This window comes from Scardinius erythrophthalmus (assembly GCF_964197995.2).
Source record: "Scardinius erythrophthalmus genome assembly, chromosome: 15".
NCBI classification, from domain to species: Eukaryota; Metazoa; Chordata; class Actinopteri; order Cypriniformes; family Leuciscidae; genus Scardinius; species Scardinius erythrophthalmus.
Window position 1 is genome coordinate 35933886 of NC_138235.1, and position 60948 is coordinate 35994833.

Here is a 60948-nt window from a genome sequence, read left to right on the forward strand (position 1 = left end):
ATTCCCTTTAAGAGCAGGCGCGCTTGTTCTAAAGCGGGTTCCTCTTATAATGGCGGATTTGCCAGGCACGCGCCAGGAGCGGTTCACAGCCGAGGAGAGCAACGCTCTCGTCAGGGACGTTGGGGATGGAGAAACCCACCCAAATTAACTTCGGTTAAAAAGGCGTATGATAATTTGGGTAAATGTGTAAGCTAGATGTATGCTTTTATAATAAATTGTCTATCTATCAATCTATCTATTGTAATAATGTATGATTTGCAAAAATGAAAACTGCTGCTTCTGTGTAGATGAGAGAATCAAAGTGTATGCGCGTTGTGCACACGCTACATTGATTATGGCCAAGCATGCACCCTTAAAATAGCATATGAATAACATGCGCAACGCGCCACTGACTTTAAACTATTTTTTCCTGGTTAGTGGCGCAATTGTTTTCTAAACCTGCAAAATAGCATGAAGGAACGTTTGCGCTGGAACACACCTCCTTTTTTGCGCTGAACCGCCCCGGGAGCGCAAGTTCATTCCCTAGTTTAGCGAAGTGCTTCTGTGGAGGGAAAAGCGTGCTTTGCGCGGGTGCAAAATAGGAATGATACATGCGTCGGTGTACAAAGTCAATTGCGCTGGGTGCAAGATAGGGCCCTCACACTCAGCAGAGTGTTCCTGCGGTCTCATATAACATTCACATTCCTCAGCATGTCACACACACGTTGCGCAATGGCATTTCATGCATCCACACACCCACACACACTCCATTCAGTCTAAATCAACCGAACTCATGTTTTCAATTTGAAAAGTCCCTTTTTTATAAGAAAGGATGGTTTCATGCATTCACATGACACACAAGTTGAGGTGTGTTTCACACAGCAAAAATGCTGCTTCTTAAAGGGACATTTTAAATACTAACATTGATACTAAATTACTTTATGCTGAGTGATTTATTTAATACTTTAATAATTTAATACTACATTTAGGAAAAGTTTTCATTTGGTAAACCACAATCATGATTACTGTATTACTTAGACTCCCTAGTGTTTTGAAGTTAATCGTGCTAATGAATAAGCATCATGACACAATTACCATGTATATTAATGTGATAATTGTTGTTTACAGCAGTAATGAGACCATTAAAGATATGATTCCAGTGATTGGCAGATGATTAGATGCTTTGACCTCATAAGAGCATCCAGAGACCAAAACATCAACAGTCTGAGATCAAACTCAGACTTCACACACATGTGGTTGGGAACGTTATTTTCTATGTATCATGTACACTAAAACATATATTTTTTTAAGTAAAGATTGGACTGAACAAAAATACTTTTTGTTCAGTAACTCTTGGAACAATCAGGTTTTCACCACTAGAACCAAAGCGAAATATGTTGTACATGTGTTTCTCCAGTCAGGTGCATCTCTTACCACTTTCTGCATGAAGGCGGCGCTGGGCTGAACCTGAGAGCGAAGCTTGTTGTGCATGTCCACGATGGTTGATTTCTCCTGCTCGGTCAGTTGTCCAGCAGCTAAACTCAGAATCGCCCAGATCCCGGCGCTCCAGAGGGCCACGTCCCAGTACATGCTGCCTGTCCGACTGCGAGGACACTAGATCAGCTGGACAAAAACCTCTTCTCTTGTTCTGAGTTGTTCTCCGCTGTCTTTCCCCGTCACTCGCTGTCCTTAATGCCTTCAGAACATGTAAAAGTATCTCTCTCAGAGCTGTTAGTGTGTGTAAGTGAGAGAGAAAGTTAGTACAGGACCCCAGAATGAAACTCCCGTCCTTTTTATCCTGTACTCAAGCCACCCCTTAGTCATATTACAGATCTCACATGCAGATAAACACACTCCACCGGTTTACTCATAATACTGGAAATACATGATTCTGCCCGGATGTCCAACAAGAGGCACTAGGTCTCCAAGGCGTTGAGATATAACTGGGTTTTAGTCACAGGTCATGTTATAGCAGCTCTGCTTGAGGAATGCCTGAGATAACAGGGAGATGATTTGGTTTGTCCTGCCCGTGTTTTCCATGAAAATCATCTGTACTCATATTACTGAAGTAATTTCCTTTGTACCAGGTTCTGCTCTCTCCGCGAGGATTCACCCTTATATTAGTGGGTACCTCCCCGCGGAGGGTTACACAAACCCAGATCTCCTTTACTGTAAGTGACGCCAGTGAAATTCTTTCCCTCTTTATAGCTGAGCTGTTAGCTGAGAGGATTATTTGATTTCAAGGATAAGGTCTGAGTTGTTAAAATTGACAGAACAGTTGAGCTGTTCCTTTTGCCCTACAAGTTAAGTAACAACATTTCAAGAACCAGATTTTTACATATTCTAGAGTTTTTTTAATTTATTTTTTTATTGTTTTTTTTTTATTTATTTTCTTGAATCTGCATCACATGTCTGCAACAAATTATTTTATATAACAAATATGTAGAAAAACAAAACAAACAAACACCTGGGCTCATATTACATGAAAACTACATGCACAAATATAAAATGGGGATATTTTGGGGATATTTAATTTAATTTTATCAATCAATAAATTCCACTAGAAACAAACCTTGTTGTATTATTTTAATTTAATACTGTGAAGCTGCTTTGACAATCTGTATTGTGAAAAGCGCTATACAAATATATTTGACAAACCTGTCAGGTTCCTACCCTGACAGTCTTGTCACTGTTAATATTTCCTGTTTGTCTTGTGCCTGAGTGCATGGCTCCATATTTGTTTGTGTTGGCCATGTGCTCCTCTTGTCCCACCTCCTCATTTCCAGTTACCACGCCCCCTTGTTTAGTCCATGTCTAGTCCTTGTTTCACTAAGGGCCTGTACCAATACCTCCCCTTGCCCGAGATTTTTGCGCGTTCTCGTGTAGGGGTAGGGTGTCCCAAAACTTTATGGGAGCAAGGGGGACTGCTATTCTTTAAAATCAACCCTCAAAACATAGTGAGGTCTGATACAGGCTTAAAACGAAGTGGGAGATGAAATTACCCAGGATACTTTGCGAACTCAGCGAGCCGGCCAAATTTTTTAACCAAGATGGTGGACACCATTGGAAAGGAACAATTGAATTGTAAGTATATTTTCGCAAATAAGCATGTTAAAATTTCGAAATATGTTGTAATATGTTAGTTTGATGCACATCCAATGGACTGTTGAGTTTTGAACACTAATGTTAGAAAATATTTCACAAAGCTATCTGACGATGTTCATGATATCTGAGAGTCTGCCCATTAAATATACATCTGATCTGGGTAGTTAATCTAATTTTATTTTCGATTTCGATTTTGGCTTCCAAGGATTATAAAAAGAAGATATGTGAGGTAAAACTATTAAAAACTAGCCGTGTTCATCTAGCGCATCATCTTTCCCTTCACACCACGCTGTCATTTCTCCCTAAACCCAAACTTAACGTCAGAATCAGCACTGAGCAAAATCGGTGATTGTTGTAAAATGCAGTGTCTGTTGTTCTAAATTGCGGGACGTGTTTGATTGTAAAAAGAGCTGTTAAAAGCACAATGATCCGCGCAAGAGACATTGTCCCTGTTCCCATGGCGGCGCGCGCTTGGAAACGGACTGCAACTGGTCAAGCAAACTATACTTTGGGTTTCGTGTGCAAATACGCATAGAACTAAACGATCAAATACACACAAAAACACAGTTTATGTCTTAAATGGGAGTTAATAGTTAGGAGAAAATATGTGTATAATTAGATCTGCATTCAGTCTTAAAGTGGCAGCATCTAATAAACCTGCTGATAATTGCACATTTAATGTGAATAAAACAACTAAGGGCAAAGAGAAAATTACTCGCAGCTCTTGAATGAATAACTTTAGCTTTAATAAGCATTAATCTATCTATAATGAACTATGCTGTGTTATTTTACATTTTTACATTTACGATTTCTAGCATATGATACTTATATCCTGATCATAACTGGGATAGTTATGTGCAAGTAAACACACTCATCAGATCGTATTGACTATTCAAAAATCTGTCTTTTTCTCTTCTGTTAATTTGCAATTTACTAAGTAGCAACTGGTGTCTTATATTTCAGGGACTGTCGAGCAGACCTTTGGCCTCATCAGATTCAGGACTGAAAATAAGGATAAGTTCACCAAAAAGAAATTTGCCTTCAAACTGTTATGGGAGTGAGTGACCAGATTGTACAATTCAATAACTGATAATAATATCAATGTCTGATAGGCTAATGCTCTTTCCCCCAGCTACAATGCATTTCGACACAGCTAGAATCATATTTGTATGTTTATAGGAAAGCAGTGAAAGACCTGGAAGGAAAGATTACAGGAGAGAAGGCAGGCAAGAAGTAGGTGAATTTAAAGAAGGGGAACAAGGTAATTCTTTGGATAGAGATCTGTTTGTCTTTATCACTTAGCCTACATCTTACTTTAAATCCTTTCCTACTCCTGCCAATCGATTGTCCTGCAGTTCATCTCCAAACCTAATCAAACTGACCTGCCTTTAATTTTCAAGTGATCCTGAAGACGTTAATTGGTTGCTTCAGGTGTGTTTGATTAGGGTTGGAGATGAACTGTGCAGGACAGTCGATCGGCAGGAGCAGGATTGGGCACCCCTGCTTTACATGATTCAATTTCTCTCTCTCTCTCTCTCTCTCTCTCTCTCTCTCTCTCTCTCTCTCTCTCTCTCTCTCTCTCTCTCTCTCTCTCTCTCTCTCTCTCTCTCTCTCTCTCTCTCTCTCTCTCTCTCTCTCTCTCTCTCTCTCTCTCTCTCGTGTGTTAGGGATGGGGAAATGAAGCCTCATGAATCACTGAGGCTTTCCCCTGACTGTTCCGGGAAAAGATTTAAAGCTTCGAGAATGTCGAGAACAGCGCCATCTGGTGCTTATTTAAAATAAAGCAGCCAGAAGCCTGTGTTAGAAGCTCTGGCAGATGAAGCAACCACAACACACTCCATAGTTTCAATGTTATGTGTACAAATAAAAGCCTTACATGTTTGTGTTTTATTTGTTCATTAAATAAATTAATTTTGATTCCTCACAAACCCATCAACCAGACTGAGCCAACAATGACTCGATAAATAAGATCTGGGGTTCGAGCCTTCTTTATGGGACCAATTTCCTGCCTAAAGTATTGCAGCCATGGATCAAAAAATAATAAGCGTGAATCAAAAATTTTAAAACACATGTAAAAATATATTGCACAAACTGAAAAAAATAATGCAAAATGATCAGAATAGCAAACAACGTGGTCACGGATCAAAATATAATAAGCGTGAATCAAGAAATAACAAGCATGAATAAAAACTTTAAACGCATTAAAAGTTCGTAAGAGAACTTCATCTTTCACCGAGTCTGCACCCCTGCCTGCTGCGGTGCCGCGCCGTAAAAAGCAGCGTGCTCAGCGGGTCCCGGAACCTCCTCCAACCCACGGAAGCTCGCCGGTTCGCCCGCTAGCTTTGCCGCCTGCTTCACCCGTGTCCCTTACTGCCGGACAGCGGCCGCCATCTGCCGCCGTTTCCATCATGGATGACAACGAGGAAGCCGTGTGTGTGGAGGATGATACCTGCTCTCTCCTGGTGTCGGGCAGTGAGGATTGGCCGAGCTCTGTGGATCTCGCCCCCTCTGTTCCCCAGCCGCCTGGAAAAAGAGCGAGCATCGAAGCAGAGCTCATGCGTCTGCTTGAGCAAGCCGTTTCAAGCCTTGGCCTCGAGTGGTCTGTGTCCGAGGAGCCTACGCACTACCGGCTGGATGGTTGTTTTCTGCAATGAGACTGCGCTTCGCCGTCTTCAAGACCCGCGCCCTTTCTTCCTGAGCTTCATGAAGAAGTCGCGAAGTCTTGGAAAGCTCCCTTCTCAGCCAGAATGCGTTCCTCTGTCTCAACAGCATTCTTCGTGGTGGACGGTGCTAAAGACAAGGGGTACCATTCTCTTCCCACCGTGGAAGAAGCTGTAGCGGCCCATCTTTGCCCGCCCTGTGCTGGACGGCGTGCTAAGACGGCACTACCGTCTAAAGCCTGCCGCATGACTTCAGCTATGCACGGTCGCGCTTACACCGCCGCCGGGCAGGCGGTGTCAGTGCTGCATTCTATGGCCATCCTGCAAATCTTCCAGGCCAACCTTCTCCGTAAACTGGATGAGGAAGGACTGGAAGCTATCAGCGTGCCGGACCTGAGGAGCGCAACGGATCTCGCCCTTCGCGCCACTAAGTCTGCTGCACAGGCAATAGGGTGGAGCATGGCCTCTCTCACTGTAGCTGAGAGACATCTGTGGCTAACGCTATCCGAGATGTCAGACTCGGAGCGCACCGCGTTCCTCAACGCCCCCATCTCCTCTGCCGGCCTCTTTGGATCATCAGTCAAGGATTTCGCGGATAGATTCGCTGAGGTGCAGAAAACGTCACAGGCCATGAAGCATTTTCTGCCTAAACGCTCCAGCTCCGCAGCAGGTCACTCTAAACAGCCGTCTGCTCGAAGCTCCCAGCCGCAGCACCCGCCCACCACCGCCGCTTCGCAGCGCCGACAGGCCCGGGACCCGAGACCGCACTCTCGCTCTGCTGACCACCGCCCCCCCCCTCCGCGTGGGCCCCGGCCGAAGATTGAGGTAATAATTTAATTGTATAAAACCAACAAGATGTCCAGATTCTCATGCGCTTGCTAATTATTTTTAATTTGACCACGCCCACACGCGCAAAAGAGATTCACATGTAAATCTCCACATGGAACGCGAACGTGCTTCACAAAAAAACTTCACAAGTCTCTGCTTTTCGTCGAGTTTGAAAGACGTGCCGTGAGCTTACATTGGATTTACCTCAGAAGAAGAACGCAATTTGAAGACAAGAAAGATGTAAGGTAAGAAATTCTTAATTATTAGTTAATGTTATTGTTGCATAAACTTCACGTTGCAGTTGAACTGTTGCTAGATATATGATGAATATTATAATATTTAGACCCGTGTTTACTGTTACTGTGTTTGTGGATATCTGCTCAAACGTAGATATGTATAATATGGTAACCGTAATGTTTCATATTTTGGAGCGAGCTCTGGTTTTGAATGTATCGCGATCGTTTCAAACGCGATCGCGATACATTCAAAACCAGAGCTCGCTCCAAAATATGAAACATTATGGTTACCATATTATACATATCTACGTTTGAGCAGATATCCACAAACACAGTAACAGTAAACACGGGTCTAAATATTATAATATTCATCATATATCTTGTCATATAGTTTGAAAAGCAAAAAGCACCAAACAAAGGCTTCATGTTTTTACTATTATCTCATTTCATATCATCATAACGAATGGAAACATTTGAAGTAACATATGATAATCAATATATTTTTCTCTAGCGTAGTTGTTACTGAAATCTTTTGGAAGATTTATATGCTGCTATAGGTTATTGTTATTATTATTTTATGCAGCACTGTGCATAGCCTATGCTTACAAGGCACAACAAACCTGGTGTTCATTATATTATATATTGTTGGAAACATTTGTGTGTGTGTGTATTCTGTGAATTTTAAAAAGCAATTTTAACCAGAAAAATCTAAAATTTATTCCCAATAAATTTTAGAACTATATTCCCTATAGTTTCTCTTGATATCAGTATGTTCACTTTTTTTTTCTTTCAGGGAACAGATGCCACTGAGTCCTGCTGACTTCAACATTCACATGAGTCTCTGTATATGAACATGGTAAAGTGAAAATCAAACACCTTGGAAATGAAAGGTATGTACAATGTTTTTAGGAATGGCACAAAGGTCTCCGTCTTTGGATCATTGTTTTGAATAGTGTGCTTTTTTGTCATTTGTTGTGTATATTTGGATTATGTTGTGTTGTAAATAAATCCAAACAATCAAAAAGGCATACTTTTTTAAATCTCCTCATTCTTTGTGCAAGGTTGCTCAGAATGATTGGGCCTGATAGCTCCTAAAATAGGGCCATTAGGGGAGGGTCTTTGTCTTTCTCAGGTGTGAAAAGCTTATATATTATTGAGATGATTACGCCCCTTCGCATAAAGCTTTCTTACACAAAACACGTCTTAGAAATTTTAAATCAATATATTGTCTTCTTTGAATGAGCAGTCAGGATGATTTTCACATAGTTTTGGAGCAAATATTCTAGGCTACGTGATACAATTTTTTAAAAGTCTTGTGAAGAAATAATCAGTAGGGGTTTCATGACCTTATTTCAGTGACAATTTTTTTTTTGTATTTTCACAAACCATGCATAAATGTCTCAAAACTACAAACTTTTACATACATGCTGCTGATATATTATTGTAGCAGAGTTTGTGCTAAATATAGTGTAATCAGACTTTAGTCATGAAAATGTCACAAGTAACAGAAATAAGCACAAATGTCAGAGCATGTCAGAACACCTCCAGGACCCAGAAAACATCCCAGACCCCATAGGGTTAAACACGATCACGCAGGCTAGAGCCCCGTCTACTAGACAGCTCTATTCCTCGAAATGGTCTGTGTTCGCTATCTGGTGCACAGCTCGTGGCTTTTCACCCTCAGACTGTGGGGTGATGGAGGTTCTCTCCTTCCTGCAAGAGCTACTGGATAAGGGCAGAACCCCATCCACTCAAAGTCTATGTGGCGGCCATAGCAGCGTTTACTAAACCAACGCTTGGCCAGTCACTTGGAAGGAACAATCTGGTCATTTGCTTCCTTAGAGGAGCTAAGAGGCTGAATCCTCCCAGACCTCCCTCAGTTCCCATGTGGGATCTTTCTACGGTCTTGGAAGCCATGAAAGGTGCCCCATTTGAGCCAATCCAATCAATAGATATCAAACACTTGTCTTTCAAGACAGCGTTTCTTCTGGCTCTCGCTTCAGTGAAGCCTGTAGGGGACTTACACACGCTCTCAGTGAGCGCGATGTGTATGGAGTTTGGGCCAAATGACTTGAAAGTCATACTCAAACCAAAGCACGGGTATGTTCCAAAATCCCTCAACACACCGTTTAGGGCGCAGTTGATTTTCCCTGTCGGCCCTGCCGGTCTCCAACGAGGAGAAGGACGCAAGCTTCCTTTGCCCGGTCAGGGCATTAAGGGCTTATGTGTCTCGCTCGGCTGTCTTCAGACAGACGGAGCAGCTCTTTGTTTCATTCAACGGATGTCCTAAGGGACTTGCTGTGTCTAAACAGAGTCTATCCAGATGGATAGTGGATGCTATAGCGCTGACTTACACTTCTAAGGGCCTGCAGTTCCCGTTAGGTGTCAGAGCGCACTCCACAAGAGGCATGGCCTCGTCGTGGGCTTGGTCTAGTGGGATTGCTCTGCAAGATATCTGTATGGCGGCAGGCTGGGCCTCCCCGTCTAATTTATAAGGTTTTATAACCTAGAGGTTCCCGCCTTGCAGGCTAAGCTGCTTTTGGTTTAAATCAGTACTATCTGCCCGAGGCTATCGGCTTAGAATACTGAAAATTGCTCGAGCACAGCTCGTTGATCGATCAAATAACTCCATGGGCAGTGTGTAAGACCCGTAATATTCACCAGGCCAGGCCGAGTTTTCGCCCTGACTGTGTGGAACACTATTTATATAATTTGCTCCTTACAGGACGCTACTTATTACAGGAATGATGCTGTCCAGCCCCTCTTTCCTGGACTCTTTGCGAGTCCCTGATGATCATGCATTATATGAGCCCCGGGCACTTGCCCTTGGGACTTTGGTGGCAGATCTCAGCACGCATGCCGTTTTACACTGTCTTTGCCGTGCATGCATCACGCTCTGGTTCGCTTCGGCGATGAAAAAACAGATTTAACAGCCTGTCGAGCTATATTTATAGGCCCAAGCCACGCCCGTTTGGCGGGACGTGACGATCTGACGTCACGAGGGGCCTCTCTTGATAGGCTGCTGCAGTTGCCGCAGGGCAGCCAATGGGCGCGCAAGCTGCCTCGCCTATGTATGCATGCTGCCGCAATGCGTTTTACATTATTACAAAAATTAAGGATCATTTTTTGGCTTCAATATCTCGCGGATAAAGAGGTTTTCCCCTAGCGTAAGATATTACGCAGTACTCGTTCCCTCTTCTAGAGAGAACCGAGGTTACGTTAGTAACCGAGTACGTTATTTTCCACAAAACTTAAACCTTAAGCTGTTTCTCTCTTCGCTCTTCTTTCTATGTTCTGCGCTTGCTTTCCCAAATGTTGCAGTTCCAGTTTCATGTAAATTAGGGCAGGCTTAAGTGTCACCATTGGTCCACTAGTTCTAGACTGACAGCTCCTCTAGCCAATCAATCGAAGAGGGGAGTTGACGTCACACCAATGCGACTTGTGGTTACTGATGCTTAATTATACAAGGGAAGACGACAGTTTAATTTAACTTTACAAAGACTTTCAAGCAGTAAAGCTATAGTGTTTCATCAAAGAATTGCCGATTTGAACGAGAAGTTTGAACGAATAACTTGCTCGTAAAAACAGTAACTTGTTTCCTTGTGTTTCCTGTTCACGCCTGAGATCTCTCTTGTTTTCCCCAACGGGGTAGTTTTTGTTTGTAGTTTTGTTTTATTTCTTTTGTTAATAAATACCTATTTGTTTCTGCACTTGAGTCCTTGCTACTTTCACCAACCCAGTCCATGACAGAACGAACCAGCCAACATGAGGGTACAGCGGAGTGAGGTTTCTCTACCTGGAGGAGAGTCAGGGTCTCATATGACATTGTTTGAGTATTTTGCCATGTGTGCTCAAAGGACTGAGGAGACCATAGCAGCCAGGTGTCAAGTTGGAAGAGGAGGGTCCAATACTGCTACTAGCAGCTCCCCTGAACCCCCTTCCGTCAGCACCACGGATACCTGTTCAGCTAACACTCCTTTCTACAAACAATCCTTTGAGGGAACCTGCCTAGCCATATTCCCTGGGACCCATGGAGGCCGCAGGAGAGGACGTGGATATATGGACCCCGACACCATTCCCCACTTCAACCTCTCTTCAGCCCTGAACCCGTGATGTCCAGCGGCCACGAGTCGGGGGTCTCAAGTCCGGTGGTCCGGGAGTACCCGACTTCGGGGGTCCGGGAGGACCTGACTTTGGGGGTCTCAAGTCCGGTGGTCCGGTAGGACCTGACTTCGGGGGTCTCAAGTTCGGTGGTCAGGGAGGACCTTACTTCGGAGGTCTCAAGTCTGGTTGTCCGGGAGGATACGACTCGCTCATGGAGACGAAGGAGAAGGAAGGCTTCCGGTTTCCCACTAGGCCCGGAGGTTGTTCCTAAGCCTGCTGTGGGCCAAGAGGCTGTCCCCTGGCTCATTGCCCTGATGGCGCCGCCCAAGCTCCTAAGCCTGCCAGTGCCGCACAAGCTCTTTGCCCTGCCGGCACCACTCAAGCTCATTGCCCAGGCAGCCTCAACCATGCTGCCTGACAAGCCTGAATCTCTTCACGTCAGACCTGCCAAACCTGAGCTCCTTCGTGTCAGGGCTGCCGATCCAGAGACTGTTTATGTCACGTCTGCTTATCCAGAGACTGTTCACGTCACGTCTGCCGAGCCAGTGTCTCCAGACAAGATGGCCGCCACCAAGCCAGTGTCTACGGACAAGATGGCCGCTGCCGAGCCTGTGTCTCCGGACAATATGGCTGCCGCCGAGCCTGTGTCTCCGGACAAGATGGCCGTTACTGTGTAATGCCGCCCAAAGGGTCGTCTCCACCGTGGCCGCCTGAAGGGTGGTTCCCACCGTGGCCGCCCGAGGGGTCGTCTCCACCGTGGCCGCCCAATGGACTGTCTGCTCCGCCCTGGCCGCCCGATGGACTGTCTGCTCCTCCCTGGCCCCCCAATGGACTGTCTGATCTGCCCTGGCCACCAAATGGACTGTTTGATCCACCCTGGCCACCTGATAATTGGCCTGCTGCGCCCTGGACGCCTGCTTGGTCTGCACCAACCTGGCTCACAGCCAGGAATCTTGACCTGCTTGAGTCTCCCTGGCTCAACCCTACCGTCCCTCCCTGATCACTAAGGTCTTTCTGGCCCGCTAGGCGGGTATTGACTGGACTGGCTTCCCTCCCTATTTTGTCTCATCATAACAGCGGAAACAACTTAAAATACTCAAAAAACAGTAGACGGCACCAAGGTATAGGAGTGTGTTTATGGCGATTTTTGCACATTTGTGAGGTTCAGGCACTGATGTTGGATGAGAAAGCCTGGCTCGCAGTCTCTGCTCTAATGCATCCCAAAGGTGTTCTATTGGGACCTTGCTTTGTGCACTGGTGCGCAGTCATGTTGGAACAGGAAGGGGCCATCCCGAAACTGCTCCCACAAAGTTGAAAGCATGAAATTGTCCAAAATGTCTTGGCATGCTGAAGCATTAAGAGTTCCTTTCACTGGAACTAAGGGGCCCAACCCCTGAAAAACAACCCCACACCATAAACCCCCCTCCACCAAACTTTACACTTGGCACAATGCTGTTCTCCTGGCAACCGGCAAACCCAGACTCGGCCGTCAGATTGCCAGACAGAAAAGCGTGATTCGTCACTCCAGGGACACATCTCTCACACTCCACTGCTCTAGACTCCAGTGGCGGCTTGCTTTACACCCCTTCATCCAACGCTTTGCATTGCACTTGATTATGTTGGGCTTGGATGCATCTGCTCGAGCGTGGAAACTCATTCCATTAAGCTCTCTACGCACTGTTCTTGAGCTAATCTGAAGGCCACACTAGGTTTGGAGATCTGTAGCTATTGACTCTGCAGAAAGTTGGCAACTTCTGCGCACTGTGCGCCTCAGCATGCGCTGACCCTGCTCTGTGATTTTACGTGGCCTTCCACTTCGTGGCTGAGTTGCTGTTGTTCCTAATTGCTTCCACTTTGTTATAATACCACTAACAGTTGACCGTGGAATATAAAGTAGTGAGGAAATTTCACGAATGGACTTATTGCACAGGTGACAACCTGAGCAACCCACTCTTTCACAAATGTTTGTAGAAGCAGTCTGCATGCCTTGGTGCTTGATTTTATACAACTGTGGCCATGAAAGTGATTGGAACACTTTAATTCAATGATTTGGAGGGGTGTCCCAATACTTTTGGTAATATAGTGTATCTTCTTTTGTGTTCAACAGAAGAAAGATACTCATACAGGTTTTGAACAACATGAGGGTGAGTAATTGATGACAGAATTTAAATTATTGTGTGAGCTATCCCTTTAAGGGTATAGGGTGCGATTTCTTTGCTGGTGATGTGCTTATTTGAGTGATTGGCATCCGCATGTTAGGGAACTCATTTTCACACACTTGTTGAACTCTGCTGCGCTGCTCATGATGTGTTGCGTGATAATGACCTGATGGATTGTGTCTAAACAACAGATGCCTTTGTTTATCAGTTATTACATTAGATCGTAATTCACTTGCATGTAGCTCTCCAGGGAAGAGTTTTACTATAATGTTTTTACTACTGGTTTTGAAAGGCAAGGGTTGATCTTTCTTGTGCTAAACTGCCTTATTTATTTTCTTTCTTCTGTAGGGCGTTGTTCTAGACTTGGACCATTTTGCTGTTCAGATAATCATTTCCATTTCCAGATGTACAAGCAAAGCACCACAGTCACTTGTCATATATACATCATATATGCAATACAGCAAACATTTTACGTCTGTGTATGTGTTGATAGTACCTGTCCTGTTTATGCAACACTTTAAAATCAGCAAAAGGGTTATATAAATCAAATGTATTATGAAACAAAAGGCAAAATAAATATTTGCTTAAAATCCTTTAAAATAGAAAATGTCAACACCTTTGAATTATACTGCCATCTAGTGATGTCTGTTGAGTTCAACATGGAACATCATCATCATCATCATCATCATCATCATCTGTGAATTATGACTGATGGAGATGATCAGTAACTGTTATTAGTGGTCAGTGATCCATCATGTGACTGCATAGAAGTTGTCACATCCAAAATAAGAACAACAGTGGATATTTGACCATATATTAAAGAAAACCACCATAGGTCATTTTAAATAGGATAAATAATTAAAAAAAATAGAGTGAACAAAATTCAAAATTTATTCAAGTTAATTTACAGTAGGTTTTTCCATTCCAGGTTTTACCAGCTTTTGAATTTTAACACTATATATGACGTTGAGCCTACATATAAAAATATATATACTCTACATACAATACATGCATGTACTTGTGCATTGTAATAATTCTCATATACTGTCAATAAAAAGGCTGCACAAATTCAAACCATGAAAATATTTTCCAGCTAAAGTGACACATCTTGCAGTAAACTTGAGAAGACATTGAGATGAACAGATTATGTAAATCTTATAGACACTTGTTTCTGCCATGGAATAAAAAATATTCTGACCTTTCACAATTCTGAGATATATATATATATATATATATATATATATATATATATATATATATATATATATATATATATATATATATAAGTTTTCATTTCACTATATAAAAAGCTGCAATAAAACAAGAGGTTAAATTCGAAGAGGTGTTTCTCAAACACCTCCAGTTACTCTTTATGTCTTAAGCCCTAATCGCATGGGACAAGTATTACCTGGTGACCTCTGTAATAATTGGAGGAGGTTGTCTGTGATCCTAATCCTGTGAGAATCGGCCATGTCTGTAATTTGTAAAGTAAAAATTCCCCCGCAAATAACCTACCATATTTCACAGAACACCGAGGTCCTATGATAATATTAGTCCCGTGCGAATCAGCCTCTCTGATTTGGCGGGGTCGTTTATAAATTTTTCAAGGTTTTTGTTTCCTGTGCGCTTTTTTATCCATCTTTCGCGAAGAATGGAGGCTGCGTTGGATTTTTTTTTTTATTTATAGTATTTTGGGTGCTGGGTCATATACTATGACTATACGCTATACACCATACAACTATACAATTTGCAGAAAGAGAAAGCTGAAAACCATTAGAAGAGCATAAACAAAAAGAATGATTAGATGGAGATGGATGACATGTATAGAAGCATGCAGTAAGGAACATTCTTCTGCATTCTCCTGTTTATGATATAGCATACAGCTAGACCTATAATAATAAGACATTTCCAAGCAATAGCCTATTGACATCATATTCGGGAGATAAGTCAGTAAATTCGAGTAAAATCATAGGCTTCGCTTATCTTGTGCGAATGCGCCATACGAAATTCAGATGTGGGGGGCAATTTCTAAATCACATGAGGTCCCCAGATAATACTAATCCAGTGCGAATAGGGCTTTAGTTTTCTGTTTTCTACCATGTTTTGGATAATAATTAGTCTGGCTATCACCAGACCAAGCTCAATCTTTTAAGATTGAACATTAGTCTGGGGAGTCTGCTCTGTATTTTCTACTGCACAAGAGGCGTGATCAACGGGCATAGTTCAAATGACTCTGTACGCAATTGGATAGTCCTTCAACCAATCAGACCAACGATCCGGGTGACATACTTTGCAGAGCGACGCGAAATCTCCAGGCAGGAAATGTGTAACCAAACGTGTTGATCAGCGGTTTGCAGAAGCAGCAATGGAATCAAGCGATTTTTGCAGGTTATGCAAAAAAAAACATGAAAGTTAGTGGTATTTACACCAACTCGAGCGATTTGTTTGCTAAAAAGAAGACATTGAGCATCGTCAAGAGGTTAAAAGGAATTGGACAGAGCCGTAACAGCTCTGGAATTGGATTGGATTAAACACGCCAAAAGCGGGCCAGGTGGATAAGCCAGTTTGTGATTGGTTCCCGCAAATTTGTAAAGGAAGCAGCAGAGATAAATGTACAGGTTTCCAGCTTGAGCTGCAGGGCGAAATCAAATCGCCGGCAGATCAGGCTGGGTTTACCCAGTCTAGATAATAATGCTACTGCCGTCCTAATCGAAGCTTTTGGTGATTATGAGTCAGGAGTTTCATTGGGAGATATGTTTTCTTTTTTAAGCAAAAAAAAAAAATGCATTTTTCATAAAGCGAGACTCAATATCTTAAGTCATTTTGGTTCTTAAGTAACTGTATCTTAATTTAAGAACGTTTAGATATTTGTACTGGAAAACAAGACAAAAAAAACTGAGGAAGACAATCATTTTTTTCATCTTGTGTGTGTGTCTCGTCAGGTTATGAAGGGTCTCATCCACTCCAGACCCTCACAAAACAAGCACTATCCCGATGAGCATCAGTAGATGAGATGAGACGCTTTCCATCTTGGATCCATGACTCATGTTTTTTTTTTCCATGCCGGTCTTATCTACTTTAACAGGCACGCGTGTGGGCTCTCGGGGAACATCGACGGGCTCCGTGGTCCAGTAGGAACGCTCAGGTAAGACAGTCGGATCTTCAGTTAAGTACGGCTCCTCACTGACTTCCGGCTCCTCAGTGACGTCTGGCTCCTCACTGACTTCCGGCTCCTCAGTGACGTCTGGCTCCTCACTGACTTCCGGCTCCTCAGTGACGTCCGGCTCCTCAGATGGATGAAAGAGATTCTCATTTACTGTGAGGAAAAGAGAGATTGAGAGGAGGGTGTAAAACAAAAATAAGCATTTAGTTATTCATGGTGATTTAGTTCATGTTGGCTTTAAGTTGATTTGCACTGATAAAGTTGTCACATTACCGCAGATGTTCTCCTCACACACTGGCAGATTATCTGGACACTCTGAGCACGGCTCTCCAGACACGTATGGATTTTCTCCATCAAAATTTCCTCTGAAATGAAGGATGGAATTAACTGATATTTCAATTAATTATGTAAAAGGTATGGTTTAAATATCTTTATATGAGCTTAAACAGTATTTGCACTGTTCACTATTGCACTATTCTCTCTCTCTCTCTCTCTCTCTCTATATATATATATATATATATATACAGTATGTGCGTGTGTGTGTGTGTGTGTGTGTGTGTGTGTGTGTATGTATGTATGAGCTAAATATAAGTAAGATTTCTAGACCTGGAAAAGTCATAAAAATTTATAAAATCTTAAAAATGTAAACTTCTATACAACTTCTAGTTGTGTCAAGCTTTAAAATATTTTATTGAGAAGAAGTTGCTGAGAAATTGCCATTTGTGAGTTAAAAATATTTATACATAACTGAAGATTTTTTAAATATGCAGTATTTTTATATATAAAGACATATAAGGTATATATAAATGAGTTTTATTTATACATTTATATACATTTACATTTAATCATTTAGCAAATGCTTTTATCCAAAGCGACTCACAAATGGTCCTTGAGTCGTTCGAAAAGGTTTAGAACCATTACTTAATATAGTTTTAAAGCTGTTTCAGTATTAGCTGGTGGTATAGACTTCTAGATTAAAATGTTTGTATATGAACTCATATGATATTAAGTTGCAACTTATACCACAATAAATATTGTAAAACTGTCCACGTTCTAGAATGAACACACTTTCTAGAACACTGAGCTCATGTTCAGTTTGGATTATTGAAACACACTTACTGAGGATAGTAATCACAGACGAGAAGAGTGGCCTTCTCGAAACCTAGACCCTCAAGAGTGTCACAGAAGTGAGTAGCACAGCCGATTCTATTGCTGTTCGCCCACACCATCTGTAAAAACAACAGAAACGCATCGTCACATCTGCATATTCATACTGTGAAAACCAATCAAACGCACAGAATGGAAACAGTGCTTACCTGAGTGTAATGGCCACACATTTTGTCTTCAGGACAGAACTTGGTTTCATAGTCATAATCCACATTTTCCTCAAACCTGTGGTGCAAAGAAATGAGTTGCATTACTGCTTATAGATAATATTTTTGCATATCACAGATCATTGGTATTTATCTTTTAGTCATCAGCCAATCATTCATTCTCACTTAGGTTTTAGTTAAGATAGTTTTCATACCAGCTAACCATTGCTTTAGTTGCATTGAAAGGTCCAGTGCTGACAAAGAGATTTTCCCCCAAAGTGAGATTCTCAAGGTCAGGGTTGTGTTCCCAGATGCATTTTGTTGCGTAAGCTTCCGCCACCACACGCAGTGTCTCGGCCCACACCTTAAACGACAGAAACAAGTTTGATGATGTTATTTGACTTTGACGTTTGTTAGTTTTGTGCCAACAGATCTGTGTTGATCGGTGTCGATGTCTCTGAAGATTGTTGTTGTGTTACAACGAGCGAGTGTGTCGGTGTTCTTCTGGAAGACACTCCCAGTGCTGGAAGACACTCCCAGTTTCTACAGCAAAGTTGCAGCGTTGATCGCAAGCTTCTGAAGCTCTCAACTGCTGTTCTAACAGCATTTAATTTCTACAAGTGTTTGTTGATGGCCGGTTGAGGGCGGAAGTAGTGAGTGCTTCACTGTTTCTGTACAGTGTTGCCGCGGTCATTCCCCTGTGTGCTCCGGCACTGGTGACGGGTCCCATTTCCTGAAAGAGCAACACGGGTGTGTTTGCGTCTTTTTCAAGATGCCATTCCATCCATGCGTTTGTGGGTGCGGTAGGGCTCTGTCCCCCTCTGACGGTCACAATAGCTGTATCACGTGTTTGGGCTTAAAGCACGCTGAGGCAGCTTTTGTGGATGACTCATGTTCTCACTGCGGGAACATGACCATCGCGGTGCTGAGATCGAGACTTGCCTTCATCCGCGAAGCTGGAGTCCCCATTCCCATGCCCCGCTCTAGTGTTTCTTTTGGGCCAACTTCCCAGAAGAAGGCTGGAGTACCGCGTGAGTTGGGTGATCTGTGGATCACAGTGAGGTGTTCCCCACCCGGCAAAGCCCCGTGGGTCCCTCACTCCTCATTTGCACTGCAGTTGGTGGAGCTCCCCGATGAGCGAGCTGGTCCCTCTGTAGTGGAACAACCAGCCGTTTCTTTCGGGGCCCCTCCAGAGGACAGGATGTCCATCGCAGCATCGGATGGAGAGCTGGGCTCTGGAGATGACGACTCGGCTCTGCTGCCTCCCTCTGGGCGACCAACGCTGCCCAAGCCAGATCCAGACATGGCAGCTATGCAGAAAAAAGCCGCCGAGGCGGTAGGGTTCGTCTGGAATCCTCCACCGTGTCCCGAACCGTCTCGGTTGGATGTTTGGTTGCCCCAGTACCTTTCTTCCCTGAAGTGCATGAGGAGCTTACTAGGTCGTGGATGGCACCTTTCTCTGCCAGAAACCGCCTAAGTAGTTCCTCCCCCCTCACTACCCTTGACGGAGGAGCGGTGAAGGGTAACGAGGCTATCCCTCCAGTGGAGCGGTCTGTCGCTCTGCAACTGTGTCCGGCGACTGCTATCTCATGGAGGGGGGATCCTCGTCTCCCCTCTAAGGCCTGTAAGTTCTCATCCGTCCTTACCATCAGGCTTACAAAGCCTGTGGGCAAGCCGCTTCCTCTGCATGCCATGGCGCTGCTTCAGGTCCACCAGGCCCAGGCACTCATGAACATGCACGAGGGTAGTCCAGACCGTGAGCTCATGGGTGAGCTCCGCACTGCAACTGACCTCGCCCTCCATGGCACGAAGGTTGCAGCTCGCAAGATCGGTCTGGCGATGTCCACCTTAATGGTCCAGGAGCGCCATCTCTGGCTTAACCTGGCAGACACGAGAGATGCGGACAAGGTTCGGTTCCTGGACTCCCCCATTTCACAGGTTGGGCTATTCGGCGACGCTGTGGAGAACTTCGCCCAACAGTTCTCTGCCGTCCAGAAGCAGACGGAGGCCATCCGACACATCCTGCCCCGGCGGCCCACTGCTGCCTCCACCCGTCCGCCTGGGGCAGATCCTCCGCCTGCTCATCGCCGCTTGGCCACCGCAGCAGCCTCCACCCAGGCCTCAGCGTGGACCCGGCCGCAGACGCTCCAGCGTAAGCATTCCTGAGTGGGCCACTCAATATTTATACCCGCTCTGCGGAGCGTGTGATGCAATTCACGCACGTCAATGTGCATTGGCTCATTTTAACAATACTCGAAGGTGACAGGCACCCTAAGCGTGATCCCAATCAGTCGACTACGTCTCCGTTCCCTCCTTCAGGGAACGAGGGTTACATACGTAACCGAGACGTTCTCTATTCCAATTTTGGTACCACAGCTAAAACTACTCGCCTAACTAATATAAATTTAAAACATTATTAAAGACAAGTAAGCAGTCAGTAATAAAATAAGAACAAATAATCAAATTACAAGCAATAGCACAAATAAATGCAATAGAACTAAGATACCAATGAAATAAACAGTGCTTTTCAGGTTGGTCTATAATATTAGTATACTGTCACTTTAAGACTTAATGCACGGATCCAATATACTGATATACTGTACACATGCATTTTCTTTCTCTACTGTTTACGTTCACTTAAGACATAACCGACCACATTTTTCGACCTAATTTTGTGTGAATTTATCCTTTCAAATGCAAGAAGACATGAAAGAGAGCTCAATTTATTATTTGCACGCTGTCTGAGACACGGCTTTCTGGGCGTGTGCTTCGGATGCTTAAACTTCCCACACAGCGTGCGAGTAATGAATATAAGTTCCCTTTCGTATCTTTTTGTGCTTGAATATTTAAATAGGCAATGCTTAAGCTTTCATGATGATGTTGTATTACGAATTGCCTATTTAAATATTCAAGCACAAGAAGAGGTGAAAGGGAACTCAATTCATTCCATTTATTTTTAATTAATTTGTGTCATTGATTTACATGAGAATTGAGCACCTCCCAATTCTCATGACTGTAATGCAAATTAAGCTTTGCTTTCTTTCCTAATTTTTTCTTTTCATTTTGCAGTGAAATATGACCCAGAATGATGTTGTTGGTACAATCCACTCTTGTGTAAATGTAAGTGAACAAAACATGTTTCACACGGCGCCCATAGTCTTTTCTACTAAATCTCCCCATATTCCTGCTCTGAATTTCACCCATAATACAAACACAAGAGAGTATGACAGGATGACCACATGGGGCTTAATTAAAACACTCACACTCAGCAGAGTGTTCCTGCGGTCTCATATAACATTCACATTCCTCAGCATGTCACACACACACACGTTGTGCAATGGTATTTCATGCATCCACACACCCACACACACTCCATTCAGTCTAAATCAACCGGACTCATGGTTTCAATGCGAAAAGTCCCTTTTTTGTAAGAAAGGATGGTTTCATGCATTCACATTACACACAGATGAGGTGTGTTTCACACAGCAACAATGCTGCTTCTTAAAGGGACATTTTAAATACTAACATTGATAATAAATTACTTTATGCTGAGTGATTTATATAATACTTATTTAATACTACATTTAGGAAAAGTTTTCATTTGGTAAACCACAATCATGATTACTGCATTACTTAGTCTCCCTAGTGTTTTGAAGTTAATCGTGCTAATGAATAAGCATCATGACACAATTACCGTTGATTTTTTTATCGTGATAATTGTTGTTTACAGCAGTAATGAGACCATTAAAGATATGAATCCAGTGATTGATGGCAGATGATTAGATGCTCTGACCTCATAAGAGCATCCAGAGACCAAAACATCAACAGTCAGAGATCAAACTCAGACTTCACACACATGTGGTTGGGAAAGTTATTTTCTATGTATCATGTAAACTAAAACATATATTTTTTTTAAGTAAAGATTGGACTGAACAAAAATACTTTTTGTTCAGTAACTCTTGGAACAATCAAGTTTTCACCACTAGAGCCAAAGCGAAATATGTTGTACATGTGTTTCTCCAGTCAGGTGCATCTCTTACCACTTTCTGCATGAAGGCGGCGCTGGGCTGAACCTGAGAGCGAAGCTTGTTGTGCATGTCCACGATGGTTGATTTCTCCTGCTCAGTCAGTTGTCCAGCAGCTAAACTCAGAATCGCCCAGATCCCGGCGCTCCAGAGGGCCACGTCCCAGTACATGCTGCCTGTCCGACTGTGAGGATAGATCAGCTGGACAAAAACCTCTTCTCTTGTTCTGAGTTGTTCTCCGCTGTCTTTCCCCGTCACTTGCTGTCCTTAATGCCTTCAGAACATGTAAAAGTATCTCTCTCAGAGCTGTTAGTGTGTGTAAGTGAGAGAGAAAGTTAGGACAAGACCCCAGAATGAAACTCCCACCCTTTTTATCCTGTACTCAAGCCACCCCTTAGTCATATTACACATCTCACATGCACATAAACACACTCCACCGGTTTACTCATAATACTGGGAATACATGATTCTGTCCGGATGTCCAACAAAAGGCACTAGGTCTCCAAGGCGTTGAGATATAACTGGGTTTTAGTCACAGGTCATGTTATAGCAGCTCTGCTTGAGGAATGCCTGAGATAACAGGGAGATGATTTGGTTTGTCCTGCCCGTGTTTTCCATGAAAATCTTCTGTACTCATATTACTGAAGTAATTTCCTTTGTACCAGGTTCTGTTCTCTCCAGTGAGGATTCACCCTTATATTAGTGGGTACCTCCCCGCGGAGGGTTACACAAACCCAGATCTCCTTTACTGTAAGTGACGCCAGTGAAATTCTTTCCCTCTTTATAGCTGAGCTGTTAGCTGAGAGGATTATTTGATTTCAAGGATAAGGTCTGAGTTGTTAAAATTGACAGAACAGTTGAGCTGTTCCTTTTGCCCTACAACTTGAGTAACAACAGTTCAAGAACCAGATTTTTACCTATTCTAGTTTTTTTTAAATATATATACATTTTTTTTATTGCATTATCTTGAACACTTACACAGCAATGTACATCACATGTCTGTAACAACAAAAATAATGTACAAAAACAAAACAAACAAACACTGGGCCTCATATTACATGAAAACTACATGAACAAACCAACATTGGATAAGATAGGATGTAATTTGGACATCAGAGTTAACAATACATTTTAATCAACAATAACCACAGAGCAATAAAATAGGGTTAATATAGTGCAAATTAAAATATATTTTCATATGAATATAATACCTAATCAAGCATTTTCTTAGGTTTTTACATATTCTGATGAAAATGTGAGTGGTGTTTTTTTTTTTTTTCTTGTGCAAAATGCAAAAAAATTAAAGTGAAAAGCAAGCGTACATTCAAAAGTGATTTCAATACCCTGCATATTAGGGGTGAATTTGTACACAGAAGTCAGGGTTCACCACGTACTTCGGTTTTGGGGTCAGGGTTTGATACGAGTTCGGTACAACAGGAAAATGCAACAAATTCTGTCGAGGAACACAAGTGAGTTGGCTGCGCATAGGCCTCCTCTCGTGCTGATTGGATAGACGTGTTGATTGGATAGATCATTTGAACTTCTTCCTCCTAAACTCTATGAGGAGTCAGGCACTGACATTGGATGAGAAGGCCCGGCTCACAGTCTCCGCTCTAATTCATCCCAAAAGGAGTTCTATCGGGACCTTGCTTTGTCACACCATGACTTGATGTGCAGTCATGTTGCAACAGGAAGGGGCCATCCCAAAACTGGTCCCACAAAGTTGGAAGCATGAAATTGTCCAAAATGTCTTGGCATGCTGAAGCATTAAGAGTTCCTTTCACTGAAACTAAGGGGCCCAACCCCTGAAAAACAACCCCACACCATAATCCCCCCTCCACCAAACTTTACACTTGGCACAATGCAGTCAGGTAAGTTCTGTTCTCCTGTGTAATATATTTTGATAGGAGGCTGACTCAGGACAAATAACTACAGACACTGGCTTTGTATGTTCATTTACTTTAGTACTGAGTACTTCAGCCAGCATGGACCACTCATGTACATAACATCGGGCGCGGCTTAACATACACGTCCCTTAGCACATCTATCACACTCCTTCCCCTTTAGATTTGAAACACTTTCTTTAGAAATCAACATGTTAGAAATATCTTTTTTTTCATCTGTGCAACAGAGAAAACACAACAGTTACCAACTTTCAGGTAACAATATTTCACAACATTACAACACCCTGTTCCTTTAACATCAAATTAATAGCACCAAACTCATAATAGTAAAATACTTATAAATCCAGCCTTTTTGGAGCAGTACGAACGCTCTGTGGATATCTGCGAACAGCTTCCACTGAGGGAGTTGCACTCACTGGATCTTGTGCAGTGAAGTTCTCTGTGTTTCCAGTGATCTCAGGCTCAATGATTGGCATAGGACTGTCTTTGACCAAAGGAAAGCTCAATGGTCCACTGCAAACATCAGTGACAGCTGGATTCGGGAAATCTAACACACCATGCAAGGAAGATCCTTCTGCAGTGTTTCTTGGTAACATATGGTCCACATGCACAGTGTGTCTTCTCTGACCCTCCTGCACGAGGTAACTTACAGGACCCTTTCGTTCGATCACAGCTGCGCTCAACCATTAATCCTGTCCTCTGAAATTTCGAACTCTTACCGGTTCGTACTCCACAAAGGCTCTTAGGACTCTTTTAACCCGGTCATGCTGTTTCTTTTGTTCCTGCTGTTTTTCTTGAACAGACTTAGCTAGATCAGGCTTCAACAATGAAAAGCACGTTCAGATGTGACGCTTGAGGAACAGCTCCGCTGGTGTCTTTCCTGTGACCGTATGAGGTGTACTATGGTACATTATCAAGAAATTTGCCAATCTGTGCTTGAGTGAAAGCATCTGCTCACCCTTTTTCTTGTGTATGTTTTATTCTATTCAGGAAATCTGTAAACTCAGCGGACGTTATTTGTTGTTATTTAAAGGGCACCTATTATGCAAAATTCACTTTTACATGGTGTTTGAACATAAATGTGTGTTGGCAGTGTGTGAGCAAAACCACCCTAGAATGATAAAAATCCACCCAGTAGTTTTTTTTACTATCTCAATAAATCATAAGCACTGTCTCAGAACACCCTGTTCTAGATTTCCCTCACTGTGACGTAGAAAAGCGCTAAGCCACACCGACGTGATTTGACTGACATCTGGTTTTGGCATAGACCCCGCCCTCGGTGATCTGCATCCTCCATTGTTTCAACGACAGCCGGTAATGTCTCCTAAGAAGTGTAGGTGTTCTGTTGTGGGATGTAAGAATGGACATAGTAGTCTTCACTGACATCAGAGCCACTGAAAACGCAGCGGATGGATTTTATTTATGAAGAAAAGGCACCACTTAAACTTCCTAAATACGAGATTCATTTTCTGACTGACTGTTTAGTGAACGAGGGTCAAAGTTAATCCTCAAGTGTGGATCGTTGCCTACAGTTCACGATGCAACGTCACCTCCAGAAGAAGTAAGTGTATTTTATGATTTTTGAGCAAATAGTCATTTCAATCGATGTCTGCCAGTTCAACAACAAATGCGTCTAAAGCTATTTATTGTCGTCGTCATAGGATGTCTCAACAAACAACATCAGACAGTTTTATGTCACGTAGGCATTTTTTTGCAGCATTTACAAATGTAAATAAATTAAGGTCTGCTCTATCTCCATAGACAGTAGGCTATATAAACGTCTATCTCCCTCCCCTTAAGAAATAAAGAAATAAATCGTTTGTACTTAGCAAACGTTATCACAGTAGTGTGTGTGTGTAGTTTCAAAAAATTGCGCGAACGTTATCACAGTTAGTGTGTGTGTGTGTGTGTGTGTTGCACATCCATAATGGCAAAGGGGACGCGATTAAAACTTTGTAAGTAACGTTACATAAATGTATCAAATAACCATTCCGAGACGTTTAGTCCATTCTCATTCGTGTTTATTCTGTGCCGGACTCTCTTCATCATCTGGGTCCAGCAGCAGGGCGGGGATATGCAGCTCATTTAAAGTGGTAGACGCCAAAACAGCTCTTTTTAAAACAGGCCCCAAAAATGACATTTTCAAATGGTTATAATAAATTAACTGTGGGGTATTTTGTGCTGAAACTTCACAAATGCATTCTGGGGACACCCAAGACCAATATTACATCTTCTAAAAAGGGGCATAATAGGTGCCCTTTAATGCTTTAGTCTCACATGTCTATTGATATAGTTTTAATATCATACATTTAAGGCAATTGTTAGGGTTGTTTGTTTGTTATTGTTGTGTTTTCTTCATTTTTTATATTTTTTTAATATATTTTGGAACTTAGTAACTTTATATATATATATATATATATATATATATATATATATATATATATATATATATATATATATGTTTAACATGTTTATTTTTACATTCTCTCTTTTTGCATTTGTAATCTGTGCATGTTGTGTTTTATTAGGCTACTAGAGTGTGGTAATCAAGTTCACTAATAGTTCTAATAAAGTTCAGAAATCCCCCCAATCTGACCAACCCACCTGGAATATCACTTGGCCCACCTTTCATCTCATATCTGGAGCCGGGCCTGAATAGAAGACCTGAATTCAATTATTTGGAGGGATGTCCCAATACTTTTGCATGGCAATATAGTTTATCTTCTTTTGTGTTCAACAGAAAAAAATTGTCATACAGATTTTGAACAACATGAGGGTGAGTAATTGATGACATCCAAAAAAAGAAACATTGGACATTTGACCATATATTAAAGAAAATGATCACCATAGGTAATTTTAAATTGGAATCTTTAAATCTAAATCTTATGTATGCATTTTTCATTAAACAAGACTCAATATCTTCAGTCATTTTGCTTCTTAAGTAACTGTATCCTAATTTAAGAACATTTAGATATTTGTACTGAAAAACAAGACAAAAATACTGAGGAAGACAATAATTTTTTGCAGTGCACACACACATCTTATGTGTTTTGTGTTTGTCTTGTCAGGTTATGAAGAATCTCATCCACTCCAGACCCTCACAAAACAAGCAGCAGCACGATGAGCATCAGTAGATGAGATGAGACGCTTTCCTTCTTGGATCCATGACTCTTGGTAGTTTTTTCCATGCCGGTCTCATTTACTTTAACAGGCACGCGTGTGGGCTCTCTGGGAACATCGACGAGCTCCGTGGTCCTGTGGGAACGCTCAGGTAAGACAGTCGGATCTTCAGTGACGTCCGGCTCCTCAGATGGATGGAAGAGATTCTCACGAACTGTGAGGAAAAGAGACATTGATAGGAGGGTGTAAAGCAAAAATAGGCATAGTTTAGTTCCCTTTCGAGAATGGTCACTTCCTATTGCGCAGCCAATATGCAGTGGGGAAACTCCTTTCCTCAGATTTATTGAAGCTTTTATGTAAAACACATTGCAGCTGCACAGCGAGCACAGAGAGTGACAGGATCACTCATTGGCTGTGCTGCAGCAACTGCACATCCAATGACGAAGGCGCCTCTGACGTGTGCGCCAATCAGCTAACAGCGCGCCAACACATGTCAGGAGGGGCGTGGCAGAGCCTAAAAATGAGAACGAATTCGCCATTATAGCAGATTTACTCAACTTCAGCGACAACTTACGTCACTGTGTCCTCCGGAAACTTTGAAACTATCGCCGTCGAAACAAGCCTTATTCTGCTAGAACGAGCCTTCACACAGCGGACTGCGCCTTCAACTCATCTTGGAAGCCACTTTCTCTTGTCGCCGTTCTCCAGTGGCCATCCTGCGATCAACATATATCCTTTCTTGAACTGTTACGTATACAGTCTGAAAGAACAGAGCGAGCGTTGTTTCAAATGCCTCGCTCAACATGCGCCACGTGCGGATCCCATGGGTGGCGCGAGGGTGACAAGCACTCGGAGTGTGTTTCATGCCTGGGTCCTTCCCATGCTGAAACTGCACTCTCTGCCGGTGGCTGCTCTCTCTACTAGAGCATGCCTGTCTCAGTGCTGAGGACGCGGCTAACTCTCTCCAAAGATGGCGACGCCGCCTCCGCCTCCGCTTTTCCTTTTCCTGCTCTACTTTCGGCGAGGAAAAAGAAGCGCCTCAGCCAACAGCAGCCCGAGAGTATGGAGGTTTGTGAGCCCACGCCGGCCACGACCCCTCATGCCTTGCTTTCTCCTACTCCAACACTGTCACCGGTCCTGTCCTCGCAGATGGACCAGCACCCCCCCCCCCCCCCACCCACATGGCGGGCCTGGTCTCATTCAGTGCGTTGGATGACGAACACGACGACAGCCTCTCCATTGCGGCGTCTGAGGAGGAATGGTCGGGCTCTGTCGACCCCCCCCTCGTCTCTTAGTCGAGTGCCAGCTTCTCAGCTACCAGGACTAACTCTGATGCGGAGATGCTGAGGATTCTCACCGCCGCTGTCACCCCGAAGTCGGCTGGATGGCTGTTTTTTGTCGGGGCGCCAACAGGCCCCTCGTCACAGACCTGCACCGTTCTTTCCCGAGGTCCATCAGGAACTGACTAAGACGTGGCACGCTCCATATTCTGCACGCCCAAGCTCCTCCATGTCCGCAACGCTCTCCACCGTGGACGGCGCGGCGGAAAAGGGCTACGAGTCACTACCGCCCCTCGAAGAAGCCGTGGCCGCTCACCTCTGCCCGAACACCGCCCCTAGCTGGAAGGCGAGCTAGCTCACCTGAGCAAGCCGTGCCGAAACACCTTAGCTCTTGCTGGATGCTCTTTCGCCGCCTCCGGTCAAGCTGCTTCGGCCCTGCACACAATGGCCGTGCTGCAAGTTTACCAGGCCGATGGACGAGGACGAGTCTTGCCCGGACCCCGAGGCCTTCCGTGATCTCAGGAGCGCCACAGACCTAGCTTTGCATGCTACCAAAGCTACAGCACAGGCTATCGGGAGAAGTATGGCTTGCTTGGTCGTGTTCGAGCGCCACATGTGGCTCAATCTCACCGAGATTAAGGAGGCGAACAGGACTGTTTTCCTCAACGCGCCCATCTCCTGCTCCGGTCTCTTCGGCCTGGTGGTGAAGGGTTTTTCGGGAAGGTTCACTGAAGCTCAGATATCGTCTCAAGCGATGCGACATTTCCTGCCGAAGCGCTCAAGCTCCGCGTCGAGTAGGCCCAGAACCGCGCCGCCTTCTCCTAAGCCTAAGAAGCCAGCAAAGCAGGCCCCGCCCTGCGGCAGATACCTACCGCCACTTACGGCCAGCTAAGCGCTACCCCGCTACCCCACAGCCCCGGTGCCAGGGCCCGGCCCAGTAATGTGTCGGACCCTAGGCCTCAGAAAACCTCCTAGCAACAGGGATGAAAAGAGAGGGCTTGAGTCTCGCGCTAGCTGGACCACCCTTCAAGAAAACCGCAGATCTCACAGCTCCCTGTTCAGCTCAGGCGGCTGGAGAATTTTGTACTGTAGCAAACGGGCCCGCTGCACTGCGTGTCCATACACACAAATGCTGTTTTCACGGCGACCCCAATAAAGCACATAAAGAGTATGTTTCAAAAACACAACACATGGGTTCTCGGTCCCCCTTCATTGGGTGGCCCCCCTCCGGTTGTCACTATGACTTTGCCCAAGGTGAAAGCCTTTCCAGTCAAACCAACAGTCAGTATGTGCACAAATCACAACATAAAGGTATCTGGTCCCCCTATGTTAGGCGGCCCGTCCCTGAACATGTGTCAAACCCCAGCCACAAGAGCTCTGGCCTGGCAAGCCATTCCCGGTGTGTCGAGTTGGGTTATAAACACAATAAAGTGAGGCTACTCGCTCCAATTCGCTCGCAGACCCCCAAAGTTTCTGCCGGTTCTCAAGACTTCGGTGAGAAGCAACGTGTGTCACGTGCTTCACTCCAAAATAAAAAAATTTAGTAGCAAAGGGGGCGATAGAATTAGTTCCCCCCGTGCAAAAACACTCAGGGTTTTACAGAAAAAAGACGGCGGCATCAGACCCATATTAGATCTAAGGCATCTGAACAAAGCTCTCATGAGATGGCCATTCAGAATGCTAACTATCAGACATATCCTCGCGCAGGTTCGCCCGAGGGACTGGTTCTTTACTGTGGATCTGAAAGACGCATACTTCCACATCCAGATAGCCCCCAATCACAGGACATTCTGGACAGGTCTGTCCCTAGCGCCCCTTACATTTACAAAGTGCATGGACACGGCGCTCTCTCCCCTGAGATTTCAGGGAGTGTGCATGCTGAATTATCTCAACGACTGGCTTGTGCTGGCACAGTTGAGGACCAAACTTTTGAAACACAGAGATTTGATCCTCGGCCATTTGGAATGCCTTGGGCTCAAAATCAATTTATCCAAGAGCAAACTCTATGGTTTTCAGTTGCAGCCAGTCACTTGGTGCAGCGTTTTTCATTGCGTCCCCACTGCGCATTAGCTACGCAATACGAAGTGACCGTTCTCGAAAGGGAATGTAATCAGTTACTAACGTAATCTCGGTTCCCTGAGAGTAGGGAACGAGTATTGCGAAGCCTGCCGCACTGTAGTAACATGGCAAGTTTGTCGCTTATAATGGTGAATTCGGGCTCATTTATAGGCTCTGCCACGCCCCTTCGCCATTGGATGTGCAGTTGCTGCAGCACAGCCAATGAGTGATCCTGTGAAACCTCCATACTCTCGGGCTGCTGTTGGCTGAGGTGCTTCTTTTTCCTCGCCGAAAGTAGAGCAGGAAAAGGAAGATTGGGGGCGGCGTTGCCATCTTTGGAGAGAGTTAGCTGCGTCCTCAACACCGAGACAGGCATGCTCTTGTAGAGAAAGCAGCCACCGGCAGAGAGTGCAGATTCAGCATGGGAAGGACCCAGGCATGAAACACACTCCGAGTGCTTGTCACCCTCGCGCCACCCATGGGATCCGCACGTGGCGCATGTTGAGCGAGGCATTTGCAACAACGCTCACTCTGCTCTTTCAGACTGTATACGTAACAGTTCAATAAAGGATATATGTTGATCGCCGGATGGCCACTGGAGAACGGGACAAGAGAAAGCGGCTTCCAAGATAAGTTGAAGGCGCAGTCCGCTGTGTGAAGGCTCGTTCTAGCAGAATAAGGCTTGTTTCGACGGCGATAGCTTCAAAGTTTTCCGGAAGACACAGAGACGCAAGTTGGTGCTGAAGTTGAGTAAATCTGCTATAATGGTGAATTCATTTATAGGCTCTGCCACGCCCCTCTGACATGTGTTGGCACGCTGTTAGCTGATTGGCGCACACGTCAGAGGCGCCTTTGCCATTGGATGTACAGTTGCTGCAGCACAGCCAATGAGTGATCCTGTCACTCTCTGTGCTCGCTGTGCAGCTGCAATGCGTTTTACATAAAAGCATCAATAAATCTGAGGAAAGGAGTTTCCCCACTGCGTATTAGCTGCGCAATACGAAGTGACCATTCTCGAAAGGGAACCGAGGTTACGTTACCAAGTACGTTATTCATGGCAATTTCCTCAACGATTTAGTTCATGTTGGCTTTAAAGGTGCATTATGCAACTTTTCATGTTAAAAATACCCGTTTTTCTAACCCATACATGCTTAAACAATTGCCTGGTGGGCTGAATGAGCCCTTCTCTGATCACTGCGATTGCCTCTATAATCCTGTACAGTAAAATAAATAAGAGGGATTCGGGCCGAATTTGAGACTGGGCGTGACGTCATGCGCGTTCAGTTGCAGTGTTGCAGTTTCATTTGTTGCCAGAGGGGGGCATAGTTCTGCAAAAACTCAGAGACTTGCGCAATGCACCTTTAAGCTGATCTGATAAAGTTTTCACATTACCGCAGATTTTCTCCTCACACACTGGCAGGTTTTCTGGACACTTTGAGCAAGGCTCTCCAGACATGTATGGATTTCGTCCCTTAAAATTTCCTCTGAAATGAAGGAAAACATTAAGGAAAAAATGAAGGATGGATTTAATAGATATAATCATTTAGCAGATGCTTTTATCTAAAGCGACTTGAGTCGGTTAATGGTCCTTGAGTCGTTCGAAAAGGTTGAGAACCATTACTTAAGATAGTTTTCTGTGTCAGTATTCACTGGTGGTATAGACTTCTAGACTAAAATATTTGTATATGAACTCATATGATGTTAAGTTGCAACTTATACCACAATATATATTGTAAAACTGTCCATGTTCTAGAATGAACACTTTCTAGAACACTGAGCTCATGTTCAGTTTGGATTATTGAAACACACTTACTGAGGATAGTAATTACAGACGAGAAGAGTGGCCTTCTTAAAATCTAGACCTTTAAGAGTGTCACAGAAGTGAGTAGCACAGCCGATTTTATTGCTGTTCGCCCACACCATCTGTGAAAACAACAGAAACACATCGTCACATCTGCATATTCATACTGTGAAAACCAATCAAACGCACAGAATGGAAACAGTGCTTACCTGAGTGTAATGGCCACACATTTTGTTTTTAGGACAGAACTTGGTTTCATAATTATAATCCACATTTTCCTCAAACCTGTGGTGCAAAGAAATGAGTTGCATTACTGCTTATAGATAATATTTCTGCATATCACAGATCATTGGTATTTATTCTTTTAGTCATCAGCCAATCATTCATTCTCATTTAGGTTTTAGTTAAAATAGTTTTCATACCAGCTAACCATTGCTTTGGTTGCATTAAAAGGTCCAGTGCTGACAAAGAGATTTTCACCCAAAGTGAGTTTCTGAAGTTCAGGGTTGTGTTGCCAGATGCATTTTGCTGCGTAAGCTTCCGCCACCACACGCAGTGCATCGTCCCACACCTTAAACGACAGAAACAAGTTTGATGATGTTATTTGACTTTGACGTTTGTTAGTTTTGTGACAGCAGAACAATTTATTTACTTAACTCTTAAATAAATCAATGTTGTTTTACGTTATTATAATTATGTAATATTATAATTTACATAATTAACATTGAGTGAATCTTGCAAATCCTGGTCATATTTCATGCTAAGATCTGTGAATAAGTATCATGACACAATTTCCATGTATATTAATGTGATAATTGTTGTTTACAGCAGTAATAATGGGACTATTATAGATGGGATTCCTGTGATTGATGACAGATGATTAGATGCTTTGACCTCATAAGAACATCCAGAGACCAAAACATCAACAGTCAGAGATCAAACTCAGACTTCACACACATGTGTTTTGTGAAAGTTATTTTCTATGTATCATGTATACTACCATTTAATATATATATATATATATATATATATATATATATATATATATATATATATATATATATATATATATATATATAATGACAAAAATACTTTTTGTTCAGTAACTTGGAACAATCAGGTTTTCACCACTAGAACCAAAGCGAAGTATGCTGTAAATATGTTTCTCCAGTCAGGTGCATCTCTTACCACTTTCTGCATGAAGGCGGCGCTGGGCTGAACCTGAGAGCGAAGTTTGTTGTGCATGTCCACGATGGTTGATTTCTCCTGCTCGGTCAGTTGTCCAGCAGCTAAACTCAGAATCGCCCAGATCCCGGCGCTCCAGAGGGCCACGTCCCAGTACATGCTGCCTGTCCGACTGCGAGGACACTAGATCAGCTGGACAAAAACCTCTTCTCTTGTTCTCCGCTATCTTACCCCGTCACTCGCTGTCCTTAATGCCTTCAGAACCTGTAAAAGTATCTCTCTCAGAGCTGTTAGTGTGTGTAAGTGAGAGAGAAAGTTAGTACAGGAACCCAGAATGAAACTTCCACCCTTTTTATCCTGTACTCATGCCACCCATATTATACATCTCACATGCACATAAACAAACTCCACCGGTTTATTCATAATACTGGGAATACGTGACTCTGTCCGGATGTTCAACATGAGGAACTAGGTCTCCAAGGCGTTGAGAAATAATTGGGTTTTAGTCACAGGGCATGTTATAGCAGCTCTGCTTGAGGAATGCCTGAGATAACAGGGAAATGATTTGATTTATCTTGCCCGTGTTTTCCATTAAAGTCTTCTGTACTCATATTATGGAAGTAATTTCCTTTGTACCAGGTTCTGCTGTCTCCGGCGAGAATTCACCCTTATATTAGTGGGTTCCTCCCTGCGGAGGGTTACACAAACCCATATCTCCTTTACTATAAGTGACCACTCATTGATCGAAAGCGAGCAAGTCCCTACCCTCTAGTAGAGACCACGCGAGCAGGAGAACTGTTTCTTTAAAAACTACATTTTTAACTCACTGCCTGCAGTGGCTCAGGGGCGGTCTCTGCAGTGCAGTAGCACCAGAGATAAGGCCCAAGAGGATAAAGAGAGGCACAAGTCAGATTCATTTTCCTTGCTCCCTCAGGAACCTGACGATCAGGACATGCTTCCCATGCTACAGCATCATGGTGTGCATCAAAAAATAGAGGCAACATCATTTTGAAGGTGGCGGACTCAGCCCTCACTCCAACCCATCATACAGGAAAGAGAGCACTGAAATGACTGAACGCCATCAGGATCTCCTCACGGAGAGGAGTAAGGAATAAGTTCCACTTCTCAACGAATAAGTTCCACTTCTATTTGGCCTAAGCAAACTTCCTTTTAGTGGGTGCTCTCGCAGAAGTGATAGTGACTACCACATAATCCTGTGGTAGCTACCTTAACCTCCGTGTCCATTTTTAGGACCGGCCTAGAATCCCTCCAGGGGTCTGAACGTGGGTGCCATCATGCCCCGTCCCTGAGAATGTATTCAGGGGAAAGTCAGGAAGTTCTGAACACGGGCTGAGGGTTTGGCGGCAGGCCAGGGTGATTTGTTGTCACACAGGGCGTGCCGCTCTGCCATGGTCTACTCGGGACTCGACCATGAAGCCAGTGCTGAAGCGGTCTTTATATGGAGGAAGCCATATGGCTGCGTCGGCCATATGCCCCGGGAGCCTCTGAAAGTTCTTTCAGTGGGACCCTTTCTCATTTCTGTGTAGCACACTCTCTTCTTGAAGAGGCGTGTTGGACCGAGTCCACCTCTGTAAAGGCCCGCAATATATTGGTCCAATCTGCTGGTCCGCCAATACACGGGGAAGGTTATCACGTGCTCTGTCCTCACTCATGTAAAGTATTGGTTGGTTAAATTTACAATACATTTAGTTATGTATTCTCTTGTTAATTCATCTGACTCAATAAATGAAAGGTTTTAATAATATCTGTGCCTCACTAAAAGTGAGCGAATGTTTGACTATTTCTTTTAACCATTAAAGGAACAATGTCAAGATCAGTTAGAATAATCTCATGTAACAATTTAATATTTCAGATATCAGAGATCAATTCCACAATCAATTCAAATATCTAGTACATGGTTATACATTGGTTACACCAAATAATCTTACCCAGTTTGCACCTGAGATAGAGAGAGAAAAAGGGAAAGAGAGAGAAAGAGAGAGAGAGAAAGAGAGAGAGAGAGAGAGAGAAAGAGACCACCTATTCCATTCGTGACCAGCAAAGAAGAGACCCCAGAGCCAGAGCACACCTTCCTTTATCCCCTTGACCAGGTGACATGGGGGGATGGGGGAGGCCACCCTCAAAATGGCTTCTTATTCAGCAAAAGGGGGGTGACATTATCTGGACCAGTTTTCTCTAAACTTCTATAAACCTTATTTCCTTTTATTTTATCTATCTGGATATGAGATATCTGTACCACTCACTTTGAGACATTTCAAATGACACCAAAAACATAACAGTCAATGATAAACATTTACATTAAACCATGTTCTTGTGTGAGTTCTTCGTTGTTTCTGAGAGGAAGTGAACCTCACTTCCTGTATGGGGGAGGTCGAATGTTAATTAGCTAGCAGGGCCCTTTGTCTCAGACCCCAACCAGTATTTTCAGTCTTACACCTCCATACCGGAAAAAGAGATCCTCAACCCGTGGGCGAGAGTACTCTCTCCCAGTTGACCTGAAGACCCAACTGGCTATGGAGCACTCGAAGGGTAGGACTCTGTATTGATACTTCGAACCCTCAAACGCAACACGCAGGATGGCCTGTGGGGCGGAAGGTTAGAGATCTGAAGTACATGTCATTCAGGTCAAATTCTGCAGACCATTACGAAAAATGCCTCTCTGTGTTAGCCACTTGGATAAAGACTTTCGAGAAAGGGCCCGTTTCAAGTGACACAGGTCCAAGATGGTCACGACCCACCACATACTAGGTACCATGAAGAACGAGTTTATAAAAACTGGCCTTCATATCGGCTGGAGGAAGTGGTTATATCGCGTGCTTGACCTGTAGGACAGCAACATGCGCACCCAAGACAGGAGCACTACTCAACACTAGGTGTGATGAATATAACTGAGCTTCAGGAGCAAATCTGCTCAGCACCTGAGTGTCACTGAACTTAAGCGGGCTTTGAGCGATAATCGCATAGCCGAGACTGATGGTCACAGACTGGTCCGGACCGGTTGGGAAGCTTTTTCTGCTTCGAACCAGGCCTGGGCCCAGAAGACCACAGACGTACCCGAGGTGGGGCAGCGAAGTGGAGGACAGGGATGTGAGTGTGCAGTGCAACACTTACCTGTCTCCACTGGGCGGCAGGGGCAGGGGATGCGTTAGAAGGCGGATGACCGACTCCTCGAACCACACCAAGCTGCCGGCTGGCGAACAAGAGGGGGATGAGGGGTGCAAGGCTGTTCTACAGGTAAATGATCGACTTCGTCTGACGTTCTCGACTGAAAGGGAACATATGTAACAAGGACTAGGGCTGTTGGAACGAATTCCGAAATTCGAATATAATTCGAATATTAAAAAAATCAATACTATTCGAATGCTGAAGTTCCTATTCGAATATTGCTTTTTTATTTATATATATATTTTTAAATGCAATCTTGCCTTTCTCGCCGCCTTGGCAAACGCATGTGAAAATTAAATGCTTTTGACTCGTCTGATAAACAATAAAGTTTTTGAATCGTGCACGTTATCCACGCTGTATCGTCATAACAACTGTCAAAAATCGCGGAGAGGAAAGTCTCCACGGAAACGGAGATCAACAATTTGATTCACAGTCCACACTACAACTCGAAAACGGCGTTTTCAAATGTATCCACTTTGGAGTGCGTTTTCATTAATAAAAACGCCGTCTCATTGTGGACGGAAGGCCAAAACGGAGAGAAAAATATACGTTATTTTTTTATGACAACTTACAACCTGACAAGCTAGGCGATCTGTCCGAGGAACCGCCGTGCTAAACCAGGCAAGAATTACTTATTTTCTGCCTCTCTCCTCATCACGGGGCTTACCAGCTGTCCGCCAAAAGGCAATATCAGACAAACTGACGGTTTATCTATGAAGATATGAGCCCGATCAACATCACGCATTGACGATCCATAAGACTGTGTAATGTCGTAAATATTAATAATAGGATGAATTTTAGCATTTAATATTCGAATATTATTCGAATATTAAATAAAATAAGGAATGGAATTCGAATAGTATTATAAAGGAAGATTGACAGCCCTAACAAGGACACTGTAAATTAAAGTGTTACCCATTTGAGATTACACATGCTGAATATTTTAGTGCTTTTAACTCACGTTTTTTTGTTGCTTTTTTGTGATTTTGTAGTGAAAAAAAATATATTGTATTTTGAATATTGAATGATAAACATACTGCTACTTTATTGTTTTGATGTTTTTATCTCTCTTGTTATGTATGCATTTACTATTTTACTTAACATTGCATCATTTTCTGTGTAAAGCGCTTTGAGAAATAACATTTAAAGGCGCTATATAAAATAAAGTTTTTTATTATTATTATTATTAACGCTAAATGATTTTGTCTCATTATAACAGAGGAAACAACTCAATATTCTCATCAAACAGTTGGCGGTAGCCATTGACTTCCATAGTAGGAAAAAAAAATACTATGGAAGCCAATGGCTAAATTTCGGATAACCAATTTTTTTCCAAATATCTTATTTTGTGTTCAACAGAAGATTGAAGCTCATACATGTTTGGAACAACATGAGGGTGAGTAAATAATGACATCATTTTCATTAGTTGTGTGAACTATCCCTTTAAGGATATTGGGTGCGATTTCTTACCAGTTGACGTGCGTCTTTGAGTGATTGGCATCCTCATGTTAGGGAACTCATTTTCACACACCTGTCGGACTCTGATGTATGATTACATGATGTGTCCTGTGTAAATGACCTGATGGATTGTGTCTAAACAACAGATGCCTTCTCTTATCAGTTATTGCATTCGATCGTAATTCACTTGCATGTAGCTTTCCAGTGAAGAGCTGTACTATAAAGTTTTTACTGCTGGCTTTGAAAGGCAAGGGTTGAACTTTCTTGTGCTGAACTACTTTATGTATTTTCTTTCTTCTGTAGGGTGTTGTTCTAGGCGGGGACCGTTTTGCTGTTCAGATAATCATTTCCATTTCCAGATGTACAGGCATAGCAACACCAGTCTCCAAGCACCACAACACTGCACACGTCTAATGATGTATTGCAGCACTGTACAAAAATGCACCAAAATCCCCTATATTTTGAACCTGTTTTGTGTTTTAAAAATAATGTCACTTGTCATATACATCATACAGTATATATTAATAGTACATACTCATATTTTTACATGCAGTAATGGGTATTTGTTTATTGGACAGAGATGCTTAGAGATGAGAAAAGAAACATCTCATCTGACCAAAAACTCATTCAGACCGCAGCTGAATCTCTGCTTTGTGTTTCCCAGATGTGTCTCATCACTCATACATGTGTTTGCTCATTCAAGTTTTGCAGTTTCAAGTGGATCTTCATTTTAACTGCTTGAAATGTGGAGTAGAGTTTTTGCCAACAGGAGTGGAATCTATCTAACCTGTAGAAAAAGGTGAATTGATTGTTATTATGATTCAGTGACATCTTTTTAAAATTAGAAATAATAATAATAATAAAAATAATAATAACAAGACTATTTATATCTTTATTTTTATATTAGTTTATATTAAACACAGATGCACACATATTATTTATATATGTAATGGATATGACCATGTTTGGTCTTGGTAGAATAGATCTGCTGTTGCTGCTGTTATTGCTGCTGTACAATACAGTATACATTAATTACCCATAGCAGATCTATGGAGCTGGGGAAGGTGAGGGTTCATGAAAGAGCACTGCAAACATTTTCCGTCTGTGTATATTGTGTAGATAGTGCAAAACGAGCATTTGTGGTTAAAAAGTATATAGATGGTTATTTATTTTTTTAGAAAATGGCTGATGGTTTGGCTAGGTAAGACCCTTATTCCTCAGCTGGGATTGTGTAGAGATTTTGCAAGAAACTGCGATTTAGACCTTCAAACCATTGGACCCCATTGAAGTCTACTATGGAGAAAAATCCTGGAATGTTTTCCTCAAAAACCTTTATTTCTTTTCGACTGAGGAAAAAAAGACATCAACATCTTGGATGACGTGCACGGGGAGAGTTATTTATAAGGAAATTTTAATTCTGAAGTGAACTAATCCTTTAATTAAACACACCTGATCAGCTCATCAAGTCCTTCAGGCTTGAAAACGACAGGTACGGGTTGAAACTAAACCAGGAGTTCTGCACCTCTGATTTATGGTTTCTAGCGCTGATATATGGTCATTTGTTGAGCAGAGTGATGGAAGCTTCATTATGATTGCATCATCCATGACTTCAGGGCCATTTTTGCCACACCTGCCAATGACCAATGACTTAAGGAAATTTACCGGCCATAAATATTTTTTTATCAGCCATGAAACTTTTTTTGCAGAAATGCAGTTATGACACCAAACCTTTAGATACCACTGAAGATTAAAAATTTCACAAATTCACAATAGCTGCTATTAGTATACATACAATATAACCCTGGGAATGAGTTAACATTTGCTATATGCTATTGAAATGCATAACTTGAAAACTAGAGCCAATTAGCAGTTTTAGGCATATTTTTCATTCCCAGTAACCCAAAATTAATAAAGTTTGACTACATTTATTTCAGAAGCATTTTGGCTCCAGACCCGTGTTATTTGTGAATTGTGTAACATAATGACAGCAATACTAAATCAGTGATTTTAAAAAAAACTAACAAATACAAACTGTTCACGCATATCAAATGAACTGAATTTTATTTTTAAAATTAGGAAAGCAAAAAGTGTAATATTGCTTGTCCAAACAGTCCTAAACAGAGAGATTCTGTCATTTTTTTAAATGAGGAAAAACTAATTATACTTTAAACACACACACACACACACACACACACACACACACACACTATATATAATGTTTTTTTTTTCAAGCTAGAAGCAGAATCAGCCATACAGTAGTTCTATGTGATTTGTTTTGAACATGTCAAGATGTCTTTAAATGAAAGTGATTCACATGGGTGGAGAGCACTTTACCCCGCATACTTCACTCATGAGAAATCACATAGTACATTAAAAATACTTCACAAATAGCATTAGGTGATGTCCTTCACTAATGTACATTTCATGTAAGATGACTTCACAGGTCATAGCCTGCTATTACCAATGTCTGTAACATTATTTAACGTAGTTGATATTCAAATGGGGCTGTTGCTTAGAAGTGCAGTTGAGATTGTTATTGTGAATATGGGACTGTTCTGGTCGCCGCTCACCCTGCCCTTGCTTTAAGTGCAGAAACATTTTAGAGCAGTTCCAGATGTGATGGGAGGGCAGAATCGGGAGAAGGATGTCTCTCTGGGGAACCTTGATTTCTGCAGCTGCCTGTCCCGTCCTGATGTCACCATTTAAAAAACACAGAATGTTCTGACCAAGATCTGAATTGGTAAAAGAATCTGATCAAAACAAGTTCATTATGATTTAATGTCTGGGTTGGAGTGCAACAGTCACGCTCCAGAAGAAAAAACTCCATAGGGAAAATTATTTTTAACAGTAACTTCTAAACCTTTAAAGACAGGCCTACTGCCAGCTATATTTGCTTCAGTTTGCTTCGCATTATTTCAACTTTTTGCGATGAACTTAAAATATTTAGTTTTTTTACATTTATATAATCAACATTTTATTTCTATTCAGAGTAGTGTTATATTTATTCTTCGTTTTTAATTATAAATGCTTCATGGGACTGTAATTCTTTCCCTCACTAAAGCCGTTAAGTACACAGTCTTTGTATTTTTGTCTGATTTTCAAAAACTTTTTTGCTTCAAATCAAAGTTTAGTGTTGTGATTCTCCTCGTAGCTGGTTGGCTTGGTCCATGGCTAATGGGAGAAATGAATGGGAAAAAAAATACTTGTTGCAATCTATCCATCTTTTTCCTACGCCCCATGATGCTTTGTGTGAATTCTGGGAGTAACTTCTGTAATTGAAAGTAATTTCCATCATTGTGACAGACAATGAATATTGTATTTACCTGCTATAGAACCGTTCCAGTAAACAGTGTTAATGGGATTAGAAGTGAAAAGGGGAGACAATTAAATTTGAAAGCATGATTTGATTACAGTAATCTTTGTTTCAGTCACCAAACCCAAAGTGCCACCCGTAAACTAAAACGCAATAGGCTCGTTAGGAAAAAGGTGGATAGACCTGAAATGTTTATTTATTTATTTATTTTTTACTTGTTAAAAATGTAAATACTGTTTCTAGAATTCACACTGAAGACCTTATATATTCCAATATTTTAAATGCATTTTGCCTTGTAACTTGGAATATATATATATATATATATATATATATATATATATATATATATATATATATATATATATGGGGAATCATAATACACATAATAAACATAATAAAGTTTGGCGTAAAGGTTAATTATTTTATTTAGGAAAGGCACATTATGATAAAAAAATAATCAGTAAAGGTATTTATGAAATTAATAAATATTACAAAAAGTTATATAAAAAGTTATATATCATAATACACTGCCGTTCAAAAGTTTGGGGTAAGTAAGATTTTTTAAAAAAGAAAAAAAGAAAGAAGTTAATTCTGTTAGCAAATGCACATTATGATCAAAAAAGGCAGTAAAGGCATTTATGAAATTAATAATTATTACAAAAAGTAACTAGTTTAAACAGAAACTAGTTTATTTAAATTGTAATAACATTTCACACACACACACACACACACACACACACACACACACACACATATATATATATATATATATATATATATATATATATATATATATATATATATATATATATATATATATATATATATATATATAATATTCCAAATTACGACAAGGTGAAATGTTTCTTGATTTATTTTAAAATATGAATATTTTAGAACTATAAATTAGGGCTGTCAAAAGATTAATCGCGCTTAATCGCATCCAAAATAAAAGTTTGTGTTTGAATAATATATGTGTGTGTACTGTGTATAATTAAATTTGTATATATAAATACACACACATGCTTGTATATATTTAAGAAAAATGTGTAGTTTTTATATAAAAAAATTATATTTATATATAACATAAATTATATATAAATATATATAGTATATGTATGCAAATTTTTCTTAAATATATACATGCATGTGTGTGTATTTATATATACAAAATAATTATACACAGTACACACACATATATTATGTAAACACAAACTTTTATTTTGGTTGCAATTAATTGCGATTAATCTTTTGACAGCCCTACTATAAATATATACTTAACATTTACTTTTCAAATATTTTAAAGGTTAGGTAAATGTAGGTAAAAAAAAAAAAAAAAGATAAAAAGTAAAAAATTATTTGTAAAAAAGTTTTAACATGCACCTACTATGCAGCTAATGATCTCCCCTGGAAATCTAATATTTTTAAACAATGATTTTGAACGATTTTCTGAGATGTTAATTGTGTACTTTCATTTCTTCTCCTCTAGATGTCTCTGTTGGACTAACAGACTAAAGGAAAGGTTTCCAAACCGAGATCCTTCCCAGCAAGCAAGCCAATGTTATTTATATATAGCCTATAGCACTTTTCCAAACAAATCAATGCAGTTCAAAGTGCTTTACAGGCACAAAAAAGAAAAGAAGCAAAAGATACAGTAGATAGCAGACCCAGTAAAATACAAATATAAGAATAAAGTTTATAAGGATTTTGTTATAACCTGAAGTTGCTCAGGAATGCCTATGAAAACATGATTTAATATCTGTCGTCCACTCGATTACTTGAGTCGTAATGAAGGCTGATGTTTAAAGGAGCTTTGTGCATTTGTAATCTGTATGTTGTTAGTTCTCTTATTACTCACAAGTTAGGAAAAACCCTGATGTAACTAAAGCTAATGCTGATCTTTGTGCTTGTGTTTGTACTTCTGCTTTAGCTGAACGACTGCCGTATAGGCATGGCCTTCAGGGAAGTGTTAAGTTCATGTGTTGATGAAATACCAACACAGTTGTAGTTTTAGCAGGCGGTGTGGGATTAAGTCACAGTCGGTTAAGGTAGATGGAGAGAAGTTAATTCAGGCTAATCCTGACACTGTAAAACAAGAGTGTTACGGGTTAATCATGTTGGGACGGCTCTGACAAGAGACATGCGGATTGTCAAAAAGATCAATGAGCACTATAAGGACCCCACAAATCAAATTAAGTTATTATATATGTATATACTGTATACATATACATAATCATATATTATAATGATCTTTTTTCCGGTTTGTGATTCACATGTTTTTTTTATATCACATGATGGTTCATGCAAGTTACTTTGATTTGACGTCATTAATAATATTTTCCGACTGCGATTCCAGTTCTTGCATTATTTTTCAATAGTACAAAAGAAAGGGAGCCTCCCTTATAATTGCCCGATCTTGTCCTTTGCTTTGTATCTGTGATGCAAGCGAAACGTTAAACATATCTTTGATTTAACAAACTGACAAATAACATAAGCACCAATACAGTCAGATCAGTGTAAATGCTCTTTAATGGTTATTCCAGCACCTTGACTTTATTAAAGAACCATTTAGTCTGACATAAACCTGATTACAGCCTTTTACATGTTTACATTGATCACATACCATAAACTTGAGTACGTAACCAGGTAAATGAATGACCAGGTGGAATGTCACTGTTAAACAAAAGCCAAGAGCTGATTCCTCAGAGTTAGGCGACTTCTGTTTGCTTTTGCTGATAGGGAAGGCAGTAAAGCATTTCCCCTCATAGAAAAGAGCATTTGTTCAGTTCCTGGAAATACAAATTAATGCATCTAAGCCTAATATAATAACAACATGATAAAACATGAACCACAAGTCTGACGCTTGAGCGTTTTGGGGAAGGAGTCATCTGGCCTGGAATTAATTACATATTTTAATTATTACATGTCTTTTAACATGGTTGTGTAAGTGCATTAATGAGGTATTACAACAACTTTTACAAGTTACTCGTAATTCATTTCCTTGGGTTAAAGTGAAACTTGCATTTTTAGGCTACATCTCTTCATACTTTGAGGTATTATAACACAGTTATTAGTGATGGTTATAATGGTCTTCTCATCTATGGCAAATTCATAATACTGAATGTACTCTTTATTCATTCTGGAATTCTATGCATGGAATTCTACATTTGTCAAGAAGTGCAGTTTATAGAACATAAGCAATGTGGATGGAGTACTGTATTTATTTTTATTTTTTTAAGACAAATTAACATTTACACTTGCTTATTTTTCACTTTGAACGTTAGGGAATTGGCTATTGAAATAGCCCAAACATGAAACGTGATGAGGTTATGTGACAATAATCCATGGGTATTATTGTTACATTCTGTATAGGCCTATTGGTTTACGTTATATTTTTAGATAATGTTTACGGCACAGTACAAGCCGTGTTTACTGTAAACTGTAGTTTACGCATTGTCTCGGGCGTTCAGCCAATCAGCTGCGGCTTTGTGTGTGACGCATGCGCAGATGAGCTCAGATGAGCTGCGCTGTTGAAGAGTCTCGCGCTTTGACTGGTTTACTTCAGAACAACTGAGAGAGACACGCAGGTGAGCGACTGCACTTCCTGACGGACAGGTAAGACTTTAACTGCCTTTTGACGGCTATTTTCAGACTCTTATAATGACAGCGTGTTGCATATGCCTTAATAGTAAAATAAATAGTCTGAAAACTTCACTATCGCAGCGTAAATTTAGGTGACAGGTTACCTGTGTGTCAATAGCAGTTTTTAATGTCCACTATCATGGCAGCAGGAGTTTATGTGACAGATGTCAAATCCCTGTTCACATACACTTTAAAGACGCTTAATGTATTTATTATAGATATATATTATATGTGTTTGTAAGTGAAATACTTTGTTTCATAATTAAATGTATAGTTAGAACTTAACATTTTGGTTTAATATTGTGTTTAAAAGATCATAACTGCTTAATCTGTTCATTTGGATATTCTTGACTTCTTTTTGTCACACACACACACACACACACACACACACACACACACACACACACACACACACACACACACACACACACACACACATATTTACAACTAAGTTACTACTAAATATTTGTTAATTTTTTATTTGCAAGAATAACTGGAAATTACACTGCTATAATGTACGTCTGCTATAATCAACTCAAACTTTTTCTGGGAAACATTTGCATATTGTAAATCATTTGTGTGATACTTCCAGGATTATCATAAGCCTTTTTTTTTTTTACAAAAGCTCAATTGTTGAATTCGTCTGATGAGGCCAAAAGCATGTTTTATTTAGTGTTCAGAGCACTAGACAGCTGAACAGTCGAGGGCCAATCATAAATCTTTCCATGGTGTCATGTTGTTAAATAGGTGATGTGTATAAATTATGGGAACAGTTTATCTAATTATGCAAACAGAGAGGTCTGCAGCTTTCATGTTTGCTTTGCATGTGGATTTGGATGTGTGTTTATTCTAAGTAAATGATTGGCCAGGACCGGCAGATGACTGGCCTTCATGTCATAGGCCTTAGGGATGCATGATATTGAAGAAAAATGCGTTATGCGATAACTCATTAAATAATGCGATATTCGATATGCGATACGATAATGCTCAAAGTGTGTAAAATAAACTTAAATTATCTTTAAAATATATTTAAAATTATATAACCTACATACGTGTTTCACATTCTTTTGTGACGAAAACATCCCTAAAACTTCTGAAAGTGAACATCAGTGTTTTACTGTAGCGTAAGAAGTGTTATTTTAACATCAGTGTAAACCACAGGGTTCAGGGTTTCAGGTTATCCTACGTTAGGATTATTTAACAACAGAAACTGAATAATCAAATGCAAAAATAAAACACTGCTTAGTCTTCACTGTATGAATTAAATATACTGATTCTTATTAAAGCTACAAAAGTTATTCAGCCAAGAGCAGTGAGTGATTTTGTCTTTGTCTTTTGTTCATGACCCCAGTTATTGCAAGCCGTTGCGATATGCATATCACGATATACATTTGCGATATTCCGATAATTTTGATATATTGTGCAGCATTTCACTTTTTTTCTCTCGTTTTGTCGCATTAAGCTAGTTGAACTTTGTATGATAGTGCAATTATGTAGAAAATCTACGGTGGCCCAGTAGTGCACAACACAACGAAATGTAAAAAGCAAACATAAGTTCACAACACAACGAAATTAAGCCACAACACAACGGAAACAAGCCACAACACAACGGAAAATCCACAACACAACGAAATAAAGCCACAACACAACGGAAAATCTACAACACAACGAAATAAAGCCACAACACAACGGAAATGCTCCCGACCACTAGAGGGCTCTCGGAGCCCAGTAAAGTTAGTTTTCCAAGCCATTGTTCATTAGAGAGTCAGCAGTCTATAAAAATATATCAACACCACGATTAGTTTTAACAGTATGTAGCTAACCATTGTTTATCGACATTTATTAATTCAAAATCACCTACGTGCATTATAGCTGCATATTTATACTCTAGAATGCTTTGACGCGCTACCACAGCGCATTATCCCTGAGGGAACGTCTACCAATTCCTCCAAGTTGTTAAAACGTATAATTTGTTTTAATTAAAATTACTTTTAACATTCAAAAACAGACATGTTCAAAATCCAAAGCTTGATTGTATTTGATAGTAGACTGACTTAATAAGACTTTTATAATGACTTAATAATGACTTTTTTCCAATACCCTTCATGTATTTACAGTAATTAACATTTTTTTTTTTTTAGGAAATTTCTGTAAAAGTTTTTTTTTTCTTTTATCATGTTCCTAGTGACCAGACTGACTTATTATATGTGGAATTGTGCCAATTCCTTCCAATTTCACCAAATGGTTTTTATTTTTATTTATCAAATTATATTATAATAAATTATACGTTTTAACCACTTGGTGGAATTGCCAGACGTTCCCTGACGATCATGCGCTGTGGTAGCGCGTCCAAGCATTCTCGAGTATAAATCAAATACGCAGCTATAATTCATGTAGGTTATTTTGAAGTAATGTTGATATACACTGTTAAAACTTATCGTGGTATTTATATATTAAGACTGCTGACTCTATAGAACAATGACTTGGAAAACTAACTTTACTGGGCTCCGAGAGCCCTCAAGTGGTCGGGAGCATTTCCGTTGTGTTGTGGCTTTATTTCGTTGTGTTGTAGATTTTCCGTTGTGTTGTGGCTTATTTCCGTTGTGTTGTGGCTTTATTTCGTTGTGTTGTGGATTTTTCGTTGTGTTGTGGCTTGTTTCCGTTGTGTTGTGGCTTTATTTCGGTGTGTTGTGGATTTTCCGTTGTGTTGTGGCTTGTTTCCGTTGTGTTGTGGCTTTATTTCGTTGTGTTGTGAACTTATGTTTCCTTTTTACATTTCGTTGTGTTGTGCACTACTGGGCCACCGTAGAAAATCAGTTGTCTGGGACAACTATCAATTACACAGCTCAGCATCATTACGATAAAATATACGACTACAGATTGCTGCGATTGGCCAATCAGAATCGATGCACATAAATTCCAAAAATGCACATACAAAACTTATGCACTCAATTGATATTTTTTTTATCCAATATGAAGACATGCTCTTAAACTACGATGGAAACACATTCACAAATAAATGTCTCAGCAGAGGCTGTGATTGGATAACTGGACTAACCAGCGGACCAATCACATGACAGCATCTCAAATGTTGGTTTTGTCGTTCTGAAATGCCTGAGACAAAGTCATTCATCAGAATGATTTGGTTTAATTTCTCATTTTCTCTCCCAGAAGCGCCTCACACGATTGCGTTCTCACACACTAGCATCCGGACACAAGAGATCACGACAGCGTTTATTGCGTTTCGTCTTTCATCATTTATGATGGAGGAAAAAAGAGCCACAGTGTTTTCCAGATTGCAGCGACCTCCATTTTATCACAGATATTTTGCGTCAATTTCCCTGAAAGTGTTGATTTTGTTCTCTTGAACACGAGAGGGAAATGCTGCTTTGATCAAAAATGTTTTATGTGATATTCAAAGTTTGCACATAAGTTAAATTTGCATCTTTAGATGGAAATACAGCTACTGACCTTTAATCAGTTTCTCTCGTCCACATCACATGCTTATGCTGAAGTTACAATTGGCTGTGAAACATTCAATTAAATTTAAACAAAGGTTGATATTTAGTGGTTCTACTTGGACACTATGTCTTTGTTCCGGCTCGCATTTTATTTTAAGCTGCCACTCCCTGAAATACACACGAACATGTTCATTTTATGAAAACAATAGTGTGTGTGGGCTCAAGGGCAAACCCAATGATACACCGCAGAACCTGATTACTTCATATATTTGAAAGGTTCATTAAGCTCAGTTGTCTCATTATACCTGATTTCACTTGTTTGCATTCTTCATAGTCAAAGTCAAACATTCCCAAGCCCAAAAGGCAAGGAGATTTTGTTAATACGTGAATACATTCGGTGAACATCTGGAATTTGCAGCAGATCCGATCAGGCACAGTGGCATTCCAGTGCGAACGCAGCTTTAGGTGTCGGCCCGAAGCCATCGCTGTTTCTCTCACGGAGTCATGGAGAAGAAGGTGTGTGTCCTCTTAATTACCTCACCTCAACGGGGCAGAGCGGATTGAAATATGCTGAACAACTTGAAAACTTTCACTGAAACAATGGCTGTTATTCACACTTGTTCATGTTTCTCGAGGCACTGCTGTCATTTGTGTTTTACTGTCTCTCATTTGCTCTAGAGTTTCTCGGCAAGTTAATTTTGTTAGGAATGTATAGAAAAATTAAATGTGGGCTCTGTTTCAAAACCTAGTTATCTGTCTAGGGAGCCATTCACATACAGTAGAACGCATTTACATGATATACACTACTGTTCAAAAGTCTGGGGTCAGTAAGAATTAATACTTTTAATCAGCAAGGATGCATTAAACTGATCAAAAGTGACAGTAAAGACATTTTATAAAGATTTCTGTTTCAAATAAATGCTGTTCTTTTGAACTTTCTATTCATCAGAGAAACTTGAAATACAATTCATCACAGTTTCCACAAAAATATTGAGCTGTATATAATTATAATAATTTCTTGAGCAGCAAATCATCAGAATGATTTCTGAAGGATCATGTGACACTGAAGACTGGAGTAATGATTCTGAAAATTCAGCTTTGATCACAGGAATAAATTACATTTTAACATATTTTCATGTAGTGCCTACTGCTATTTTAAATTGTAATAATATTTCACAATATTACAGGGTTTTTTTTTTAGTGAGCTTAGGGCCTATCTCAATTATTTCTGGGGTTGCTTTTTAGAATTTGTTGAAAAGGTATCTTAAAATGCACCATAATTTTGCTGTCTACCTTTTGGAATAACCTTTTCTTCAGAAGTGCTTCCTACACAGGCAGCTCACTATATGGTTTTGTGGTGTGTTAACGTCTCCCAAAGACAGAAGCTTCGCTGCAGATTTCACCCTAAGAGGTTTCGATGACTGTGCTAAAATCAAATGCTTAAAGGGATAGTTCACCCAAAAATGAAAATTAGCCCAGATTTACTCACCCTCAAGTCATCCTAGGTGTATATGACATTCTTCTTTCAGACGAATACAGTCAGAATTATTAAAAAATGTCCTGGCTCTTCCAAGCTTTATAATGACAGTGAATGGCTGTTTCTCTTTTGAAGTTCATAAAAGTGCATCTATCCATCATCTATCCAAGTGCTCCACACGGCTCCGGGGGGTTAATAAAGGCCTTCTGAAGTGAAGCGATGCGTTCGTGTAAGAAAAATATCCATATTTAAAACTTTATAAAGTAAAATAACTAGCTTCCGCCCAAACGAACATATGGATTTGACTTCAGTCTATAACGGAACTTACGCGAGTTATGCGACGTACTGCTGATATTTAAGCTTCGCCAAGATGACCTACGCTACTTATGATGTCACAAGTTTCGTAAGTTGCGCAAGTAGACTGCGTTTGGCCGGAAGCTAGAATTTTACTTTGTAATGTGTTAGAAAATAATATTTTTCTTACACAAACTCATCGCTTCACTTCAAAAGGCCTTTATTACCTCCCCCCCCCCCCCCCCCAAACTTTAAGTTGGCATGAAAAAGCCTAGCCAGAAAGTTTGAAGAAGATTTAAAAGCTTGAAGTTTGAAGGTTTTTAGTTTTAATTAGTTTAATTTTAGTTTAGTAGTTTTAAAAGTTTGAATTTTTAAGGTTTTCAGTTTAGAAATATTACATAGAATGGAAGCTTAAATGAGTCTCAATGGATTAGAAATAGTAATGGAGTTAGAATGGAGTCTAATTGGCCTCTCCATAAAATTTGAATTTTGACAGTTGGAGTTTGGAGTTAGAAAGACAGAAAAAAAGTTTTAAAAGCTTGAAGTTTAAAGCACTTTTATGGACTTGAAAACAGATATGGCCTTTCACTGCCATTATACGTAAAGCTTGGAAGAGCCAGGATATTTTTTAATATAACTCAGACTGTATTCGTCTGAAAGAAGAATGTCATATACACCTAGGATGACTTGAGAGTAAATCATAGGCTAATTTTCATTTTTGGGTGAACTATTCCTTTAAGTAATACTACTTTTAACTGCCCTTCTGCAATATGGGCATGTTGTGTTCTCTGGGCGTTGGCTTTTAGCTGTTTCATTCAGTGTGGTTTTATTCTGAACAGGTGTGTCAAACATGCTTATATTCTTTCGTGTAACAGTGCGCTTGTGTACAGGGTGGATGCAGTTTACCTCCAGATATTTAGTGAACGTCTAGCCATCTGTGCTTAGAGATTCATTGATGAACTAATCGATTCACAGCCTGTGCAAAATGTGCAAATCATTGTCAGCAGGGTTGCCAGGTCTGCGTAACAAAACTATGGATAGCAGGGACAAACAATGCTAAATGCAAACACACAAATGCAACTTTCCATATTATCGTGCATAGTTAGAAATAGGCTTCCTACATCTGATGTCAAAAGCTGTGTGTCCAGTTAAACTACAGTATTTTGGCATAAATGTATCTTCCATTCAGTATAATTTAGTCAAATTATACAGATGCAAACAACGATCGAACAATCGAACCATCGCTAACAAGGACGCTAAATACCGCTGCCTCTTGCTTCAGTAACTACTCGCTAACACATCTCTTGAGGCCAGGGGAGTGAGGTTTACTCACACAGCTCTTACTAGCTAACCTCCATCACATATGACATGCCCTCATCCCCCAAAAACATGAGCAAAACTATGCAAGACGAAATCAAATTCGACCCAGACTATATTAAAGGCACACTATGCAGCTTTCCGTTTTTGTCAAACAGCGACCCCTAGAGTCGCTGTGGAGTACTTGTTGTGAGTTGTGAGATGCCAATCGCCTCCGTGAGTCTGTCTGGCCTCTAATAACTTCATCTGTGAGCTATCCCTATTGTGTATATGTGCAGTGCCGTAAAGCAATTTGTTACATCGCGAGACCTGATATCACGCGATACTTCCTGATGCTGAGGCCGGCGGCCCGCGTGACGACCACCATTCAACCCGAAAAAAGTCATATAACTATTCCAATGACTTCGAAGCTGTTCGGTTAAGATAAAAAAAGTTACTTAGTTCACCTTTAAGTGTTTGTTTGTGAGCTCGAGTCTGTGCTAAACTCTTGACTGCGTCATTTTAACAGTGTATATCACTATTCATATCTGTACAGTGTGACGTTTCAGTCAATCAGTCATTTTTACCAAGATGATCCTGATAGGGGCATTCCCCAACAGAAAAATGCTTTGGCGGTAAAGTGATGTTATGAGATGGGGAATGCCATTGATAAACCATGGCACTGTACTGAAGAAAATTTGGTGTAGGATTTACTTTGAAACTATTTTCACTCAGAAATTGGTAGTAAATTTCACAAATAATTACAAAGAAATGGCAAGTAACCCATTGAATTAAACATGAAATTCAGAAGTAGAAAAACTGATGCGTTGCCTCTGAAATCACATGCTGTTTAGTAGCTACTACATTTGGTTTAAAATTTACTTTGTGACTGTTAAAAAAGTTTATTCTACATAGTATGAATGTATGTAGTATGAATGTAATCCACACGTACTACATCCTCCATGTTGTCACAATGTGATCTACGGAGGCCTCTGCCGTGGCCTCACTGGATAGTAAAGTGTCCATCGGATGCATATGTCGGAAGTAGTAGGAATTTCCGGGTACTTTTCACTAACTGTTTTTCTAGTATTTGGACATACTACTCTGTTGGCGTACTGTTTTCCACATCCTAGTAGGGAATTATTCAATTTTGGAAGCAAAGAAATTTTACAACTTTCACAATTTCTTGTAAAATTTTACAAGAAAACAGTGTTTTCTTGTAAAACATACTCCAACAATCTAAACTTGAAAAATGAAAAAAATAAAAATAAAATGTTTACATTCTGTGTTATTTTCATAGTACAATGGTATTTATGTGATACTCAAAAGTACTTCATCATACATCATCATAGTAGTGTCCAAAATACCATGTCTAAAAAACATATCATTTAATCTGATTATTTATTTGTTTTATATTTTTATAGATTGGTCCTCTATTTGCCATCATTAAACAAAGCTCCCGTGTCACTACCTGACTCGCACTTTTTGTGCGATGCCAAAAAGTGACACCTGGCCCGGGGACGTTGCCATTGAATCTGTGTCTGGTATGGACAGTGCAGAAAGCTGTGATAGTGTGCTCAGCATCAACTCTGGATTTGTGAGTATCAAGACATTTTTTGATTTCTTAGAATATCTTAAAGTGACAGTTCACCCTAAAAATAACACTCACTGACTCATTCGTTCATTCATTGATACTTACACAACCTTCCAGGATCATAGGAATTGAACCTATCCCAGTTTCTACTCACTGACTCACTGACTTCCAAACCTGCTTTTGCAGTTATTTTATCCATGGAATCTTTGAATAGATCTTTTCCATACAATAGTGTTCACATCTGTTATGCTCCGAAAAAGACGAACACACTATAAAAGTACCATAAACGTACTCTATATGATGGATTGAGTATGATACTAAGGCGAGTAAAATTTTTAGTTCTGGGTGAACCATTTCTTTAACCAACATTTGATTTTTTAACATAAGGAACTGTCTATGCTCTTTGTGAATGTTGGCAGATAAAAAGTTGAGTTTCTCCTCAACACAGCATTCATTAATTTACAAAAAATATAATTTTTTATCAATTTTTGCTGAATAAAAGTATTAATTTATTTTAAAAAGCACACTTTTCTTTGTGTGATAGAGTGATGACAGTCTGGAGTACCTTTCTGTTGAGGAGAGAGCATGTCTCATGTTTCTTGAGGAGACCATTGAGTCTCTGGATGTAGAGGAGGACAGCGGATTGTCTAACGACGAGCCTGATGGCCTATCTAATGGACTGGAAGGAAAAACTGCTCATCGCACACCCATCTACCAGAACAATACTGAGGGTAAGCATTACCACTAGAAACATCTAGAGAATATATCCAAACACACGAGGTGGAATAACGTGGTCTGTTTAAACAATGGCTCATACAGTAAATGTTGTTTTTCAGAGCTATCAGCCCATGAGGATCCAACCAAAGTGATAGGAAGAGATCATAAACCTTCTCAGAAGTACCTTGTACAAACTCCATTGCTCCTTGCCAGTGGGAATGCCAAGACAATTAGCAAACCAATGGAGTCATCTCACATAGAAGTACCAGAGGCATTTATTGATGCACCTGATGGGTTCAGATCAAGCCCTAACCATCAACAACCTGGACGGACAGCTTCTGTAAAAGCTGCTTTGGACGTAGCAACTGGTAGACAAAGAATTGGACAATCAAGTGATGTAGTGGACTTGCCACCTTCTTTCATACCTGAACCTCCCGTTAGAACAAGTTTGCCTAGTGACTCTAAAGCCAAAGATGGCATTCATAAGAGTTTGGATGTGAAGTCTCAGCCGAAGCAGCAGGAAGTTTCCTCAGGGGTGCCGCTGGAATTCATTCCTCCACCCTCAGACTTCATGGATGAACCAATGAAGAAGATAAGCCTCACTTATTCGCCACTACCTCCACCTGCTTACGATGGGCCACCAGAATGGATTCCCGAACTCCCCAAAATGGAGCCGCATGTTTCTGGTGGATCCATCAAACCAACCGAAGTGACCAAATCAAGGAGTGCAGACCCAGAAACGTCAAGAGGGCCATTATCCCACAATGAGATCGTAAACCTGCACAAGGAGCCCTCCATGAAGAAAGCATCTCACTTGACACCGATAACGATTGAGCAACATTCTGTGGCAGACAAACCGATGACACCTTCACCATCTTCAGAACATGTTCCTGCTGTGCCAAAAGAGTACGGCGACCCCAAAAGCCCACCAGCTGTGGCGCCCAAACCCAAGAAACTCCCATCTAATATCATCTTCAAAAGCCACAAAGACAGCGGGAGCACGCATTCGTTACTTCTGCAGAGTGAGCGCAATCAGATGGATCCTCAAAAGATCCGAATGGAGGCTTTGAAAAAATTGGGCCTGCTGAAGAACGAAGAGGTTGAAACAGGTCCCAGCGTCTCTCCCTGCCAATCGCCAAAGTTCAAAGCTAAAGCTCGTCCACAGTCTCCAGCACCTGTTGAACCCGTGCAAGAACTACCTAGACTATCTGAAAGTCCCGTACCAGGGGACATGCAACTACGTGCAGATACTCTAAAGCACCAAGACGCTAAAAGCAGGGAAGGTTCTTTTAAGAAGCAACCAGTAAGGTCCTATGAGATCAAATCGGCATCCCTGGAGCGCACAGGACCTGGAATGGTCATTGATCCTGCGCCACAGATGAAAACCCCCGACAGGACCCATGTTGAGTTGTCGCCAGGTCAGTTACGAAAGACTCAAGCTCGAACTCCTTCTGTATCTAGACTATCTGAAAGTCCTGTACCAGGGGACTTGCAACTACGTGCAGATACTCTAAAGCACCAAGAAGCTAAAACCAGGGAAGGTTCTTTGAAGAAGCAACCAGTAAGGTCCTACGAGATCAAATCGGCATCCCTGGAGCGTACAGGACCTGGAATGGTCATTGATCCTGCGCCACAGATGAAAAACCCTGACAGGACCCATGTTGGGTTGTCGCCAGCTCAGTTACGAAAGACTCAAGGTCGAACTCCTTCTGTCGGGAGCGCAAAGGACTTTGGTATTGGCCATCAGGCTGATGATTCAACCAAATCGATCCACGCTGCTGCGGTTCAGCCAGGCAACGATGCCCAAAAGTTGCCCCGCTCCAATGGAATAAGCGTGATGATCTCCCCGCACGGTCAAAATGGCGAGAACCGGCGGGAAGCCTTGAAGAAACTAGGATTACTGCGGGACTAATGGATGGTGCTAATGGCCTTTCTCTGGGAACTTATTTCACAATTTAATCTGGACCGTTGGACAGTTGGTTTTTGGACCGTTGAAAGCATTGAAAGGAAGAATGCTGAAAATGTCTCACATGAAATGGACATAATTTGTGATGCTTTTGGTTTCCACTTGGTGGTTGATTTGCTTCCTTAACTACCTGCTTAAGTAATTAACGCAGTTTATGCACTTTCTTCTGAATTATTTTGTTAAGGCTACGTCCGCATGAATCTGGATAAATTCGAATTTTTGTTTCGAAACGCTGTCCATCCATTCAAAAGTTGATCGTCCACTCTGAGACATCTGAAAACACAGGAATGCTAAAGGAAGATTGTACAACTTAACATATGTTATCTTTTTACCTGCTTTCATAGTGTTATCTCTTAAGTGCGTCACGACTAAATATGTGTTATAGGTTTCAAATTCCTCCATTTTCAACAGCCATACTAAAACTCGAAAATGGCTTTTCAATTTTTTTTTTTTTTTTTTTTTAAAAAGCTCAGTTTTTGCTGGACAAAAACATTGTTTCAGTGTGGTCCAAAATGCAGAGATGCCTCAATTTTCCTCAAAATATGCGTTTTCAGATTCATCCTGATTAATGTGGATGTAGCCTAAGAAAAGGAAATGTAAATGCAATTTATTTTGGCATAGAATTAAGATAATTATAGTTTCCAAATCACTTTCACCTTTTGTATTATGTAAACTAATGTAGTTTGCAGTATTTTCCGCCTAAAAAATTGAATAGAATATTCAATTATTCTATATTCTGATTATTTGTTTTCCAGTGGCTCAAATCTAATCGTTGGTGCATATATTTCTTTGCCGTTCTCTCTTTTTAAATTAAAATAAAACCTGTTATTCTTGTAAAAGAATACGCTCTTCATAAATATTAACACATTAAATTCATAATAACTCACCTATTTATGAGGGTTTCTTGTTAAATAAAGAATCGTATTACACTGAAGATTTCAGACATCTACATTTTGGAGGAATTATGTAAAATATGTAAATATATGATTCACATTAAAGTCCGAGAAACGTTTGGAGTCAATAGTTCATTGTCCTTGTTTCTGACGCACACATTCCGATCCATGTTTTTCTTGTCAACAGTTTTGCTGAGGTGAGTTAACATTCTCAGAGTTCCTTTCGTAACATCAGCTGCAACGAGGCTGGAACTCATCAAACCTGATCCGGTTTTGTGTCTGGGGTTAATGACCTGCTTTTCTTTGTCATCAACCATTTGAGCCTGCAATGCACTGATCAAGTTTTCAGCTCATTTACGTGCTTTGTCAAGCGTAAGAATATCATTGTCATTTGAACAGGTGCAGCAGTTTGTATGCTGTTTATTTGACAAAATATAATTAAAATGGCACAATAAGAGCAATAGACGAAAGGAATCAAGTTATGTTAGACTCTGTGGGATGACAAGACAGGAAATGAAATTCCTTTGAGTGAGAACACGTCTTACATCTCTCACTTCAGTTGATTTTAAATCGCATTTGACAACATGAGAACTGATAAAACATACCTGAGATATTGTGTGTATTTGTGTTTTAACTTGTAAGACTAGATCAACTGCAGTTTCTTAAACCTGTGATGCCCTCTAGTGGAAATGTTTATGAAATGATCCATGTGAAAAAAAATGTCTTTATTATATGAACTAAAGCAACAGTTCTAGATTTTTTTTTTTTTTGATAAATAGAAGTTAACTTACATTAATGTTTTTTCTTTTGTTGAGAAATATAGATCCCAGCTTGCTTTGCATTGTCAAAATGTCAAAAGTTTGTGTCTAATGTTGAGTTATGTCTCAGGTTTAGAAGACTTTATGTTTTTGTGGTTAGTTTAGGGTGCTTGTGTTTAGGTTATGGGCGGCTACAAGTAAAAAATTAAATTAAATTAATTGCCTACTGTGGTAATATTAAGGCATTGATAAATCACTATTATAATCATACCAAAGGTCATTGGTACCGTCACATTTATTGTTGCTCGGCGAAATTTCTCGGGCACAATGAATTAATTCCAATCGGAACTCACGCTATCGAGAGTTTCCCGTGAGGTCGAGACCTTCCCCAGATTTCGCTCATTTGCAATGCTTGCGGAACAACCGAAAGCTGCTTGTTTTGAAAGTGAGTTCTGTGTGAGCTGCGCTTACATGATCGCAATAGCCTACTTCTCGATCTTTTTTGCCTGTAAAATTTCGCTGAAATATCGCTAATGTGACTGAATTAACCTCTGGCCTTTAAAAATAGTTATTTTTAGCTTGCTAGCATGTGACATGGCTAGCTATCAATTAACTGGAATAATTATCGGATATTAGCCTATAGTTGTTTTGGGGTTTACTAAATTCAGTTTCCACGACAAAAGAACTTTTAAGTTTGTTCAACAAAACTTTATTTGGACTTGCTCTTGCTGTACAAAATTAAATTAATTATGGTTACACTTTATTTGGTTACACTTTATTTTAAGGTTAATGTTACAGTGTAATTATGCTGGTAAATACTGAGTTATAATCATTAACTACATGTACTTACTTTAGAGTTTGTTTTAGGGTTAGTTGCATGTAATAATGCACAATTTATAGTTATTACTACATGTAACAAGGACACTGTAAAATAAAGTGTTACCCCTTTATTTTAAGGTGTCCGTGTTACAGTGTAATTATACATTTAAGTACTGTGTAATGATAATGAACTACATATAATTGGACACTGTAAAATAAAGATTAGGGTTTGGTTTAGGGTTAGTGGCATGTAATTATGCATAAATTATAGTTATTACTACCTAACTATGTAACGTGTAACAAGGACACTGTAAAATAAAGTGTTACCAAGTTTTCCTTAGTTTAAGTTAAATTAACAAATTATTTTTGTGTGTACTTATTTTTGTGTGTCCAAAGTGAAAGATGAAGCTCAGAGTGCTTAGCTAATCGATCTATAAATGAAATCAATCAATCAACGCCCCTTCTCTGACCAGGGCCCTTACAATCATCCTAATCGCCACACCCCCTGTTATGGCAACCCCTGGTTTTAGTTAAACCCCATGACACCCTTGGTTTTATTTAAAAATGGCAACAGTAAGCTGAATTACTACTTTTATTATATCTGCCATTAGAAAATGGTAGTACTCCATTAGAAATGTGCATACATTGCACAGTAATCATATTTACTGCAGCAATAGAGTAGAATGCTAGTTTGATATTCCGAACATAATCATTCTGAATATTCGAATAGCATAACCCTGACCGTGGCAAGAACACTGCAGACCCTGCAGAGAATGTAAATCCGTGTAAATCACCATAGCGCTGTTGTATCCTGGTGGTTAACAAACATCTGTGGTAAACAAAAGTTTGCAGGTTCAAGCCTCCCGAGGACTGGTTCATGAACAACCATCAATTGTGCCCTTGAGAGAGACACCTCAGGTTCCTCCAGGAGGATTGTCCTTGTAAAACTGTAAGTCACTTTGGATAAAAGCCTCAGCTAAATGAGTAGGTAGTAATTAAATATCCCCAGGAGGTCCAGATGGTCGGCTTCTAGGGGTCAGAGCTGTGTCCAGCCTCGTTAATGATAAATGAAGGGAGAGTAAACATGTCTTTTTTAGGTTGCTGGTGTTCTGTTGTTAAACCGCAGAACCAATGCTAGCTGTCCTTCTAACTGTATCTGGAGAAAGCTATTAGCAGTGCCATTCATCTTAGTTCAAGTGAAACATCTACTAATGTATTGAAATGCTATAACTGACTAGCTGTTTGCAACATTTTTATTCAATTTAAAGGGCCCTTTTTCTTGTTTTGTCTTGATTTTGTTTTTGGGCTGTACAAATTTTAATGCTTTAATGTTAAAAAAAAACATTATTTTCCCCATATTCTCCATTGTTGCAGCTCCTCTCTTCCCAGTCTGTCAGTAACGCCCTGTTTAGTTCCTGTCTCTATGAAGCCCCTCCTTCTGAAAAAGCACACTGTGCTGCTCTGATTGGTTGGCTGGATTAGTGTGTTGTGATTGGTCAAGTGCTTCGAGTGTGTTTGGGAAATGTCCCTCCCCTTACTATAACCACCAGTTTCAACACACTGCTAACTAACTCGACCAGGCCCCGCCCCTTTATTCTGCGTATTAATTATTTAAATGAGGAATATTGTGACATGTTCGTCCCTGGAAGAAAACTCAAGACTACAATGGAGGCGTTTCAGGGAGTTCAGAAACAGTGACACTGATTTAGAGAATAACTTTGAAACTTTGCAGAGCTTTTTCATGCTCAAATCGCAAATTGCACACTAAACAAAGATGAACATGTGAAAAAGCATACTAGGATCCCTTTAAAATATTGCATTAGGTCTAGTTAGCAGAAGAAGAGAGCAATCTGCAAAAGTGCGTCTTTAATACGCCCCCCTCCTTCACATCTGAAGAAGAGGAAGCAACACATTTGAAGAGAATGCCTTTATTGCGACATCCTAGAGCGCTTCAACCGCAGAGACTCGCCACACATCTGGATGAGGACGGTGAATCAGACCCACATCAGGATCTCCTCAAACAGAGCTTCTGGAGATCACTGCGGTTTTCAAGATCAAAGTTACCAAACCCCTGCAACGGCCCCCCAGAAGAACATGCACTAATAATCAAACAGATATTTGGACATTTCTGTGAAATGACTGGACTAGATTTAGAGCTGATTTATTTCTTTTTCTGTTTGTTGATATGGTGAGGGAAGAAATGTCCTAGGGAATGATAGTTAAGAGCCATTATAGCCTGCGTCAACAAAATACTTTTCATGTGAGTGAGGGCATTATCTACTAATTGTAATAACAGTGAAATTATTCTCTCTCTCTCTCTCTCTCTCTCTCTCTCTCTCTCTCTCTATATATATATATATATATATATATATATATATATATATAATTTTATGTCGCCGATATGACAGATTGCACTGCACTTTACTGTATCTTCCATAGATGCGAACTGTTCACCATGATGGTTTTGAATTGCTTGAAATATGATTGGAATCACTTCAAAAAGGAAGATACAGTAAAGTGCAACATGTGCAGCGCAATCTGTCATATCGGCAACATAAAATTATAATGAGAACATCATAATTGTGTGTTTGGGACATGGATTTTAATAGTGCGACTTTTTTTGTTTTTTTTTAATCAGGCTCTCAAATATTATAAAAAAAAATTGGATTTAGATGTATCGGCCAAATCTGTTAGCAAATATAAAGAATTATCGGTTTTCAATATCAGCCAAATTTTTTATATCTGTTCATTTCTAACATATGGATGCACACATATTTCATAGCATTATGAGCCTTTCAAAACGTATACTATATTTCAATAATATAACATAATGACAATTTATTTTTTTCGGATTATATGTTTCTTGCAAAATATTTTTAAAGTATACAGATAATTTCAAAGGGTGAAAGAAATGGAGAAGTGTAGTTGTACTGTAGGTGTCATTATTGTCCACAGAATTGTGTAGTTTAGCCCCTACTGGTAATCATCTAAATGCTGAAGCTAACCAGTTAAACCCTGGTGGGGAAAAGAGTGTAGTAGAAGGAGCTAATTCAGTGACTTCTTTGGCAAATTAGCAATATGGCTAACCCTTCAAAGCTGCTTTAACTAATAGTTGAAGGCTTGAGGAGACATGTTGTACTAGAAAAACATCAGA

General features: G+C 40.7%; 4 protein-coding genes across 5 annotated transcripts in view; 1 reads left to right on the forward strand and 3 right to left on the reverse strand.

Moving 5' to 3' along the window:
• Positions 1–4454, reverse strand: part of LOC308703042 (peptidase inhibitor 16-like) — a 17358-nt gene extending 12904 nt beyond the window's left edge. The window contains exons 1-2 of one of the 2 annotated variants that reach the window (XM_081386302.1): positions 4399–4454; positions 1414–1707 (exon numbers count right to left, since the gene is read on the reverse strand). In XM_081386302.1, coding sequence (XP_081242428.1) covers positions 1414–1569 — 156 coding nt within the window. In that variant the 5' untranslated portion in view covers positions 1570–1707; positions 4399–4454. Of the gene's footprint in view, positions 1–1413; positions 2083–4398 lie in introns of those variants that run through there. The other variant, XM_081386301.1, reaches the window with a different exon arrangement.
• Positions 4455–14754: 10300 nt separating this feature from the next.
• LOC308703587 (peptidase inhibitor 15-like) lies at positions 14755–22120 on the reverse strand. Its single transcript, XM_081387236.1, has 6 exons — positions 21588–22120; positions 17763–17911; positions 17551–17626; positions 17354–17463; positions 16508–16599; positions 14755–16387 (listed from the first exon to the last, which is right to left on the reverse strand). The coding sequence occupies exons 1-6, from the start codon at positions 21741–21743 to the stop codon at positions 16044–16046; spliced, it is 927 nt and encodes a 308-aa protein (XP_081243362.1). The 5' UTR covers positions 21744–22120; the 3' UTR covers positions 14755–16043.
• Positions 22121–26371: 4251 nt separating this feature from the next.
• LOC308702942 (peptidase inhibitor 16-like) lies at positions 26372–33368 on the reverse strand. The gene is made up of 6 exons (XM_081386130.1): positions 32924–33368; positions 32158–32306; positions 31945–32020; positions 31748–31857; positions 31327–31418; positions 26372–26810 (listed from the first exon to the last, which is right to left on the reverse strand). Exons 1-6 carry the CDS (start codon positions 33077–33079, stop codon positions 26575–26577), a joined length of 819 nt encoding a protein of 272 aa, XP_081242256.1. The 5' UTR covers positions 33080–33368; the 3' UTR covers positions 26372–26574.
• Positions 33369–44401: 11033 nt separating this feature from the next.
• LOC308702945 (specifically androgen-regulated gene protein) lies at positions 44402–56343 on the forward strand. Its single transcript, XM_081386134.1, has 4 exons — positions 44402–44492; positions 52472–52644; positions 53186–53372; positions 53478–56343. The coding sequence occupies exons 2-4, from the start codon at positions 52540–52542 to the stop codon at positions 55268–55270; spliced, it is 2085 nt and encodes a 694-aa protein (XP_081242260.1). The 5' UTR covers positions 44402–44492; positions 52472–52539; the 3' UTR covers positions 55271–56343.
• Positions 56344–60948: the final 4605 nt, after the last annotated feature.

Bases quoted from the DNA above. Each gene is read 5' to 3' on its own strand.
- LOC308703587 (XM_081387236.1), bottom strand. From the start codon at position 21,743: ATGTACTGGGACGTGGCCCTCTGGAGCGCCGGGATCTGGGCGATTCTG. The intron at 17,912-21,587 runs GTAAGAGATGCA...CTGTCGTTTAAG, and splicing joins CCGCCTTCATGCAGAAAGTG to GTGTGGGCCGAGACACTGCG. The intron at 17,464-17,550 runs GTAAGCACTGTT...TTGTTTTTACAG, and splicing joins TGTGTGGCCATTACACTCAG to ATGGTGTGGGCGAACAGCAA.
- LOC308702942 (XM_081386130.1), bottom strand. From the start codon at position 33,079: ATGTACTGGGACGTGGCCCTCTGGAGCGCCGGGATCTGGGCGATTCTG. The intron at 32,307-32,923 runs GTAAGAGATGCA...CTGTCGTTTAAG, and splicing joins CCGCCTTCATGCAGAAAGTG to GTGTGGGACGATGCACTGCG. The intron at 31,858-31,944 runs GTAAGCACTGTT...TTGTTTTCACAG, and splicing joins TGTGTGGCCATTACACTCAG to ATGGTGTGGGCGAACAGCAA.
- LOC308702945 (XM_081386134.1), top strand. From the start codon at position 52,540: ATGCCAAAAAGTGACACCTGGCCCGGGGACGTTGCCATTGAATCTGTG. The intron at 52,645-53,185 runs GTGAGTATCAAG...TTTGTGTGATAG, and splicing joins TCAGCATCAACTCTGGATTT to AGTGATGACAGTCTGGAGTA. The intron at 53,373-53,477 runs GTAAGCATTACC...GTTGTTTTTCAG, and splicing joins CTACCAGAACAATACTGAGG to AGCTATCAGCCCATGAGGAT.